General features: G+C 33.9%; 3 protein-coding genes, 2 long non-coding RNA genes and 1 pseudogene across 5 annotated transcripts; 1 reads left to right on the forward strand and 5 right to left on the reverse strand.

The window, feature by feature from the left end:
• Window positions 1-4,269: 4,269 nt before the first annotated feature.
• Window positions 4,270-10,047, reverse strand: LOC145635084 (calmodulin-binding receptor kinase CaMRLK-like). The gene is made up of 2 exons (XM_081686376.1): window positions 8,503-10,047; window positions 4,270-5,400 (listed from the first exon to the last, which is right to left on the reverse strand). The coding sequence occupies exons 1-2, from the start codon at window positions 9,971-9,973 to the stop codon at window positions 4,775-4,777; spliced, it is 2,097 nt and encodes a 698-aa protein (XP_081542502.1). The 5' UTR covers window positions 9,974-10,047; the 3' UTR covers window positions 4,270-4,774.
• Window positions 10,048-21,180: 11,133 nt separating this feature from the next.
• Window positions 21,181-23,453, reverse strand: LOC145635085 (uncharacterized). The gene is made up of 2 exons (XR_014113777.1): window positions 22,183-23,453; window positions 21,181-21,450 (listed from the first exon to the last, which is right to left on the reverse strand). It is a non-coding gene; the product is annotated as an uncharacterized LOC145635085 (long non-coding RNA).
• Window positions 23,454-32,889: 9,436 nt separating this feature from the next.
• Window positions 32,890-33,663, forward strand: LOC145635086 (uncharacterized). The gene is made up of 3 exons (XR_014113778.1): window positions 32,890-32,940; window positions 33,352-33,405; window positions 33,485-33,663. It is a non-coding gene; the product is annotated as an uncharacterized LOC145635086 (long non-coding RNA).
• Window positions 33,664-39,655: 5,992 nt separating this feature from the next.
• Window positions 39,656-43,105, reverse strand: LOC145635087 (protein FAR-RED IMPAIRED RESPONSE 1-like). Its single transcript, XM_081686377.1, has 4 exons — window positions 42,140-43,105; window positions 40,468-41,626; window positions 40,079-40,390; window positions 39,656-39,985 (listed from the first exon to the last, which is right to left on the reverse strand). Exons 1-4 carry the CDS (start codon window positions 42,286-42,288, stop codon window positions 39,950-39,952), a joined length of 1,656 nt encoding a protein of 551 aa, XP_081542503.1. The 5' UTR covers window positions 42,289-43,105; the 3' UTR covers window positions 39,656-39,949.
• Window positions 43,106-44,624: 1,519 nt separating this feature from the next.
• LOC145636017 (CBL-interacting serine/threonine-protein kinase 20-like) lies at window positions 44,625-46,067 on the reverse strand. Its single transcript, XM_081687456.1, has one exon. It carries the CDS (start codon window positions 46,053-46,055, stop codon window positions 44,625-44,627), a length of 1,431 nt encoding a protein of 476 aa, XP_081543582.1. The 5' UTR covers window positions 46,056-46,067.
• A 5,786-nt stretch (window positions 46,068-51,853) lies between these two features.
• LOC145635088 (protein DOG1-like 4 pseudogene) lies at window positions 51,854-52,769 on the reverse strand (annotated as a pseudogene).
• Window positions 52,770-72,089: the final 19,320 nt, after the last annotated feature.

Consider the following 72,089-nt stretch of genomic DNA (forward strand, 5'->3'; position numbering starts at 1 on the left):
AGAGAACCGCATCTCATAGCATCAAACTCATAGCAAAGACCCATAGAAGCGAGGAAAACTAAAATTAAACCAAAAAAGCCATTAAATAAGCAAGAAACCAACCAACAGTCACCAGCCTCCGATTACCGCCTTTACCGTGAAGGTCAAATTGGACTAACATCAACGACGGCAAGACAACCAAGAGACAAACCCGAAATGGTGACATAAACAGAAAATGGGCGGAGGAATTTAAAGGAACGAGAATAAAGCCCAACGCAAGAAAACGAACAAACCCTATCTCTAACTTTACCTTTACCAACTCGATCTTTTCGATCACACGAAGTCGGCGGCGTTAGAGCTAACCTACTCTAACTTTACCTTTACCAACTCGATCTTTTCGATCACACGTAGTCGGCGGTGTTAGAGCTAGCCTTCGAATATTGTTTCGTCAAACGAAACTTTAAACCCAATTGAAAACGACCTTCTTACCCTCGAGTACCCAAATCACAAAGCTACTAGAACTTTAAAACTGAAAACTGAGAAAACCACCTTGAGAATTTCCGGCGAGAAGAGGTTAAACACTAAGCGGAGTTTGAAGCCCGCTGGGAGCCTGGTTCCACTTCACCTTCAACGCTGGAACACGAGCAAAGAAAAGCTTAAAACATAAAAGAGGAACCCGCCGGAGAATCGGCCGCGGTGCCGGAACTCCGATGAGTTCTAAGTTTCAGGAGGGTTTTCTTTTAGAGGAGAGAGAACAGAGTAATTGAGTTTTTTTGCAAAGTCTATTTTGATGGCATTTAAAACATTGGGGATAAGGAAAGGGTAAGGAAATACTCGCTCCTAAAGTTTTTATAGTAAGGGATTCATCCTAAGATATAAAAAATCTCAAAACTAGACTAAAGGCCAGTTCTCTTCAGCTTAATTTCATTTAAGTTCATCTAAGTTCCAATCAGTTTAGTTTAGTTCTATTCAGTTCCTAATTTCCTTTTCTCATAAACAATTCAGTTTAGTTCAGCTCCAATTAGTTCAGTTCAGTTCAAAACTAGACTAAAGGCCAGTTCTCTTCAACTTAATTTCAATTTAGTTCAGTTCATTTTAGTTTAGTTTAGTTAGGTTCAGTTTCTAATTTCCTTTTTTTTATAAACAATTCAGTTCAGTAATCAGAATAGACCCTAAATACTAAGTGACATGGAATATCAATCGTAGTTAAAATTAATTTTGTCAACTTTTTATGATATACATGAATTACAAGTATTCATAAAAAAAATTTGAAAAAAGTGAATATTATAATATAATATAATATGAATGGTTGTCGGTTAATTAAATTGTTTATCTGATTTAGGGTTTAAGGTTGAGCTATATTTGAATAAGCCCAGTGAAATTTATCTTGGCTTGGCTTGGCTCAGCTCATTATCATCTTAGTCATTGTCAAGGTATTTGGAGCTCTCTATGCCAACAACTCCACCATTGTCCACCCGTTCTTTGGCAACTACTACAAGGTCTACAACATTCAAGGCTTCAAGCTCCCTTTAGGATGGAGTTGTTCCGAGGCAACCAAGTGTTAAAGGCTAATTTTTAGTTGAGAGTATTTTAATTCAAGAGATGTGATAACTTCTTTTTTCCCTATAACTTTCTTTGACTTTTAATTGTAACATTGAACTTTCATGCTTGGCAATGCACATTTTATGTCATTATAGTACTTGATAATGTGAAATAAAAAAATTAGAAGACAATCATTTATATTACTTTCAAAGGTGGTAAAATAAAAAAATTCCAATGTTATATACACCCCTTTGACCTATTTTTCACCAAGCGCTTGAATAGGAGTATAAATACAAGTTTATCTGTCAGATAAACGAATTTTTGTTAATCTGGTGGCATTTCTGTAAATATATTGAAAAAACATGGTTATTCATTCAGTACTTTTGGTGAGTTGTCTAATTACGGTTTGCAACTTGCTTTTACTATTTGGTAAGAAAATTACACATGTACCCTTCAACTAGTACATAAAAAGATGCATGTACCCCTCCACTGATACTTAAAAAGATATATAATTACCCCCTCAGATAAACTAGTTACAGCTCCTTGAATAGACACGAGCAAATAAGACAATTATTTTTAATCTAAACAAAAATATAGTGGAATAGAAGATAGTGATCTAATTCTTTCCTATCATCATTTCTATAGTAATTAAGAAGATGAATTGAAAGCAAAGGGAGTACCAATTAATTAGAGTTGTGATATTTTAGCAAACGAGTAGTTTTAAGAGGTAGCCCCATTAATATCCTAGATAAACATTAATCTCCTAGATAAACTTTGGTATGACTGCAGCAATTTTGGAGATAACGGTAGCAGAAACCGTTATTTGTATGGATTTTACAAATATACCCTCATTTTACGAATAACCTTAGGTGTGTCTTGCACCCGGATGTATAAAAAAATTCCATGGGCATTGAGGCATGCAAAGAAATGGATTATATGAAGTGTGATGCATACATCTTAACTACCTAACCCTTGTATCAACCTAATTAAATAATGCCCTACCGCATGAAGCAGTCTACTTATCTAGTATATATCAATTGAACAATGACGCAAACCACAATTGGATATTATTGATTTATTTTTAGAAATAATCTATTCTTTAAGGTGTTAAATATAATCTTTAATAAATCATTAATTATATTGAATGAATAGGGTGCAAAATTATCAGAAATCCATGAGACAAATAGCATACCAACAAGGCTATTAGTTAGATTTTGAATCAGCAAATTCTAAAACCTAATGCTTACCAAAAGCTTAGAGCCAATACAACAATTCAAGTTGGCCTACCTCATCTAAAATTGGCATCATAATCTTGGAAAGAAACCATAAAGTAAAAATCCAAACGGTCCCAATTCCCTAACAACAATATATATATATATATATATATATATATATATATATATATATATATATATATAACCCTAACAACAATATTCTCTTCGAAGTTCAGTTAAAAACTGAAATAATAGACAGGAGATCTGAAGTGGTCTTCTTTTGAACATAAGGAAGACTAAAGTTTTAACAATTCCATTTAAAGAAAAAGAAAAAGAATTTGAAAAAAATGAAAAGAAATTCCATATTATTTTGATAAGATGGTTCATTTAGTTGTCACTCCATAATTTTTACTATTGATATAATCCTTTGGGTGTTTTATGATTTCTTTTTTACTTTTTTCTTTTTCTTTTTGATTTCATGCTTTCTTGTTTAGGGTAAACTTTAACTCTTTAAACATATTCACCTTTTCAAATTTCTCTAATTTTGTCTCTCAATATTTAGGTATATTAACCTTGTCATCAATAGTGGTGGAAATAACTATGTAAGGGTATGTTCTCATACGTTGAAATTCAGTTCAGTTCAATTCAACTCCTAATTTCCTTCTCTTATAAAATATTCAGTTCAGTTCAGTTCAGCCAAGTTCAGTCAATGAGAACATGCCCTAAATATGGCTTTTTTTTTTTAATTATAAACTTATTGTTTATTTGCCTAAATTATGATTTGTTGATGGACTTGCTTATGAGATTTGAATTAATTAATATAAAGTTCTCATACGTAGTACATTATGTAAAATACATCCTTCGTATATAGTTCTTATTCATAGTATATTATACTATGTATAATATTGTATTGTATAGATCCAACGCATCTAGGGTGGGAGTTGCTCTACCATAGTCATAGTAGATTCCATTGATCCACCCCTACTAAAATACGGAGTACTAAAACATTGGAGATTTTGTTATAAAGTTTGAGCTTTTAATTTTGAAATGTAATTGTTATAAAAAGTAAGGGTTTGTTCTGATTTACTGAATTGAGCTAAACTGAATAATTAATGAGAGAAGGAAATTAACAATTGAACTAAACTAAACTGAAATTAAGCTGAAGAGAACAGGTGCAAACTACGAGTACTTGACCTACTTAATTAAACTTATACTCCAATCCTTTTTTTTATTTTTTATTTTTATTTTACGACATTGTAAAATTTAATAAGTATTATGAATGATTATTACACACAATCGCTTTTAAGAGATAATTATTTAGACCCAAAAGCTGGAAAAAAATCCAACTTTTTACTTATTAAATTTCATAATTATGATATTAAAAACTGCAAGTGTCCTATCACTTCCAATCATTCAAGAATGTAACTTTTTTTATTCATAATTGAAATTTCTTAAAGGTGATTCTACGAATAAATCAAGCCCAAAGAAACAAAAGGAAACTGAGAAAGACAAAAAGCCAATAAAGACGCTAATTTTAAAATGGCACAAAATGAGAAAAAGGAATTAATCATTGAAAATTCTTTTACTCATACAAACTTCAAAAAGACAAACAATTAGTGGGATTCCTTCCTTATCTTACCTTGCTCCCACTCTTTTTTGTCCACATTTTTTTTTTACTAATTTTTTCATTCTCCTCGATTTGTTCTATACATACAATTAATTGATTAATTAATCAATATAAAATAATAAAAACCCATAATTAAGCAAAATTGGAGGATACAATATTAATATAACAATGTCCTAAAACTTGGATTATGAAATTACGGTAATGCGCGCCACACGGGTGTTGGAGCGCGTGCAAAAGTCACCTGAAGAATAATCGCCTTGTTTTAAGAAAGATGATGTGGGGGCAAAACAGTAATTCTCTTTTGGGACCGTAAGCAAAAGAGTAAAATTACTAATTTTGGTCCCCTCAATTTCTATGTACTCTCACGCGCTTTTGCATTATGTGTATCTCAAACGACGCGAATAGAGCAAAGCTAACGTGGTTGTATATCCTTTAGTAAACCCACAACTTGTTGCATTGTAGGCCGTTTACTAGTGTTCTCTGCCGTGCACAAGTACCCTACTCGTAGGCACTCAACTGCTCCCTTGGCCGAGTCATTGTCTAGTCTGAGTCTTGGGTCTAAGAGTCTGGATCCATTGCCATCCCTAACTGCTCTTCTCACTTTATTTACAGCCTCTAAATCAATTGTTTGACCAGTCATTAACTCGATCACAATTAGTCCAAACCCATACACATCATCCTCGGCGGACCCAGCATTTTCTATTCGATGCATGCTAAAGTCCGCAACACGAGGCTCTAGGTCATCAGTGAGGAGGATATTCGAGGGCACGAGGTGGCCGTGGACCACGGGTTTAGACTGTGCATGGTGAAGGTAGGCAAGGCCACGAGCCACCCCAAGCGCGATTCTATGGCGCATTAGCCAATTTATTTTCTCCGGTGACGCAGTGTTAATATCCGGCGTGGCTTCGGGGTCATTTTGGAGCTCCCACGTGTCAGTACTCCAATCATCGACATTAGGCATACCAGGTGGGAGCTCATGTAGCCAAGAATGCAAGTCACCATTAGACATATACTCATACAATACTAGCTTCTCCTTCCCTGGCAAAATTATTATTAAAATATGAGAAAAGATAGAAAAAATTACAGCATTAATGAAGTAACAATTATTAGTTGATAAAACAAGAAAAAATTGCATTGATGAGAGCTGACAATTATGGGATGGAAAAGGAACAATGAATTCAAGACCGTCGTAGTGTTGGTACTATAGGGTAGGAAAAAAATTTAATGTAATGTCTTCAAGTTCACTCAACTAACATATACAAGGCCATTTTCAAATTTAAATTCACTGCCTCCCCAACCATCTTAGATTCTTCATTACCAGTGTCATTTAAGGCTACAAGCTCGCTCATAGATCTTTACAACATTTTTAGTACAGTACTCCCTTCGTTTTTAAATAAACTTTACGTCCGTCACACTGTGATTGTCATACCCTCTTTAGCTAATAGTACCAAAAAAATTACAAATAGTTTATTGCATATGATAATACATGACAGAATAAATTAACAAGATTTTACATGATATTATTGTATGTTTTTCTTACATTTTATTAAGGACCAAGATAATAAACTTCTTCAAGTAAACTTTATTTAAAGTAGTTGATAGAACACCTCATTGAACCGCTAAAGATTCTATGTCGTAGTTTTAACTATCTAAAGAATAAAAAAGTCTTTGTCACTAGACTTACTGTGAACAAACAATAATCTATATTGCTTAACAAATTAAAGATCTTATTGACTCATTATACAAGTGAAAATGACTTGTATCAACCAAATTATTTTAAGGTGACGAAGAGACGTATTTTAATGTTATAACTATAACCACATTCTTATACAAAAACAAAACTGTCACTATATTGCTACACTTGAAATATATATACTCTTTCTATCCGTAATTAGACATCAATGTTGACACTTGAAAAATACTAATGTGATTAATGTTTAATGTAGCAACTAAACCTAAATGAGATTAGTATCTAAAGACATCAACAAAAAATAATCTTGATATTACACGACCCCTCCTTAGCGATTTTGCTTCAAGGGGTGCCGCGAAGTCTGGTTAGAATTTAGGATCAATCGGAACATTTATTTATGAAAATATAAGTTTTTTTTTTTAGGATGTCCATCCGATTCACTGGAGCTTAGCTCCGATTACATTCGGATTTGAGCCGGGTAGCACACCTCGCTTATGGTGGGTGAGTCTCCCAACAAGAGTTTTTGTATACGGAGACTCGAACCCGAGCCCTCCCTGAAGCAACATCAAGTTGTTTACGTACCACTTGAGCCAACTTTTGTTGGTATGAAAATATAAGTCATTAAACATGTTCTTTGAGGACTTCTTTCAATTTTATCAATGGCAATTGACAAGAGAAATTGAATTGGTCATTTTTTATTCACAAGATTAAATAAATACCTTAACATTTTTTTTGGTAATGAAGGAAAGAGATAAAGGGAAAAAGGAAAAAGATTGATGACCAAAAGACATTTAGTCATCACCAAGACCCTATCTAAATTATTCTTCATTCCTCTCCCTCCACTAATTTCTAAAAGAAACTTTGCTTTTTAAATTTATGAATAAAGAATGACTAATTGCCTTAATTAGTGATGATAATGAGAATAAACTCAACACACACACCTTTGACATACCCTAGGTATATATATAAATAAATAAAAATACCAAAAGTTAAAGATCTTGCTATCAAATGCTAAAGTTCCTAGACAAGCTAAGATATGTAATTTAAAGGAGAAATTGCATGTAAAAAGCTCATGAATTATATATATTTCTAATAAACCTATGTAAAGTATACTTGTATATATTATATCTCCAATACAAAGTACTTGTGTAAGCAACTAAGCATAAAACAAACTAAACACTGATACATTACCAAAACCTTATTACTTCCTCTGTTCTTTTAATATTGCAATAATGGACTTTTTGCACTATTCATCACTCTTGTTTGACCATATTATATGATTTATACGTTAAGCAAAATATAGTCAAGTGGGATCTTGTTGGATTTGTCTCATAAAATACTTTCACAATAGCATATAAAATGTGTTTTGGGATGCGTAATTTCGTCCTTGTTGCAATATTAACAGAACGGAGGAAGTATATTGTAACACCCCGTCATGATCTTATAATAAGTTATTCCAAGTCTGCCTTACTATAAACACGTAAGGTTTTTCTTAAGACATACGGAGTTTACTTATCTAATTTCCCTACACATATACAACTCCGTCTTGTAATCTAGTGCACAATTGCACATCGTAGTCACAAGCTAAGGTTTTGCCTAAGGTATACGTATGTAGTATGATCACAATCAATTTCCAAATAAACTTATTACTCAACATTGTAATTTAGCGTGCATCACTTTGTTATCACATGTACAAAGAAGTTAGGGAAGGAGGTATGCCCAAAAACAAAAAATAAAACGAAATTCAACTAATACGACACATATTTCGAAGTGTAATGATGGCACTGCATGTATTTACTATCCTTACGTAACGTGATTTATGCAACCATGCAATAAATCAATATAGTAAGACAATTTTCAGAGGTAGTACAAGTGTACAACACAGTATTTCTCCGTGAGCTCATTTAATGTATGCTACGTAGGTCCAAATTTTGAAAGTTCATAAACAACACTAGAAATAACACAACAATGCAAATCTCAATCAATTAAATGTTTTGTGGCAGGGTATAATTTAGATTGTGAACTATCATTAGAATGCAATTATGCATAGTTGTTAGATCTTAAGAGGTACATAGGTAGTAGACTAGTAGGGACTTGTACAGTTGTACGTTCGTTATAACTAATACTCTGTAAGCATAAGAAAAATAAAACTTGTATGTGCAACACTTAAATAGTTGACACATAACTTTGTCACGTATTTACACATAATTTTCATTCACATACTTTTCATTTTACTGTATAATAGTTGACACGTTTTAATTTTCATCAATAGCCATAGCAGATCATTAAAAGTCAATCTTATGACTAAATACTTAATCGCCCCCAAATATCGTAAAAGCCACCTACGTAATCATCACTACACATGTTGCACATAAGTTTTCACTAATTTGACTTCATCAAAGACATGTATAAACATAGAAAGAGGTTAAAAGAAGAAACAACAAACTAACCTGCAATGCAGTAACCACAAATAGGCAACAAGTTAGGATGCTTAAGCTTTGACAAATCTTCAAACATAGCAATAGCTTCATCACAGTCAACTCCTCTAGCATTTTCCAACACCTTAATTGCCACGTGTAGCTCGCCTGGCAAAACAGCCCTATAAAGGGGCCCACACCTTCCTTCTGCCAGCTGTGACTCCCTCCCAAAATGACACGTGGCAGCAATCAAATCCTTGAAACTCAAACTCATCAAAGGCTTCTCAAACATCACAACAGGAGCAGATGAAGCCTCTTTAATCTCAACCATCCATTGTGATCCTGATTCTGTCTCGAAATTGAACGGCCCTGATTTATCCATTTTAAATGGAGTTTGAATTGGCTTTGAAATTACCCACTTTTTTTTACTCTTCCCCACCATTCTTCTCCTGTGGATGAGATACAGACAAGCAGATATCAAAACGACAATTGCTCCTGAACCAAACGACACTCCTATGATCAACTTTAACCCCATTTTTCTTGATTTTTTTGCTCTGTTTTTCCCCTGTTTTATTTTCATGGGTTTCTCTCTTTTCGCCATTTTATGACGTGGGGTTTTCGAATTTGTTACCAAATTGTTGGAAAAATTGAAATTCCCAGCTCTTAAAAATGCAGATTTACCAAATTTATGGTAATATTTACTCTCCTTTGAGAAATTCCCACTGAAATTGTTAACCGAAATGTTGAGATACTCGAGCTTCTCCAATGGCGGAAAATCTAAAGGAAATTTACCCTTTAAATTGTTGTTTGAAACATCGAGATATTTCAAATTTCTCAAATTTTTGATAATGGGTGCTAATTTTCCAGAAAAATTACAGTGAGAAATATCCAAAGTTTCCAACTTTGTCGAATTTATCAAAAACCCAGATTCCAAAACCCTTAAATCATTGTGAGAAACATCAAGAGAAGTCAAATTGAAAAACCCAGAAAAATTAGCCAACTTAGTAAACCTATTATGAGAAAGATTAACAGCTTGAAGCTCTGAAAATGGCGAATGTGGGATGACAATACTACCCCCGAACTGGTTGGAAGAGAGGTTGACTTTTCGAAGAGAAGAGTGGGACCAAACCCAATTAGGAACAGACCCTTTAAGGTAATTATGAGAGAGATCTAGGGTTTGTAAATTGGAAAGGTTTTTAAGGAATTTCCAAGAAATGGCGCCACTTAAATTGTGAAATGAGAGGTTAAGTTGAGTTATTATAATTGGTGGTATTGAACATTTATTATTAGTTCTAGTGGTTGTATTTTTGGTGAATGTGTAGTTGTATTGGTGGCGAAAGAGGGTGGAGTTGAACCCTGAGACGGAACTGAAGGCTTTAAGGACGAGTTCGACGTCGGCGGGAGAAGTGGAGGTGGTGTTTGTGGTGCAAGTGGAGTTAACGGCGTTGATGATTGAGACAAGAATGAGGAGGAGGAGGGTAAGGAGGTGATGACATTCCTCCATTAGTGGTTTTTTGGGGTAAGTGAGGAGAAGAGAAGAGATGAGATGATAGGGAATGTATGTGTGTTAAATGGAATAGTCTGTTTTGGAGTGAGTAAAAGCTAGGTAGTGTGTTAGGTTTGATTTTTTTAATTTTTTTGTGTTTTTCAAGTGTTGAAACTTGAAAGTGGTTTTGTTCAATTTTCTTTTGTTGTTTTGGTGGGAGGGAAGTGGGAACAAGGTGATTCCTTTAATATACTTCATTTTATACGGAGTTAAAAAAGCTAGTGTTTTATGCTAATGAAAACACAAAAATGATTTCTTTTGTTAAAGAAATATATAGAAATCAGAGGATTAAGAACATGTTCACTTCTGTTTAATTTCAATTCAGTTCAATGCAGTTTTAATCAATTCAGTTCACCTCCTAATTTTCTTTTCCCATAAAATACTAATTTCAGCTCAGTTCGGTTAAGCTCCAATCAGTTCAGTTCAGTTCAGCTCAACTCAGATCATTTCAGTAAATGTAAACAGGCCCTAAGAGAATAAGGTTAGAGATGTAGAATAGTAGAATTGCAACTTGTGTATATTACTCTAACGTAATATTTGTGTGCATCATATAAGTAAATTTACATGGCTATTTATAGTACGTAGTGCAAATTACTACTCCCACCGTTTTTTTAAATGCATCACTTGAGAATTTGCACTATTCATACGTTACGTACATTTGACTTAATTTTTTCACTACTACATAATTTATAAACATGGTCATGTAATATATTGTTGGGTTTGGTACAATGTCTACTATCATAATATAATTTTGTTATAATTTTTACTAATATTTGATTAAAGATATTAATGGTCAAAGTTGTGTCCCGACAACTGTGAAAACTCAAATGATGCATTTAAAAAAAAAAAAAAAAAAAAAAAAAAAAATAAAATGAGTATTGCAGGACTATAACATTAGGGGGTGGCAATAAGGTTAATTGCAATGAAAAACTAAAGTATGGACATTCATATGCACTATATTGAACATATTAACTCTTAACATCATTAAATATTTATGCATCTATTAGTTAATTTTACATAAGAAATTTCTTTCTATAGAAAATGACAATATTGCAGCTTTTTATGTTAAGGATGAAATAATTTGTATTTTTACAAATTTGTACAAGTAAAAGGTACATCTTTTGTTTTTTTTTTGCTTGACTAGTTTCTTTTATCACGCTTGCCAATGCAAAACTTCAACGGTCAATAACTTTAATTCCCTATAAGTAAAAATCATAAAAGTTATATATTATGATAGTGCTTATTCAGAAGAATTCAAAAAGATCCAACATAAATATATTTTTCCTTGCATATTATTCACAAAAGACGGTCAAGGGAGTCGTGGTGAATAGTGTAAAAGTCAAAGCGGGTCAAGTAATAAAGAACGGAATAAGTATATAAATATACTAAAGTAGATTTTAGGAAAATTTGACATTTGCTACCAAAGAAAGCAACTTGCTGCTAGGGATGACAATGGATCTGGACCCGACCCGGATCCGTGGATCCAGATCCGTTTTTCATGGATCTGGGTCTTCAAATTTTGGACACGACGGATTCGGGTCGGATCCGGGTCCAGCTGACAAAAACGGATTTGGATCCGGGTCTGGGCCCTAGACCCGGATCCAGATCCGTGGACCCCTTTTTTTTCTATTAAAAAAAACTAAAATTGTTTGTTTCTTTATTAAAAATGTTGACAATGTTAGTAATGATAAAGATTAACCCTTTCAAGAGATGAATTTTGGACGCTCATATTATATACATCATCGTTGTTTTTTCACTAGCTCATATGTAACATCGTATTTTTTTTGTTGTTTATAATTTTAATTCAAAATATGAGTGTATAAGTTGGTTAATTTGGGGTTGAACTTAATAACCAACAACGTAAGTTTGAAATAAATTTTTTGAATATTACATTTATTGCAAAAAATTAGGCAAAATATATTGGACCCGAATCCGGATTCGTCGGACCCGACGGATCCGGATCCGGGTCTTTATTTTCTAGACCCGACGGATCCGGGTCGGATCTGGATCCTATATATAAAAACGAATCTGGATCCGGGTCCATCCGGACCCGGTCCAAATCCGACCCGTTGCCATCCCTACTTGCTTCACATTTACTGAAATGAGCTGAACTAAACTGATTGGAGATGAACTGAATTGAATTGAACTGAACTGATTGGAGCTGAACTGAACTGAACTAAAATTAAGTAAATGTGAACATGCCCTTACTATATGTTAATTTTTTTTTAAAAAAAAAAAATTTACTAGCACCAAAATCCCAAAATTTTAGATATCGCTACCTTTTTCCTTATGTTGTTACTATTTTCGTTAATGGAGCTCAACCACCGTCCAACCACCTCACTGCCACCTTCCAGCCACCGCTCCATCTTGGACCACCCTCATTGCCACCATCCAACCTCCATTTCCCTATCAACGTCGGCGCCTAAACGACCCTTCGGCGCCGACGACCCCACCCCTCCCTTTCCCTCATCAACAGCGACAAAACAATAGCAACAGCAGTAAATGTAGTCCGGCTGCCAACCGCGAACTCCACCAGCAGCCCACGGCAGCCGCGAACTCCACTAGCAGCCAACCTCCTTCACAAACGCCACCAACACCTCCTCACCTTCACACAACCACCAACAGCGCACCCATCCTTTCACCACCAAGGCTGCGAACAGCTGCAATAAACTCGCCACCAATTCCTCCCCCACCAATACCCTAACCTGAATCGAAAACGACCCTTTTCCTTTTTTTCCCCCAACTGAAAATGACCTATTTCCTCTTCTCCCAACCTGAATCAACCCCTCCTCCCCTTCTCCCACCGAAAAACCGCCACCAATACCATAAACATCCCCAAAAACCACCCGAAAACGGGTTTTAGGGTTTCGTTTCACTAGTTTAGGGTGGTTTCGGGCAGCTTGGAGTTTGGGAAATGGTGGAGGTAAGGTTCACTGGCGTCGGGGGAGCGTTTGGGCATTGGAATGGACGACAAAAGCCGACACAAGGAGGGGGGATGGTGGCTCACAAGGAGGGGGAGGTGACTGTGATTTTTTTTTAAAAAAAAAAATTCTTTTTCTTGTTTTTTTAAAAAAATAAATTTAAGGAAAATTTGCTAGAAATAATATCACCTTTCATCGGTCTTCCTAAAATGAAACGACCTTTGCATTATTTTAAAATAGAACGACCTTTGACACACATTTGCCAAAAATGAAACCTGACCTGTTAGTAACAAGTTTAATAGGATACTCGTGACACGTGTCACAATATCATTGGTTAATTTTTTTAACATTTTTTTTGAACAACAATTTTTAGTTTTTTATAAAACCTTTAAAAAAAAAAAAAAAAAAAAAAAAAAAAAAAAACTGTTTTAGAAAACGAAAAAGGAAATCCCCTCACCCTTGCCGGTAGCAACCCCACCACCACCGGTCGGCGCCTAAAACCCCTCCCCCGTGTAAGCGAAACCACTTTGCCTCTTCGCCGACCGTTTCAACCCCTTCAAAATGGGCTGGTGATGTTCAAACCGCGTTGGAGGCTCGTCGTAAATTTGTTTTCCTTGATGGAACAATTACCACACCTTCCTCTCCGTGCACTCAGACAGATTGGAACACAATTCACGCTATGTTAAGACCACTTTGTCGAAATACAAGTATGCGAAACGCTTGTGGGACACTCTTAAGATGCGGTTCGCTACTGTTAATGGCCCTAGAATTCAGCAATTGAAATCTTCAATTGCGAAATGTGAGCAATCAAAAACAGTGGCTTCTTACTTTGGTAAACGTACTGCCTTGTGGGAAGAATTGAATAATCATGAACCTCTTATAACCTATTCTTGTTGTGCGACGTGTACTGCTGGCTCAGAACATGAAAAGCGTCGTGAAAATACTCGTCTTCATCAATTCTTAATGGGACTGTACACCGATTATTATGCTCAGACCCGCACTAACATCCTATCCCAAGATCCTCTGCCTACTCTTGACCGTGCGTATCTTCTAGTAGCCCAGGATGAACGTGTGAGGGTTGCTAAACAAACTCCCGCCGAACAGCTACCAGAGGCAGTGGGTTTCGCTCTTCGCACCAGTGCAGGGAAGGGGAAGCAGGGTAATTCGACAGGTTATGAGGATAAGTCCAGTATGCTCTGTACTTATTGCAAAAAGACAGGACACTTGATTTCAGGCTGTTTCGAATTAAAAGGCTTTCCCGAGTGGTGGCTAAATTCGTCTAAGCGCGGTAAAGTAGGGCAGCAAGGCACTAAAGGTCGGGGTCCAGCCCGGGCAAACGCTACCACTGCCGTATCTTCTGCTAACACCAACAACGTGGACCCACCAGTAGGTTCAACTTCTGCTTTTACCGCAAAACAATGGAAAGCCATTGCAGGTTTCATTGGTAATACTAAAATTCCAGACGATCGCTTGACCGGTGAGTTTGGCAATTCAATGTGGATTGTTGATGCAGGTGCCTCTAGACATGTCACATGTGATGATAGATGGATGTTTGATACTCGTATAATCCCTCATTGCCCAGTGGGCCTTCCAAATGGAAAAACAGTTGTAGCCACAAAGGAAGGCTCGGTTCGATTGTCCTAAAAAATCACTCTTAATCATGTGCTTTATGTTCCTGATCTCCGTTGCAATTTAATTTCAGTATATCAATTAATTGACGATACAAATTATACTGTCCAATTTAAATCTCATATGTGTGCTATACAGGACCAGTCGAGGGAGCTGATTGGAACGAGTGTTAGGCGAGGTGAACTGTTCTACTTCGAAGGGAAGGCATCGGTGCAACATGTGGTAGTGTCGGAATCTTCTTCTCTGTTAGAGTTATGGCACAAGCGAATGGGTCATCCTTCAGAAAGAGTAGTAAAACTTCTCCCTCCTGTTCATCTTTGTAAGGGTAGTTTAAATAAAGCATGTGAAGTCTGTTTTCGTGCTAAACACCCTAGAGATAGTTTTTCTTTAAGTGAGCATAAGGCCTCTAGAATTTTTGAGAAAATACACTGTGATTTATGGGGATCATACAGACATGCTTCGTCTTGTGGTGCTCGTTATTTTTTAACTATAGTGGATGATTTTTCTCGTGCTGTTTGGATTTATTTGCTTATTGATAAAACTGAGGTCTTTCGTATGTTTATGTCTTTTGTGGCAATGGTGGATAGATAATTTTCTCAAACAATTAAAATAGTTCAAAGTGATAATGGCACCGAATTTAATTGTTTGAGAGACTATTTCAATGCAACTGGAATATTATTTCAAACCTCTTGTGTAGGAACACCACAGCAAAATGGTAGAGTTGAGCGAAAACACAAACACATCCTAAATGTAGGGAGAGCATTGAGATTTCAGGCTAATTTGCCTATATATTTTTAGGGGGAGAGTGTTCTTGCTGCTGCTCATCTAATAAATCGAACTCCTTCTCCTTTGTTAAATAATAAAACCCCCTACGAAATGTTGTTTGATACTACTCCCTCTTATACTACCATTCGTACTTTTGGGTGTCTTTGTTTCGCTCACAATCAGAAAACAATGGGGGATAAATTTGCTAGTCGCAGTCGCAAATGTGTTTTTGTTGGATATCCTTTTGGGAAGAAAGGTTGGAATTTGTTTGATCTCAAGACAAAAGAATTTTTTGTGTCTCGTGATGTGAAATTTTTTGAGGATATTTTTCCTTTTCTTGATCCAACAACATCAAACATTATTCCGGAGAATATTGTGCCAATGCATACAAGTGTGGACTATGATTTTGATGAAGTTCAGGTTGATACTCATCGGGTTAAACATGTTCCGACCAATGCTAGCACTCCATCAGTCGAGGCAGCCCTCGACAATGCAGCGAGTCCCCAGCCAGCCTTTCCAGCGCTAGATGGCTGCTCGCTGGCCCAGGGCACACACGCCACTGCCCAGCCCGCTGGTAATCTAGCGTCTATTGGTCGGGGAGTGGCTGTGGACAGTGGCACAACAACATCGGCAGGGGCAGCAAGTCAGCCCTCCACCCCTGCCCATGCCAGTGATACTCCGCAGCTCTCTCTTGATACTCCTACCACACGCAATCAGCACGAAACAACAGCAACTGAAACAAAAATGGGACGGGGTATGCGTGAGAAATTTCCAAGTGTTCTACTCCGAGATTTTGTGACACATACGGTCCTTGCTAACAGTCCATCTTCTCCATCTCCTAACACCCCGTCTCCAAAGCATCCCTCAGGTACTCCTTACCCTATAGCACATTATGTTAATTGTGACACTTTTTCTCCACATTACCGAAATTTTATTGCAGCTATTACTTCTGGCAAAGAGCCAAGGTCTTTTAAGGAGGCCATGAAAGATGCAGGTTGGAGACGGTCAATGCAAAATGAAATTCAGGCTCTAGAAAAAAATGGAACATGGACAATGGAGGAGCTTCCCTCTGGCAAACGAGCTCTCGAAAGTCAATGGGTATACAAAATCAAATACAATTCTGATGGAAGCATCGAACGACTAAAATCCAGATTAGTCATCTTTGGAAATCATCAAAAAGAGGGTATTGACTACTTCGAAACTTTTGCGCCTGTGGCTAAAATGGTCACTGTTCGAGCATTTCTTGCCATTGCAGCTTCTAAGAATTGGGAGCTACATCAGATGGACGTCCACAATGCTTTTCTCCATGGTGATCTAGGTGAGGAAGTCTATATGAAACTTCCCCCGGGTTTCCAATCATCTCATCCGAATAAGCTATGTCGCCTTCGGAAATCCTTGTATGGCCTAAAACAGGCACCTCGATGTTGGTTTGCCATTCAAAGTATATCTTAGTGACTGTTTTCATATGAAAGATCTTGGTACTCTGAAATATTTTTTGGGCATTGAGGTTGCCCGCAGTTCTTCAGGTTTGTTCTTGTGTCAGAGAAAATACACTCTCGACATTATTTCAGAGACAGGATTGTTAGGGTCCAAACCCGCCGATTTTCCTATGGTACAAAATCACAAGCTTGGTCTAGCAAGTGGTCCCGTACTTTCTGATCCTGAATCTTATCGCAGACTTGTCGGCAGGTTGATTTATCTTGCAATCACTAGACCGGATTTGGCCTATTCAATCCATATATTATCTCAGTTCATGCAGGAACCAAGAAAAGAACACTAGGAAGCAGCTCTGCGAGTTTTTCGATATCTGAAAGGCACTCCAGGTCAAGGTATTTTGTTACGATCTGACAGTGAACTCACTCTGCAGGGTTGGTGTAATTCAGACTGGGATGCATGTCCCTTAACACGCAGATCTTTGACAGGATGGTTGGTTTTTCTAGGCTGCTCGTCTATTTCATGGAAGACCAAAAAGCAACCAACTGTTGCTACAAGTTCGTCAGATGTAGAGTATCGCTCCATGTATGCCATCACTTGTGAATTAAAGTGGTTGAAGGGTCTTCTTTCGAGCTTAGGTGTACATCATCCCAAAGCTATTAAATTGTTCTGTGATAGGCAGTCTGCTTTACACATTGCGAAGAACCCGGTGTTTCACGAACGAACAAAGCATATTGAAGTTGACTGTCCCTTTGTTCGGGATGCTATCACCGATGGTCTCATTGTTCCCTCCTATGTTCCTACTCATGTCCAATTGGCCGATATCTTCACCAAAGCATTGGGCAAATCGCAATTTGAATATCTCCTTCCCAAGTTGGGCGTCTTTAGTCCACCCGCTCCAACTTGAGGGGGGTGTTAGGAAAGATTAGGAGAATATCTTTTATATTTATCATATATTATAGTTTCCTTATTTATAGGCTTGATTGAGTCAAGATAATAGGTAGAATATCTTGTGATATTATCTTAGGAAACTATGTACTCTATTTATATGTTTTTGAGATCAATGAGAAAGGTTAAGCTTTGATCCCTAAATCTGACATGCAATTTTGGTGCGGTTTTGACGGTGGAGTTGATTTGGTGGCCGAAATTTGTGTGACATCGAGAGAGGGTCGGATTGTTGTTTTTAATCTGCAGGGATAAGAGAGAAGGTGGGTGATTGGCGAGCAAAAGCGACAGTTTGGTGGTTGGGCGTGAGGTGAATTGCTGCGCGGTGATTGTGGTGGTTTCGGTGTTGGAGATGCGGAGTGGATGAGGAATGAAGCTCTGGTGTTATTGTGGCTGTATATGCGGTGGTTGGGTTTGGGGAAGGTGGTTCAGAGGAGGGGTCGGGTAGGTGCTTTGGCCGCCGACGGGGGTTAGCTGGTGGTGATGGGGTTGCTGCCAGCAAGGGGGGAGTTTTTTTTTTTTTTTTTTTTAAATTTCAGTTTTTTTTTAGTTATAAGTTTTTATTAAGTTTTTTTTTTATTTTTTTTTTTTTAAATTTAAGTTATGTTTTTTTAGTATTAGTAACGAAAAATGTTAAATTTAAAAATATATATATATTTTAACCAATCACACATGTGACACGTGTCAAGTGTAACCTGTAAAACAGGTTACAATTCTTTTGTTCAATCTTTGGTAGATGTGTATCAAAGATCGTTTTATTTTGAAATAATGCAAAAGTCGTTTTATTCTTAGAAAACCGCTGAAAGGTCGTGTTATTCTTGGAAAATTTAATCATTATTTAATGAATAATGGGTCCCACTTAATGGAATCCTAACGGATTCCGTTAAGTGATAGCAATATCTATAACTTTGGGATTTGAGTGGTAGTAAGATAAAATAAAACATTAAAGCGGTATTAAATGTGAAGCAATGAAAGGTACTTTTGCAGGTAGCAAATGTCAAATTTTCCCAGTTTTTATATACTTCCTCCGTTTTTTTTATTATTGCACTATAGGGGTTGGGTGAAAATATTTTGGTAGTGGAAAAAAGTAAGAGAGAGAAAGGTAAAAATACAAAATTGTCCATGTGACATATTGATAAACTAAAAAGTAAGTGTGAAAAAGTAAGGGTATGTTGGGTATTTGTAGTGTGAACACAAATAATTTTTTTCCTAAAAAGGAAATGGTGCAATATTTGTGAAACTTCCTAAAAAGGCAAGTGGTGCAATAATAAAAGAACGGAGAAAGTATGTAGTATTAAAGATTTTCTCAAGGTTAAGCGAGCTTTGATTGAGTTATGCTCGATCGTGAACAAGCTTATAGATGAACTTTAAACGACTAGTTCATGTTCATTATTGAGTCAAACACGATGTTCAAGCTTAATTTATTTATTTGACAAGTTTAAGATCATTGTTCAAGCTTGTTTGTTACTTATGAAACAAGTTTTGATAGAGCTTGTTCGTGAATAGTTTGAGAACATATATATAAACTCATATACACTTTTAATGCAAGATATAATCATGTGTCAATTAATTAATCTTATTAAAGATTAATTATACACCCTCCTGTCCTATTATTTAATGCACATTTATCAAATTTTATGAATTTCAATGTAAATGAAGAAAGTATAACAAGCATGTGTGAAGTAGATCGAGATTTGAGAATAATTATATAGAGATATTTTTTTTTCTTTTTAATGTGACAATATTGAAAAACCATGTGTGAAGTATACGTGGGCACCAATTTTAAAGAGTATTTTACTACTCTGTATGTTAGAGCATCTCCAATGGCAAGTTAGAGCATCTCCAATGGTTCAATTATGAGGACTTGCTTGCAATTTAATTAAAGTTCCTAGCTACATGCTTATCATTGGAGAACAAAAAATTGAGCAACATGCAAGCAACTGAGGTTAGTTATGTATGAGTAAATGCATAACGAGGGGCATGGGGGTCATTTCACGTAAATGCATTTCTGAATTTAGAGTAGTACCACTGGGTGATCAATTGTATCACTAGATGATTAAATGGTATCATTGAATATTTCAGTGGTACTATTTATGTATGTAGTGGTATTATATATTCTTTCAGTGGTACTCACTACGTGTAGAAATAGTATCACTACGATAAAAATAGTATCGCTACATAGTCAATGGTACTATATAAGCTTTCAACGGTACATTTAAAAAATGGCCCCACTTACCCATCTCTCTCCTCCTTTCTCTCACCCCCATGTGCTTTTTAATATTTTAGTATTTGTTATGCATTTGCAAATACATAACTAACCTCCCTCACTACTTCCTCAACCAAGCTACATGCTTGATTGAAAAAGAGACAAATAATCTCCACTCATATTGTAACATGTGTATAATTATCTAGTATTTTTTATTATTTATTTTATTGTTTTTTTTTTTTTTTTTTTTTGCAAACTACAATATGTTGTGGCTTACCATTGGAACAATTTATTGCTTAAAAAGTGTTGTAGCTTAGAAATTGATGTGGAAAAGCAAGCTACAAAGCATTGTAGCTTGCCATTGGAGATGCTCTTACAATGCTTTGTAGCTTGCTTTTCCACATCAATTTCTAAGCTACAACACTTTTTAAGCAACAAGTTGTTCCAATGGTAAGCCACAACATATTGTAGTTTGCAAAAAATTAAATTTTAAAAAATAATAGATAATTATACACATGTTACAATATGAGTGGAGATTATTTGTCTCTTTTTCAATCAAGGTTGGGCTACAGTTGCTTGTATGTTGCTCAATTTTTTGTTCTCTAATGGTAAGCATGTAACTAGGAACTTTATTTAAATTGCAAGCAATTCCTTATAATTGAACCATTGGAGATGCTATTATAAGGTATAAACACTACTACGAAAAAGGCCTTAGAGAACTGTTATAATAGGCTTTATAGATTGCCTTAGGGGCGTTCTTCTGCTAAGCGATGTATAAAGTATAGAGAACGGGTTGTGTAGGCGTTTTATATAATAACAAATAGAGAACGGTTGTTAGTCACAACCGTTCTCTTTTCCCTTCTTAAATTCATACACTAAGGAAGGAATAAAGAACGGTTTAGGGCACTTAACCGTTCTATACTACATTACAATAAAGAACGGTTAAGTTAGATAACAGTTCTCTAATGTTTTTTTTTTCTTAAAAAAAAAATCCGGCCATATGTATTTAATTGTTCGAATTATCCTTTTACGTATTTATACTGTATTATTCGTGTATTTTAATAATCTGAATTATTTTTGTATTTCATTTTAGATCTGTATTTGTTTTATATCTTGTAAATTTATATATCCTATTAGAAAATCTTCACATTTCCTATGTAAAATAAATCCATGATCATGTACGTGCAATATAAATTTCTGTATAATAAAATTAACAAAAATATTTCCAGATACGACAAAAGCCATCAAAATATACTTCATATATATAATTTAAAACATCCAATGCAACCACAATTAAATTGAATCATTCATCAAAATTTGTTCTAAACAAACAAATACGTGAGTTAAATATCAAAAACCTTTCTAGTTAATGTTGATTTAAAAAAAAAAAAAAATTAATGCCCCAAAATATACAATTCACATAAATCATCGTCGTCTTCATTTGGTTGATGGTATCCGGTAACATATGAAATCCACCTTTCCCTAAGCTCGTCAATCATTTGTTGAGAATATGTATGGGGAACTTGCTTAAAATACTACAAAACAATGTAAAATACATACATATTAGTTAATAATATACAATAAATTCATCTAATTAAATATAAATAGCATGGTCTTGAGAATAGCAGCAGTCTTCAGTTTACTGGCAACAATGTCAAAATATAATCAAGTATAAAACATACCTTACCTACTGCAGTAGTGAAATTGACAAGGAGGACAGAAAATCGGTCATTGGAAATTGTAAGGGGTTTACAAAAATATGAACATAAGTCAATATTCCAGACAACTCAAAACTTCATTCACATTCATTTGGTAATAAACTTTACAACATAAGAGATATTTCACACTCTCCTAGGAGAAGAAATCTTACACGAACTCTGAGAGCACAATGGAAAATCCCATAGCAGATAATGTCTATCAACATGAATGAAAGCCAAGAGCCCTGCCTACTTCTCAATGCCTCATATTGCATACTTTGACAATACATCAAGTCTTTTTATGTTGCTTTAAGCTTACACTTGCTTTTATCAAGGGAATAGAACATTAATTATGTCAAAACAACTCATTGAACTATTCATGGATTTGCCTCTCCATTATCAAGGGAAAGGCTACGTATATCAAATCCTTCTACCTTGCCCTCCATAAAAGCCTAATTAGAGGTGTTAAGATACTATTGGTGGTGCTGCATTCATAACTATACTTATTGCACGGGCATGCAAATCAACATAAGAAGGTGAAATGTGGCAAGATGATAATGAAGTTCAAACCTGAACCCACGGCTCCAAATTTTGAAGATAAACTTCAGCACCATCCGTTAATGAATCAAAAGCAATTTTTTCAACCTACATCAATATTAATACCAATAAATACTATCAATAACCAAAAAATGAAACAAAAATTAACAAAAGTGAGGAAATGCTGACACGCTCAAGTTGTAATCTGCTGGTATGCTCCGGGAACTTCCTTCGACCAATGTACATATCTTTGGAAAATTAGGAATCACACCAGCATTCCAAAAAGACTCCGAGAACAAATGGTTGACCATATCCGGATGATCTAAAATTTTATTGAGTCTATACATTTTCGACATGAGACCCTCCCCAACCTCAGTGAGTTGTACGACATATTGTATATTCAAACCCTTTGTAGACCCTCCTACATTTTGAGCAGTCTGAGACTGACCCTCCGGTCCCTTACTTGTAGACACCCATTTGTGTCTCCCCAAAACCAAACCCAGTGATGAGTACTTTTCACGTCGAATCGTAATCAAATGAAGTGAAAGTGTGGAAAGTTTAGTGTTGTGGATAGTTTTAATTTCTTTTCTCTTCTCTCTGTTTTTGAAAACCTATTTTAAGAAAACAGTCAATCCAGTTTGGTTGGTCCATGATATGGGTCCAATGGCAGTGTAGTTGGATAGGGCTTGAAAAGAGCTTTCCAACGATATATTATAAGCCCAATTCCGATGAATATTGAGGAAGTTATGGCCAAATTACTGAACTCGGCCCGGTTTGAGCCTTATATGCGGCCCAATGATCTAGAGGAGGGCCTAATATAGATTTATCACTCCTAATGCAATTAGGAATGATTTTAGTCTTCTAGATTCTTCTAGAAGGTTCTTTTCATTCTTAATTCAATTAGCATTGATAAATTGACTGTTGTTGACTTTTTAGAGTTTTAATCAGAATAAAAGAATGTTTTTGAGGAAAATACGATTTTATCCTCCTGTACGGAAATTTCTATCTGATTTTAAGAAAACGCGTCAATAATTAAGTTAGCGCCAAACGCCAGCATTAGCGCCTGACGCTAAGCTTGGCGCCTGGCGCTAATGTCAGCGTCTGGCGCTAACCTGGTTTTACGCGACAGAACTCTGTTTTGATTTTTTATCTTTTTGGCTGATTTTCTCAATAAATAGTCTTCTAAAAACCCCGTTTTCATTCACCAACTCTCATCAAGAATTTCTTAATTCTCTCTCCCTCTTTTCTAAGCCTAGCCTTTTACAAACACAATTCCTCATACATTAGCACTAGACACACCTAGCCAAGTTCGAAGTTGCCTTCGCCCTAGACGTGAAAGGTTTTAATTTCTGAGGGTTTGGTCCCAAATCTCTCTTTCAATTATTTAACTTAATTGTTTTGTTTATTATTTTTCCTTGAGTTTATTATTTTTCCTTGAAGTTACTAATGTGTGTATTTTGTTATTAGAAAGAGGTACGAGGCATCCAAGTAAGTACTTTAATGGTTTAATTGATATTATGATATAGAAATCATGCTTAGATTGTTATTTTGATTCCTAGTATCATGTTAAGATGTATTCCTTAATTTGATGTTTAGGGTGACAACAATAAATTCCTAGTATCATGTCTAGGGTAACTTTAATATTAAGTATGATTAAAAGTATGATGTCTTTTATGTTCTTCCTAATATTTATGATCGTTAGTATCATGTTAGGGCTAAATATATGATTTTTTATGCTTAGTGACATGCTAGGGTTTGTTATTAATCTTGTTAGTATCATGCCTAGGATCTTGCTATTATTATGCTTTAACATGAATATTATGATTATTTTTATAATTGTTATTATAATTGTTATTATTATGTTGCTTGATATATTTATTGTTATTGCTTGATCACACCTTTTATGTATGTTTAAAGGGAATTGGTACTTGTAATCACGCTTAATAAGATAATTAATAATCTTATTTAGGGTTAATATGATTATAATTCAAGTGATCACCAATAATAGATTTATTTGTGCATTAATATTCAACCAACATAGATTGAACAGGTTTAGGGTTAATCCTATTGATTGCATGTTAGTCAGAAAGCGCACAATAATACTTTCAGAATAAAGTATAGGCCTATTATTAGGCCAGGTTCAATCTCTTTTAGGTTGGATTTGTACTTTCATTCCCGAACCCTATTTGGTTCAAGACCTTATGGAGTTGACAATCTCTTGGATCGTTAAAGGGTGTAACCTTCACCTGGTGAACGGTTTACAAGTTCCTAAAAAAACTTGTTGGCGACTCTTTTGCTCTATCTTCTTTCCCTTTGGACGTCACCGTAATTTAATGTATGATCACAGTGGGGTTCAAGCAAGGGATAATGCTTGAAATATTCCCTACAATACTCTTAAAGCTCCTCAATGCTGGAGAAGCCACTACAACAAATTCAAGAATTATTATTGTTACAATATGAGTAGCAAATTCAAGCACAATATGTTCGAAATGTGATAACACTGATACCAGAAATATAACATATCCCGAAATTAACGGATCAAACGCAATGCTCCATAATTTTCACTATCGCAATGCATGAAATCATGAATCAAACACTGAGAAGCAATTCGAGGCAAGTTCACAATTTCAAAATTTACACAAATGAGTTCAATTTCAGAAAAATTAAAGCAAAATCCAGCAAAAATAAAGTATTTTCGCAAATAATTGAACCACAAAACCTCAGATTACAGCAACAGTTTCATTAAAAATATACAAAACTACTGTATAGTTTGAATGAATTCAGCATTACTAGCAAGGAATTTCAAAATTGATTCATCATCCAAATTAGCTGAAATTAGCAACAAAAAAAACAACGAAAAATAGAATTGAAATTACTAGGAATGGTTAAATTACATACATTTGACAATGTTGTTGTGAGAAATTCGATGGTAGAATAGCTGGGAAGATGATGAACATCGAAAAGCAAGTGCGAAGTTCGTTGAATTAGTTGAGTAAGCTTCAAGATTTTGATTAGGGTTCTAAATTGAACTTAAGTAAGATTAATTTGGCTAAAATAATTTTGATTACAATTGAAATTAGAGTAAATTTGACAAAATTAAGGGTAATTTGATTGAACTTACTGCAATAATTCGGCATTTATCCCTAAAACTAGAACTGTGAATTTTTTTTCAATAACCTAAAATTCGAATTGCAAATTACTTTAATAGATGAAAACTACGAATTCACTCCTATTTCCTTCGTAATTTGAATGATGCATACAATTAGATTGACAATTTTCAGAATCCAAATACTCTTTGAGAAGAAAAATTCGAACCAAAAAAAAAACCAATCAAGCCTACCTCAATTTACTGGTGCGGTGCTGCAGATGTGGAGCGGCGGTGGAGCGGCACTGTAAGCGGCTGATGAAGGTTTTGATATGGAGGTTTAATGGAGGTTTCAACTTTTTTTTTTTTTTTTTTTTTTTTCGCTGATGAACGAGTCGAGAAAGAGGTTTCACGTATTTTTTGATTTAGTATTCTAGTGAAAGTGAAAGAGAAGCACGCTTCACTTTTCCCATTTAGCCGCCTTAGATAATTTGGGTAAATTATTACTCCGTATGTATACAATTTCATCCTAATTTTAAAAAAAAAATTAATACAATATAAAACGGTTGTCAAGATGACCGTTCTATATCATCTATAATAAATAATTATTACATTTAATTATTTGAGTAAAATAGAGAACGGTTAACTATCCTAACCGTTCCATATGTATTAACATACAAAACGTCTCTTATATAAAGACGATCTATATTCTTCCGGAGAACGCCTACCTTTGATAACCGTTCTATATTTTGCGACTCTAATCTAGTTTTTGGTGTAGTGAAAGTGGAACTGTGGAAGTATGTAGGTAATTAATAACAGGACGGAGTAATAATCTATATATTTAACTAAAGTAATGACAGCTAACATCATCACTATAAAAGTGTCAACTTCTCATAAAAAAAATCCCTCCAAACCTTTTGGTAACACCAACTTTTTTGGAGATAAATAAAGATTTGGAATTAGTAGATTAATTGCATATTTTCTAAAATATTTAGTTTTGTTTCATTAGTTTGATAAAATCTTTATTTAACGACACTAACTTACACTAAAAAGATAATTGTTCCTTACTTTTTTGTACTAAACACGTACGTGCCCCTTTTAAGGGATCCCTTACTCCAGTCAAGCATATCGTTAATTGGGGTTTACTAGGGTCGATCAAGGATCTCCTTTATCCGGTTCTATGAAAATAAGAAGGTTTAACCCTAAGGTAAGAAACGATCGAGTATTGACCTACCTTAAACCTGATAAACACCGTCTTTCTCTCTGAACAATTAAAGGATATTGCTCTCCTAGAGAGTGTTTAAACCAATGTTAAAGAGCTGTCACATATCAGAATACTCGATACTTTTAAACAACAGATATTTCCTCGAACAATTCAAAGGCATTGATTTGTTTAAGATCTTATCATTCGAATTAATTCCAACTCTCTGCCATACTGCTAGCCCTTATTCTTTTTTATCTTTAGACTCCCAAGAATAAGGGACTCTTTTTTTTAGTTCAAATTGGTTCATATGACAACTTCTAAATGTAGATAATTGGATCATTCAATCGATGTCTTATTTCACACCCTCCATTACTTTTAACATATATATATAACATTCTTTCATAAAAAGAACAAGAAACGAATCCGTTAAAAGAGTCGTAAATGGTTTTGGTAACAAGTATTTTTTTAAAAACAATAGACTAATTACACAGTTTTTCCATGGATTCAAAATAAATTAAAAATTAGTGGTTAGACTATTTCATTTTTCTAGAAACTTTTATCTCCTCCTACTCTATACATTAATAGTATTGTACATACTATTGTATGTTTTTGGGGTTTCCATTCATTATTAGTTCTTCAAAAAAAAAAAAAAAATTAAAAATGAAAGATAAACCAGTAAATTAATTCTAGCATCTTAGAAATAAGGATTAAATTTTATTTAAATTACGAATTATATTGTATAATACATGATTATCATATTACGTATTTAACATTAAAACGTTTCTTATAGCTCAATTTATCTAATGAGTAGGCACACAATTAATTATGTTTATCTTTAATACATATTACAATCAAATGAGGAAAAAAAATGTTTTATTCGTCCATCGCACTGATAATAAACTAGTATAATAATACTATCGTATCATTAACTATTAAATATTAACTATATTAACTAAAAGGTACACCAGCAATGACACATGTCATCTTCTGGTGTGTCCTTAGTATTTTATTAAAAAATTAATTTAATGGAAAATTTATTTAAAGAAATATTTGTAAAATTTAATTACTATGTAAATAGCAATGATACTTACCTTATATATATATATATATATATATATATATATATATATATATATATATATATATATATATATATATATATATATATATATATATATACTTACCTTATATATATATATAAATAGCAATGATACTTACCTTATATATATATATATATATATTTTGTGACATTCAATTAACTAATATGGAAAATATAATATTTGTATAATATTATTAAAATATACAATCTTCTACTATAAGTTTATGTGTGCAAAATATATATTTGCTTCAAGGATACAATTAAGGCCCCGTTCTTTAGAGCTGCTTTGCTCTGCTGAAATCTGCTTTGCTCTGCTCTGCTCTGCTGAAATCTGCTCTGCTCTGCTCTGCTCTGCTCTGCTCTGCTCTACTTAAAATTAATACTTAATATTAAATTATTATAATAATAATTAATATTTAATAATAATAAATAATTAATAATTAATATTTAATATTTAATAATAATAATAATAAATATTTTATAATAATAATAATAACAATAAATAAATAATATTTAATAATAATAAATAATTAATATTTAATTATAATAATACTTAATACTTAATAATAATAATAACAATAATTAATTATTGATATTTAATAAAAAAATAAAAAAATTAATAAATAATTATTAATATTTAATAATAATAATAATAATAAATTATTAATAATTATTAATAAAAATAATAATAATAATAATAACAATAATAATTAATATTTAATAATAATAATAGTAATAATAATAGTAATTATACTAACAGTAATAATAATATTTGTAACTAATAATATTAATTATAATAACAATAATTGATTTTTATAATAGCAATTAATATTAAGATAATGACTAATATTTAAAGATAATACTAATTATTAATTTTTAATAATAATAATTAAATAATATTTAATAATAATTATAATTAATATAATAATAATTAATATTTAACTTTAAAAATTTAATGATTATAATAATAATGCGATAATATTATTAGTAGTAGTAGTAGTAGTAGTAGTAATAATAATAATAATAATAATAATAATAATAATAATAATAATAATAATAATAATAATAATAATAATAATAATAATAATAATAATAATTAATATTTAATAATAATAATAATAATAATAATAATAATAATAATAATAATAATAATAGTAATAATAATAATAGTAGTAGTAGTAGTAGTAGTAATAATAATAATAATAATAATAATAATAATAATAATAATAATAATAATAATAATAATAATAATAATAATAATAATAATAATAATAATAAAAAAATAATAATAATAATAATAATAATAAAATCTGCTCTGCTCTGCTCGGCTCGGCTGAAATCTGCTCTGCTCTGCTCTGCTTTGCTTTGCTCTGCTGAAATCTGCTCTGCTCTGCCCAGAAGCTCAAAAGAACAGGGCCTTAGATTGACAAAATCTAATGAATAAAACAAGATACTACAATATAAAAGTATGATTATTGATAAGTATATAGATATAAATTTTTTCGTCAAACTCACATCTCTCCCTTTTTTTATATCAGTGCGTCTTGTGTGCGGCTAGCTACACCATGTGGCTACTTATAAAAAAACGAAGTAACCCCTATAACACTGACCCAGTAACCCCTGTAATACTGATCACGTAACCCCCAAGTAACCCATATAACACTAATGAAGTAACCCCAGTAAAATTGAACGAGTAACCCCTATAACACTAATGAAGTAAACCCTCATAATGGATGGCCGCACTCTGTGGCCAGCCACATATAAGACTTTGTGTTTTTATATTCTTCTTTCTATGGTTTTTTAGGATTTTTTTTTATTCCTATAATAAATTTTAATCTTTATTGTAAATTTTCTTTTGTTAATGATAATTTAGATAATTTATACTCCCTCCTTTTCATAATGTTAGTCTCATATACTATTTTGGGCGTTTCAAAAAGATGTACCCATATTGAATATATTTCATTTATAACTTGATTGTTTTAGAATTAATTGATTTTGGATTGATGACATAACTTTAAATAAGGAAATTTTTACCTTAAATTATGCAATTATGACTTGTGATTTCCTAATAAAAAATCAAAAAAGTTAAATAAGGTAAACTAATTATGAATTATGTTGTACTTTAATGTTAGATTCCAAATATATTTGTTTTCTTATTTTATGTAATTGATTCCATATGGGATTAACATTATGAAACGGAGGGAGTATATTATATTCTATCAATTAAATATAATATTATTCGATAATAAGTAATACGAAGTAATAATAACCGTGCATAACACGGGTCTTAAACTAGTTTTAGTAATATTTCTTAGTGGGAATCTGAGCTAGTAATAATAAGAAGAGAAAGTGTATACTGTATGTTGGGCTTATTGCTATTGATGGTTTTGGGTATGAAAGATTTATGCTTAGTATATTGGGCTTTTTTAGCCAGATGTATCAAGGTTCTAGAGCAAATATCATGTGCGTGTTACGATTTATTTTTCTTTTCTTTTTGGTGCATATGAATATATTCACATTCATTTTATTATTTGCAATTTTAGAGTATTATTTATGAGATATAAAATATTCAAAGTTGTAAATAATCTAAACAGAAGTAGTATATTAGACTGAGTTATCTTTAAGATTAGCTTAAGTCCCGTGCGACACACGAATTTTACAAAATTTTATACTCTCTCTGTTCGAAGACAATTAACAAGCTTTACCATTTTTTTTTTTAATTCAACTTTGACCATATTATTTTGCTATTATATAAAATAAAATGTTAATAAGTAAGTTGTTGCTGGATATATTTTAAGTATATTATTGGAATATCAAGTTTTTATTAAATTATGATTTTATATAAGAGCAATAAAAGATGATCAAAGTTGATAAAAAAAGTCAAGAGTCTCAATTATTCAGGGACGGAAGGAATAGTGAATAGCAACCTCTTAGTTAGTTTTGCAAACTTGCATACAATGAAAACAAAACCTACTTTTGTTTCATATCATGTGCAAAATATGAATTTGCACGGATTCTATTACAAAATTTGTTTGAAAGTGTTGAATGAAGAGAAAAATTAATTTGAGTTAGAAAGAAAATATTGCCCTTGTTTTAAGTAAAATTTGAGAAAAATTACATAATGTGTAACACTTGTTAGTAAATGTTGCCCCCCATTCGGTTGGATATTGTGAGCTTAATTTATATGGCACTACTACTCAGTTGGAGTTGTGCTTAGGGATTTTTTTTTTATGACACTGCTACACATATTTTTAGTCAGACAACGAGATAACTTGGCATTTTGGATTATTTTGACATACACGATGCTAATGAAGCAAATTTGATTTATTTATTTAGGATAAAAAAAGTTATTGTTTTAATTTCAATAAGTAATAACAAAATATTCTTAAACAAAAAAAAAAAAAAAAAAGTAATAACAAAATATATCTTGTAAAAAAAAATAATAACAAAATATATCTTGTAAAAAAAAAGTAATAACAAAATATATCAAATCAAATAATAATTGATTTAATACTTTTACAAGAATGAAAATTCCAAATAAACAATCGTCTTTTAAAAAAAAAAATCAATCGTCTTTGATTTAAAAAAAAAAATATATATATATAAAAATGAGAATGCCAATAGTCTGTTTAAAAATGTGTTAGGTTTCTAGCTTATTCAAGCAGTGATCAATCTTTTCTAAAAAAAAATGTGTTTGGTTCCTAAAAAATACCTAAGTAGTAATATGAAATCTTTAATTTGCTATCAATATTATTTTATTCTTTGAAAATAATATCATAGGAATTAGACAATTTTCATGGTTTTATCGACAGAGGTTACTCGTTACATCATGGGTTACTTAATCAGTCATCAGGAATTACTTGGTCGATTAAGGGTATCTGGTTAGGATTCGGGTAGTTATTCGTGTGTTAACTAGCCACACGGTATGCTTAGTCACACACAAAAGTTTATGTCTCCAAATTTATACATATCATGCATCTTTTTTAAAGTAGTAAGTTGAATATTTTAATTTTTTGTTTCAAATATTACATCAACAAATATATTTTGATACCAAATTACTGTATATTTCAATTTTTACATATGATATGATTGATGTGTAATTTTAGCTTACTTTATTACTAAAAAAAAAATTATTATTAGCTTATTTTATCATAATTTATTTAAATTAACTTCGTTTTGTATTTAAACATAATTTGTATATCAATTAAAAAAAAAAACATAATTTGTATATATTGTGTTAACCAAACTATTATGAGAATAATATGAATGTGTCAATTTACTAACATGTCTAATAATTTCCATTCCTCTGTAATTTGGCTTCACAAATGAACCGATGTTAGCTATATAAGCAACAAAATTAGCAACAAAATAACACAAGTGGAAAATTTATGTGCACTTAAAGATATTTTACAGCCATAACATTGTTTTTAGTTTATTTTGAGGAATTCTCTGTTTCTCCTCGTGAGGAACAGATTTCGTATCTCACGAGGGTAATATGGTAAAATCGTGAGTATGAGTGGTTTTATTAAATGTGACGTGTTTTCCTGAAAACGTCCAGCTGTACAAGCATTGTATATGTAAGATTGACGGAGTTAACTAGGGAGTTAACTTTCTTTTGGGGTAATTCCAAAAGTTACCAAGGTAAAGGTAAACTGAAGGTGGAAGAAGGCATCTTGGTTTCATTTTGGAAGAGGAGCAGCTGCGAGAGAAATTCTCCAGATCAGGGTGGAAGATCTGAATCGATTGTTACGGTAATTTTTGTTTGTTCATTGCTAATTTAGAATTTGTATCGGGTTGAAATGTATTCGGGTGTGGTTTTATTTGAATTTGTTATTTGTTATTGGTAAATTGAATTTCAATAGGAGAAACAGGCCAGAGGGGTGTAGTATAGTTCCCTGTAGTATATTTCCCTTAATTGAAATGTTGAATAGTGGGTTTTTTTCCGAACTAGGTTAAAAGTTTGTTATTGATTTTGTTGAAATCTGGATTCAATGAGTTGTGGAGTGGGTATGAGCGGTTTAGGTTAAGTTCGAATTTTTTGTTCGACTATGAGTAGTTGATCAATTGATTCCTTCGCAATGTATAGGATTGTGTAATGTCTGAAGGAAATTGCAAGCGCAGGCGTAGTTGTTCTGTTCCAGAGAAATTGGAATGAATTATGTTTTGGTAGCTCATACATTAACAAAGAGTTGTTGAGTAACGTAGGTTAAATAACTTGTTGGTGGTGGGCTTCTTGTAGGTCGGTGAGGAGGAGGATGCACAAGTGAATCTGAATAAGGTAATGGATCCTCGTTAAATTGTAGCTGGTTTATGTTTGGGCTCTAAGTGTAATTAATTCATTGGTTGCAGGAAATATTCAAAGGGAGGGATTAAACTATTAATTTGCATCTTGGCATATTTAAGGTTAGATTGTTTGTTATTGATCATACCTTTGGTTATGTTTATGCAGTGTTTTGAAAGTATTAACTGGGTTAAAGTTATGCTGTTTATTTGGTTGTTGTTCTTTGAAAGTATTCGTTATTCTAAATCAATGTGGATGTTTCCTTTTTATTTTTTGGTACCCTTATGTTAAATGTCTGGTTTGTGACTTGTATATCATAGGGAGTAATAGGTATTCTGCTCTTTTAGTAGTAATTATAGTTCTGTTTGTGTTGTATGTATAAGATGATAGTTTATCCTATGGTGGAGCTGTGAAATGTAGGTCACAAGTTATGGTGGAACTCTCCAAAGGTAGCTTGAGGGTAAGTTTTGCTAGTATTTGTATTGGGTTTGATAAAAGTTAATTGAGGTGCTGTTTTGTGGTTTGTTGGATAGGGGACTTGCTATTCTTGTAATGTGGCAGCCTCGAACATGAGTTGTCGGGTTGAGGTAATGTTTGTATTTTAAGCATAAGACACTTAGATTTTTGTTTAATGCTCAAACATTGATTTTTTTTTTGGATGTACAGTTGCCGTCAACAGTTCTGGTCAGGCTCAAGTATAGGCAAAGGAGGGGCCATACAACTTAATAGATGGAATAATATACGAAGAATTAATATTAGTATTAATAAAAGTGTATTGTTTGCTGTATTAATGAAATTGTCTTTGTCTTAGTAAATCCATAAATAAAACCAAACATTGTCTAATATATATGAGTTGTTATTATGGACATTCTAATGGGTTGGCCATATCAAATTGGCGTGGGCCTATTCATTTTGGACTGTCATAGACGTTTAACCCATACATATTCTTGAAATTTTGGTAGCCATTGTTATGCTACATGCATAAACATTAACCCATTAACCCATATTCACAAAACACGGTCAGACTTATTATATACATAACAACAGTGTTACAACACAGAAATTGCAATATAAATTGCAAACCCATAAGACAATACACACAGAATTTGCAATATAAATTGCAAACCAAAGCAATTCAGTCAGAATGATGAAAATGGGGTTATGAGTCTCAACGACTTGGTGAAAGTGGCTGATAAATGAAAGCCGTGTGATCCTAGGACATTCCACAGCACCAAAGCAGCTCCAACATCGATATTCTTCTTGTGTATCTCTAATTCGGGCCGTAGTGTAATTCCTTGGTATCGGCTCGTTGGCTCATCTTCAATGAACTGATCCTGGATGATGGTAAAGTTAATGTTGGACATGGGTGCCTGCACCTGCAATGCACATTTTGTTAAATATCAAGCCCACTCCAATGTTTTGGTCAACAAATGAGTCTATTTCACGAGCTTAAAAACTGTGATTATTCCATTTTGCCCATGATTTGTTGTATTTTCGCAAAAGTATCAGCTCAACATAACTAAAATTGGAAAACATACACTATTGGGCAAAAATATGAATTCAGTCTGCCATATATTTTTAGACTAAACTATCCTTTTAAAAACTTAATTGTGACACTAAAAAGGGTAATTCTGAGTAAACATGGTAACGATATTTAAACAGCACGAGATATTACAATATAATTTATGGTAGAAAGTAATTATACAGAAGGAGAAGAATAAACCTGAATATATGCTTTAATTGTCGAATAAATTAAGATAGATTATTAGAATAATCATCAATTTCTTCTATTTGAGTAGACTACACTTGTGCATTAGACTTTGTCATGGTCACCTCATATAAACTCCAGTAACTGGGTTACCAGCCTCATCAAGAACTGAAGTATGATTTTTGACACCACCTGAAGGAACCATATGGAGCATATACAGAGCACTAACAGGAGGAGTGAACTAGAGAAATCCGTAGACTGCGGGTGTATGTCGCATTTAATTGCTTGTCTAAAATTCTAATTAAATTCATAAAGGAAACGTCAAATTTGGTCACCAAAAAATTATCGAATAATTAGGGTTTATTTTCATAAATCGAATTAATTGTTAAAGAACAGAGATAAAACGAGAAAAATTACTTGTTTAATGACATAGTAGTCAGCGATCGCTGAAAGAGTCGGGTTTTCGATCAAGACAAAGAGGTTGTTGAAGCTTGGCCTGTGTCAAAATGGTAGCTTTCAGCTTGAATATGCCAGTGTTAATGGTGACGGTCGCTGCGACAGTCAGGGGCGCATTGGCCGTTCACCGACGCCTTCCACATCAACAGAAAGAGGGTGTTGAAAAATTCAGAAAGAGAGGAGAGATGGCTGAAAGGGTTACTACTTAATAGAGATTAGAGAGTTGACAATATAGAGGGAAAGACATGGGCGGGAAGTTTGTGAAATGAAAATGAAGATTTCAAATTTTGGTAAAATTTTTATGTGACTTTAGCGGCGGGAAGGTTGTGAAATGAAATGAAAATGAAGATTTCAAATTTTGGTAACAAAACTAGTTTGGATAGTTAAAAATCTATTAGTGTCGGAATAATACTAATACCATGATGTTATTAGTATCAGATAAAAAATAATTTAGGGGTTGTTAAACGTCGCTCCCCTTTTACTAGGCATCGCTCGCATTTTTTTTGGATTTTCCATTTTTACCCTTATCAAATAAATACTCACGACTCACTCCACGACACTCACAACTCTCATACTATCTATCTAAAAAAAATTAAGTAAAATCAGGGAAAAAAAATCCGCAACATTAATCACATTCAATTAGATATGTGTGAATGAATTTGACTATCATATTACTCAATTGATTCAATTAGCTATGTGTGAATAAATTCGTCTTTCATCTCATTCAATTGATTCAATTAGCTATGTGTGAACGAATTTGACTTACATCTCATTCAATTGATTCAATTAGCTATGTGTGAATGAATTCGACTTTCATCTATTTCTATTGATTTAATTATCTATGTGAATAAATTCGTCTTTCATCTCATTCAATTGATTCAATTAGCTATGTGTGAATGAATTTGACTTTCATCTCATTCAATTGATTCAGTTAGCTATGTGTGAATGAATTCGACTTTCATCTATTTCTATTGATTTAATTATCTATGTGTGAATGAATTTGACTTTTGTGTATTACAATTGATTCAATTAGCTATGTGTGAATGAATTTGACTTTCATATATTTCAATTGATTCAATTAGCTCTTTGTGAATGAGTTTGACTTTCATCTATTTTAATTGATTCAATTAGCTATATGTGAATGAAATTGATTTTCATCTATTTCAATTGATTAAATTACCTATATGTGAATGAATTTGATTTTCATCTATTTCAATTGATTAAATTACCTATGTGTGAATGAATTTGACTTTCATCTTACTCAATCGATTCAATTATCATCTCATTCAATTAATTCAATTAGCTATGTGTGAGTGAATTTGACTTTCATCTTACTCAATCGATTCAATTAGTTATGTGTGAATGAATTTGACTTTCATCTCATTCAATTGATTCAATTAGCTATGTGTGAATGAATTTAACTTTCATTTATTTCAATCGATTCAATTAGCTATGTGTGAATGAATTCGACTTTCATCTCATTCAATTAATTCAATTAGCTATATATGTGTGAATGAATTTGACTTTCATCTTACTCAACCGATTCAATTAGCTATGTGTGAATGAATTTGACTTTCATCTCATTCAAATGATTCCATTAGCTATGTATGAATTAATTTGACTTTCATCTATTTCAATTGATTCAATCAATTTTTTGTAAATGAATTTGACTTTCATCTATTTCAATTGATTCAATTAGCTATGTGTGAATGAATTTGACTTTCACCTCATTCAATTGATTCAATTAGCTATATATGTGTGAATGAATTTGACTTTCATCTTACTCAATCGATTCAATTAGCTATGTGAATGCATTCGACTTTCATCTCATTCAATTGATTCAATTAGCTCTTTGTGAATGAATTTGACTTTTGCCTATTTCAATTGATTCAATTACCTATGCGTGAAAGAATTTGACTTTCATCTATTTCAATTGATTGAATTAGCTCTTTGTGAATGAATTTGACTTTCATCTATTTCAATTGATTCAATTACCTATGTGTGAATGAATTTTACTTTCATCTATTTCAAATTATTCGATTACCTATTTGTGAATGAATTTGACTTTCATCTATTTCAATTGATTCAATCACCTATGTTTTAGTATATTTCACTTTCATCTTATTAAAATGATTCGATTGGCTTTGTTGAATGCATTTGACTATTATATGAACTAATTGGATTTGTTGAATGCTTTTAACTTTCACATGATTTAATAAAAATGCATTTGACTTTCATATGATCCATTTGGCTTTGTTGAATGCATTTGACTTTCACATGATTTAATTACACTTATTGTTGATATGATTTGATCTAATTCAAACATCGGACTACCATACGATCTGATAAGCTTTATTAAAACCATTTGATTCAATTAGCATTGTTTCATGCTTCATGCATTCAACTTTCATTTGATTTAATTACTTAGTTTTCTTTGAATGATCGAATTTAACTTCCGTTTGGTTTCAATAACAATGCGAAACTGGTCCCACATAATATGGTTTATATAACCCAACTAATCTAAATTATATAATTCATTTTAATTATTGTTATATGTTTATTAAATCTTTTTGTAAATGTGACATAGGTAGTTTTGCAAATTACAAAGGTTCCTTATCAAAATCAATGCAAAAACTGACGTTTGTTCCTTTTATGATAATGAAAAGTTTGATTATGAAAATTACGTTTTGAAATCTAAATTTGAGTGTTGCTTTGGTTTTAAGACTATAACCAATTTTCTTTTCTTACTTTTCTTAATAATTCATTTAGTAATATGATTTCATTAAGAGGGAAAAATCTCGCCCAAATACCCATTATTGTTACGGGTCAACTCAATTGTACCATCAAGTACGATTATTGTCGTTCAATACACATCACTACCACTTCCAACCTTATAAACCAAATTTTTTACATTTTATACCAACAAACGATTTTTATCAAGATTCATTTCATACCAAAAAAATTGTTATGGAGACTATAATTGAATTTTCCATTATTGTTGGTTTACTTTGTTATGTTGCTGGTATTTCATAAAAGATTGACAAAATAATACTAGACTTCACAATTTCCGAGGCATTGTACTACAAAAGTGGGTGAAAATGTGACATTGTACTACAAAAGTGGATGACAAAAGGCAAGGCAAAACTTTCTTATTTCTTTCTTTTGGGGTCTCGTGACTTTTTTATTTTTACAATTTCATTTTCCTTTTCTTTTTTACATCTTTTTTTTTATAAATTAAAAATTATAAAAATGCTTGTATAAGGGCTTGAACCTAAGATTTTTAATCCAAACTCAATGCATTACCACTATGACAAAACTAATTTATTGATATTTATTGCATTAAAATTGTATTTAACTTATAACTTTACACATTTACTAAAATAAAAAAAAATAAAAATTTGGGAGGGCCGGTGCCACTCAGGCCCCTACATAGATCCCAATGCTACTAGAGACATTATTTTATCTAATTGCTAGATGCTAAGAAGCTCACATTCCTTATTGAAGTCTTAGAAGATACAATCTCATTAAATGAGTCAGGGAAAAAGATAAAAAAAAAGGAGGGACTAGTAGGCTACTAAACAGCTATATGCATGCAGCTACATATTTGCAAACCACAAAGTTTAGCTTATAATGTTAAAATGTGGGTGTAGATCCATAATTTGGGGGATTTTGTGATATTTCATATTTGGACTATCTGAAATGAGTCACATTCACCATGTACCATGAGGACTACTCAAAATCATTTATAAGTTTATAACCAATGGTTATTACCCAAACGAAGTTGCACACAAATAGCTATTACGTACAGTGAAAAGATTTTTGGAGAATTCCCATATTTGTGCAAGTTGACTTGGTCCAAATGTTCTCGAGGAGGAGTATATCAATTTCTAAATTTAAATACGTAGTACTTAACTACTACGTATTATAATCATTGTTGAAAATATTTATATAATTATTATGATAAAAATGTGGAACGACTATTTTTAACATTTTATTGTATTTATTTTATTAATTAGAGTACAAATGTGATAAATGTAACCCAATTTTAATAAATATTATTTGATATTTAAGAGTTTGAGTTTATTGTATTTATTTTATTATGATAAAAAGTTGGAGCGACTATTTTTAAGTGCTTAAATAAAATTAATATTGGTTTAACATTAAATCGTTAGAGGATGAGGATGTAAAAAAGCACTTCTGGATGGCTCACGAGCTTAATGGTTTGGATATACCATGCCAAATAGGAAGGTTAACGAGAAAGTGTAGTTACCCCTTTAGTACTTATTTTGGGTTCTCAATATGCACAGTCCAAAAACAAATGTGCTTCTAGTAAACAAGCTTAACTATCAGTCATCTATGCACATAAAAAAGGGAGCATCAACTTACAAATTTTGAACGTGCTTATTAAAAAAAAAACAAAGCCTTAGAAAGTTAGAAGTCTTCCAACTTTGACCCATGACTTCAATAATAAAAAGCACAAGACTTTATCAAATACAAGACAGATATTTTGCAAGCTAGTTCGCTTTTAACCTCAAAAGTTATCATCACCCTCACCAATCAAATATAAAAGTCTTTGCTAAGTTCCAAATAAATCTCAGTATTAAACATTAATTGCAAAGAGAAACCATATTTTATGGAATTAAACAAAGAAAATCCCTCACACATTAACACCACCAAAAAAAAATATGGAATTGGATCAATACAGAAATTTGACATGACAAGCAAACTTACAAATATGATCAGATAAACTCCTAGAAATTATACAAATTCTACTATCAAGTGCTCAAACCATAACTGAATAAGAGTTCAAAAGTCCATAAGAGTTTCAAAAGTCAATAAGAGTTCAAAAGTCAATAACAGTTCAACAGTTCAAAAGTCAATAACAGTTCAAAAGTACATAAGTCCATAAGTTGTTCATAGCAATTTGGGTCAAACAACAGCGTTTTGGACCTAAGCCTTCTTCGTAGTTAATCTTCCAGCTCATCCAAACGTTTCCGCTTAACCTAAGTTTTTTTTTTCCACATAATTAGTATAGCTCACGTGACATAAAATTAATGTAACTGCAATCATAAATCAATCATAAAAAGGTAACCTACCAGTGGCTTCCCCTTAATTGCATTCGCGTTATCCGTAGCAACTGCATTGGGCTTTTCCTGAGCTGAAGTGCGCTTCCCTCTTTTCCGAGCTGATGTGCTCTTACCAGCAGGTGCAGTGCCAGTAGTACCTGCATTTTTTTTTACTGCACTGGCCTTTCCCATACCCTTCCCCTTTCCCTTGCTTGCCTTTCCAACAGCATAACCTTTTCTACCTTTTACCGTAACCAATGGTGCATCTAAATCAAAATCTGAATCAATATCATCTATTTCATCTACAACATCAACATTGACAGTAGCATTCTGATCAGCACCCTGATGCACAGGTATAAGGGCATGAGTAGTTGTAGTTTATGTTTAAAAGGTGTAGGATGGTAACAAAAGTAACTAACCTGACGCTTCTGATTTTTAGCCTTCTTGTACCCAGTTTCAGCCAATGATTTGTGCCTTGTACCCTTTGGCCTTCCCCGACGCTTTTTCTTAATAAGAGGGTCTTTGATAATAGGATCCATTGCAGTTGGGCATATTTCTGTAGGCTCTGACATAGGGTTCCGGACTGATGAGGTCGTTTGGTTATCACAGGTTAGTGAGAGTGAACTAAGCACAGGTTTATCTTCTTCACGCTTCTTGTCCCTACACTTATTCACAGCTATTTGGAGTTTTGATAGTGCCTCAATCACCATTTGAACGGTTTGATCGTTTACCATACAAGCAGTTTCGCATAACGGCTCAAATTTTCCCATCATCTTGTCAAACCTCTTGACGTGCTCCGTGTCTCCGGGATCATGGTATGCCACCTTCACCCTAGTATGCTTCCGGGGTATGTCCTTCCTCCATCGGGATACTATGTACTTATCAGGGAGAACCTCCACCAAGTTCTCATCAAGAACCCTAATGGTGTGTTTGCAAAGAATGCCGTGTGTTTCAAACTTTCTACAATCACATTGAACCTCTTTTGTCAATGGAAAATACAACACTTTGTAGATTCTTCGGCGATCTGTAATAACCTCCTCACTTGCCCCTGGAGGTACAATCCAAACACGATCCACCAGCAAATATTGTGTAAGGTTTTCAGACAAAACCCTCTCCTCTCGAACACTGCAGTACATCATCCTTGAACACTCTGTTTGAATTTCTTGAAACTTGTTGTCGGTGTATATCTTTTGGAAAATTTTTTCAACTTTGAACCCACTAACTAACCTCCTCAAGTACTTCGAGCAACGGTCATCTGCACTGATCTCATCTTTAACACGTTTGTCCAACGCCATGGTATACTGTCTAGGGAACTCATGTAGTTTGGTTTTCCGGTTAACGAATCCATCAAAAAACCGATTGATGCTCTCTACCCTTTGCGTGGTCTTCATACCAGCCCAAAAATACTCCTTCATGTACGCAGGCACCCACATGTGACTCTCCTTGTGAAGGCTTTCAAGCCATTCATTACCCTCCAAATTATACTCAGATATAAGTGCTGCCCATCTCTCGTGGAACTCTTCAGGGGTAAAACTTTCATAAACAACCTCTTTCAGAGGGTTGAGGAATTCTTCGTAACTAGACACAAAATTCAGAACACAAAATTCAGACAACACAAATTCAACATAAGGGGTGTTATTATCTAATAAAAGACAAGACAAAATCAACCTGACTATAACAGACAACCAATTACCCAATTTAAAGAACAAAATGGCAGCAACACAGTCCCCTATCAACCAATTTAACGTACAAAATGGCAGCCACACATTGACCAATCAACCAATTCAAAGAGCTTAAATGGCACCCACACAGTCACCAATCAACAAATTATAAGTTCCGTTAAAAGGTAATCAACCAATAGGGAATAATAGGAAAAAATTAATTTTTACCAGGGATGGCATAAACTGTTAAAAGGCATCACATCATGGGGGTGCAACATAGATCATGGGGAGGATCAAAGGGAGAAGGAACACATATTGGGAACAAGAACAAAATTGAAGCAATATCAGACTAAACCTGACAGACAACGGACAACCAATTCGTAGAACAAAACGGCAACTACACAGTGAAAGAGGGTTCGGAAACACTAACCGTGCACACTTGCCAAGTTTATCAGGAATCTTGCTCATTATATGCCATATGCACCAGCGATGAATGGTGTCTGGCATGACTTCAGCTAGGGGCTTCCGCATGGCTGCCGCTTGGTCGGTCAAAATGGCATTCGGAGCTCGGTTGTTCATGCATGCTAGCCACTGTCGAAATATCCATGAAAATGTGTCACAATCTTCATGTGATACAAGAGCACACCCCAACAACAATGATTAGCCATGGTGGTTCACACCAACAAAGTTAGCAAATGGAAGCTCGTATTGATTGGTTAGATAGGTAGCGTCAAAACAAACCACCTCACCAAAGTCCTCATACGCTACCCTACTCCTTGCGTCCACCCACAACACGTCTTTAAGTCTCCCATCTTCATCCAAGCGTTGGGCATGGAAGAAGTTTTGGTTGCCGGTTTGCATTTTTTCAAAATACTCCATCATTGCAACCGCGTCACCGCCGACCATCTTCAATCGCTTAGCCTTATACACCTCATGTTGTAAATCTTTTACTGTGAACGGCATGTTGCCACCTTTTCGCTCGGTCGCCATACACCCATGAATTTGAGATATCGGTACACCTTGTTCATAGTAATCCATCAATTTCTTTTTCACTTTCGAGGTAATGTGCTTTACACGGTACTCCTTCACAAGCTTTGCTTGTGATGGATCTACCAAGTGATTATGCTCCAAATGCACCCTCTTTAACACCCATCCATCCTTAGTTACTCTAGCATAAATCCGGGCCTCACATTCACACTTTTTGGAAGTCCTCTTTGCCCTACTTAACTCATCCTCACATACAATTCCTTCAACTAATCCACCAGAACCACCAACCCCCATTGCTTTTGCCCTTTTCTTCGCTTCCCTCCTAGCCCGCATGTCGGGTTTTCCCCAGCACTCACACTTCCATGTGGTTGCTATTCTTTCAGTCTTGTCCAAAGAATTTACAGCCTGAACCCTTGTCACTCCAAACCCGACCTGCTCAGCATACTCCTTATAGTAGGCTTCCACTTCTTGCCAAGATCGAAATACCATCCCAACCTTAGGCTCCTCAACAGCCACTACAGTCATTTGGTTGTTACCAACAACCGTGTGTGTCGTGTGAACTGTTTTCATGGGGATAAATACATCACATGGCCACTGACGTCAGTGTTAACACACACATCATCTTCGAACTCTATTTCTTTTATGCCATCCCCATCCTCCACATCGACACTACTCCTAAACTTAACTCCGCTGCCCTGATCAACAACAACAACATCCTCACTTCTCCTTAGCAATTCTATTTCCATGTCCTCTAAAAAATCAGTCATTACACCCTGTTTCCACCAAACCATTTTTCAGAAACAACACTTGAACAGAATATTCATCACATAATTCACCACATTTGACAAGCAGTGTCACAATAACACAACCAACTAAGATTAGTCTAAAAAATAAATCAACCCATTATTAAAAAAAAAAAACCCAATTTACACAAATTATTAAAGAACCAATAGTCCATATATACTCCACCAACACTAATATTAAGCAAAACAGCAACAACAAATTGACTTAACATAATCCTCCTCAGTTGAATCCATAAACAGAATTAGCAAAATCAACAACAAATAATTAACATAATCACCTATCCTTAGCACAAACCACAATTGAGTAAATTGAATCCACAAAATAGTTGGAATTTGTAAGACAGAAAAATTTGTATTAACTCCCGAAAAAACGCCCAATTAAGGTAACCCTAGAAAATTGAAAAAACGACGGAAATTACACAAATTGACAAAACCACTAACCTCTCCATCCATTGACAGAGGGAGGATGATAAGCTTTTATTCGCAGCAGAGTCAAGCACAATTCGCAGAACTGGAATCGCCTAGCACAAGCAGAGCTGGAATCTCGCCATTGACAGAGGGAGGATAAGCTTTTATTTTTAATTCTTCTTTTTTGTTTAGACGAGGTGAAGAAAGCTACTAGGATAATATTGCATAACTTGTTAATATTTACTGGATAAAAAAAAAAAAAAACAAATATTTACTGCGTGGTCCCAATTTCAAACGTTACAATACATTAACGACATCCCTCATACTGAGCAACATTGGCCATATCAGCATACCCCACAAATGCCTACTCAGCAGCTCAGAAATGAACAAGGTTGAAAATATTTACAACACTGCCACTAGAGATACAAAACTCGTATCTCACGAGGAGTAACTGGGGGCTCCTCGTTTATTTTGTGTATGTACACAATTACACATTGTGGGCTTAGCTTCTAGTAATGAGGTATTTTCTTTTTCTTACATATACAAAAACCATTCAATTCAACCATCATAAACTGTGGAAGAAATCAAAGAAACATGTAAGAGACTTAAACAACTTATCAAAAGCTTCAAAATTGATTCAATCAGCTGCCAAGAATCCGAGTTTAGCCGTGTATGGGAAAGACTTCAATGTCGAAATTAAAGCCTCACAAAACTCCCTTAAACAGCTTGTTCTGGCTGCTGTTGCACTTGTTGCTGAGCAATGTATGGTGGTGCATTGCCTTCTTGCCAACCCCAAACTATATCCCTTAAAGCAGGCCTTAAATCGCGGTCACAAAAATCGTTGTACTCGATTGTGTCACCACTTGTTTTCTTGATCTCTAGTACATGTAACATTGGTGCTACCTCAAATATCTCAGCATCAATTTTAAGTAGCCCTTTTCTCCCTTCTTTGTTGCTCTCCAAATGCATTATTCCATCCTTCTTGTGGATCTTAAACTTTTTATTTACATGAGCAAGTTGTTCGAATATTGAGACTATCATAGAGGGGGGCTTGGAGGTAGTGAATCGAGCCTCGGGTTGGTGCTTGTTTTGGTCCTTCTTGAAAAGGCCGGATAGATCAAAACCCGGTGAAAGGGAGATAATGTCAAAAGCATTTAAACATGTAGGCTTCATAGGACTTACATTTTCGGTATCTTCTACATTTTCATCTTCTTTCTTAGGAGAATTGCTTGTACTAGTGCTTCCAAAATCAATGCTATTAAAAACATTGCTAACATCCTTAGGAGTTATAGGAGAAACTTCTAGTTCATTAGGTCCATTAACATGTTTGAACCCTTTTAAAAACCAAGAATTCTCCATCAACTTGGAAACCGTTATCCTCGTGCAAGGATCCGGGTCAAGTATCTTGGATAGGAGTTTCCGGGCCTCGGATGGGAACCAATTTGGGAACCTATAGTCCCCTCTACTAACCTTCCGGTATAAGTCCATAATATTTGTTTCATGGAATGGTAAAAACCCGGCTAGTAAAACATATAACACGACCCCACATGACCATATATCGGCCTTAGCCCCATCATACCCTTGCTTATTGATCACCTCTGGCGCAACATAGGCTGGAGTACCACACGTGGTGTGTAGTAGCCCATCTTGCCTCCTTGACTCTAACAACGCACTTAACCCAAAATCAGATATCTTGAGATTACCATTCTCATCTAAAAGAAGATTTTCAGGCTTCAAATCGCGGTGGTACACCCCACGACTATGACAAAAATCAATAGCACTAACAAGTTGTTGGAAGTAATTCCTAGCCTGATCTTCCTGTAATCTTCCTTTCGAAACCATGTTAAAAAGCTCACCACCCTTGACATATTCCATAGCAAAATAGATTTTAGTTTTGCTTGCCATAACTTCATAGAGTTGCACAATATTAGGGTGTTGAACGAGCCTCATTACCGAAATCTCTCGTTTGATTTGGTTGATCATTCCAACCCTTGAGACTTTTTCTTTGTCCACAATTTTTATGGCTACGCTTTGGCCCGAGATAATGTGCCTAGCATAGTAAACTTTCGCGAAATTCCCTTGCCCTAGCAACCGCCCTAACTCGTATTTATTGAACACAATTGTTCCTTTCTTCTCCATTTCTTTCATAGGATGTTATGATCAAACACCTTAAGATTTTTTTTCTTTTTTATTTTTATTTTTTTTTGGTAGGGTGTGATTGTCAAAGGGAGTTATTATGATTGTTGGACGTAGTTTGGAAATCGAATTCATCCATTTTGTTCATGATTGTAGGAGAAGAGAGAAAGAGAACGCGATAAGCTAAGAAGGCAAGGGAAGGGCAATGAAGAAAGGAAATTCAATCAAATTTTGCCCTACAAGAGAGAAAGAGTTGTAACTTGTGTTTGTTTATCACAAAAAAGATTTCTAAATTAGTGGATGGTAAAACCCGCGGATTATAGTCAAAATAAGACCGTTCTTTTTGTGTATTATTACTTGGATAATACTCTATTTATGGTAGTAATTTGTGGCTATTAATTAGGATGTTTTAATTGGAATATTATATTGATTGCTTTGGAATTGTTATCTTTTTTCTTAAAAACTTTTGATAAGAAATGTGATGCTAGTTCAATTTATTTATCTATTTTATTTTATTTGAGGGGAATTTATTTTTTTATTTGATCAAATTATACTAGTTCAATTCTTTGGTTACTCTCCAATTTTTATTTATTGATTTATTTTATTTACCTTTAGTATTTACCCTCCAAGAATTTTGGGGAATATTCTGCTAAAGTTTTGTAGAAAATGCAAACTTTGAATAAAAAACGCTAAAATCCTATTATAACTTATGGTTTGGTCTTATTGAATGTTGATTTAGTGGACAAATCGTCTAATCTAAGGAAGAATTGATCGAGATCGTGCTTCGTGCATAATGGTTAACATGATTCTAGATAAATAATGTTTTGTGATGTTGCATTAAAATTAACGATCGAAATTATATACTTGAAAACTCATTTATCTTATATGAAGAATTACAATGTGTAGATTGTGTACTACATCAGAATTTCAAAAATGCTAGCTCAAGAATTAAGAAAAAAAAAGTTTATGCAATTGTGGGTGGTGTTATAAAAAGGAGTGAGAATGTAAAAAAATGCAAAGACAGATAACTTTAAATTGGTAATGACTTTAATTGTATTTTAATGTGTAATTTATAATAAATACATACATGCTATAAAGGCTAATATGATTAATTTAATACATTATCAGTGTTTTTTAGGGTTAACTTTTAAGATAAGCAAATGGTATATAAGGGTAACTGTAATAACTTTTAGGGTAACATAACCCTGTAACCTTAATGAAACACCGCCTTAGTCAAGAATTTGTGAAAAAAATGATGTGTGGGCTATAGGTTTACTAAAAAAGTATCAACTTATGCTTTGCACGGGATACATTATATGCAAAAGAAAACTATCTAAAATGAAATGTTGATGGTTATTGGTATCCCTTGAAAAAAATACAAAAAAATAAAATTTAAAAATAGTGGGATGGGTCGGGTAATTATTAGTGTTATATATATATATATATATATATATATATATATATATATATATATATATATAAAATAGGGGGAGGCTCTCGTGAGAATTTTCTTATGTGAGAACACTTTTTGTGTTCAAAATTTTTACTCGTATGTTCTAAACTTTTTGCAGGTGTTCTAAATTATATCAGATGTTCTAAATTAGTACTCACATGTTCTAAACCATAAATTAGTTAAGTTAGATGTTATAAATTTTGAATGACTTATTCCGAAATTTTAACTTATATGTTCTAAATTTTAAAACGTGTGTGCGTGTGTTCTAAGATTTTTAGTTATATGTTCTAAATTCGAAAGCATATGTTCCAATTTTTACTCGCATGTTCTATATTTTTACATATATGTTCAATATTTTTACTCCCATTTTCTATATTTTATACCAAGTGTTCTAAATTTTTTATTCACACGTTCTAAATTTTAATCATATGTTCAAAATTTCATAAAACAAATTTTTAAAATTTTTACTCACATGTTCTAATTCTTGAAACAGATGTTCTAAATTATTGCTCAAACACATGTTCAAAATTATTAGTCATATGTTCTAAATTTAAATTTGAGTCGCATGTTCTAAATTTTTACTCGTATGCTCTAAATTTTTACTCACGTGTTCTAAATTATAGATTAGTTCTCATATAAGTATGAATTCTCACATATGAACCTATTCTATATATAATTTTGATCAATAGAATTTGAGGATTGTGAACTTGGGAGATTGCGGTTAAGTGACTCTGCAATTATATAAAAGAAGTACACTTACAAAAATAGGAGATAAAATTAAAGTTATTTAAAAAATTATGAATTAACTACTTAATAGCAGCATATTTGTAATAGAAATCACATTTAAAATTAAAATTTAGATTGATAAGTTGTAGTGCATTATTAGTTATGTGCTTATAAGTGATAGAACATGATATTTTTGTCGGTCATATTTCAACTATAAGTCTACAAGGCCATGAGAATTTTGTAGGCTGACTTCTATTATATATAAGCCATATAAGTCTATAAGGTCATGTTTGGTACGTACATGACATTGTTACGTTTTTAAAACCTTGTCTATATAAGATTGCTTGGTAGCTGTTAGGAAAGATATGACAATATCTCTATAATATATTATTTGTGATGCAAGATATATTTTCTAGCTTATCTGATCTTAGGAAAAGATAATTAGTTTCCTAGTATGATTATATTTGCTAAATCTCTTCCTTGTGGCTCAAGGAGAGTAATTGTATAAATATTTGTGATCTTGGAATAATATGATCAAGTGATTGAGTTTCAATCTTAACATGGTATCGGAGCCACTAATTCTCACATAATTTTTTTTTTAACAACCACCGTACAGCATGGCCGGCGATGACAGCCCACCGCCACTGCCACCACCTAAAATTGAGCCTAACTCCCCCTATTACCTAGGACCCCAAGATCTAGCGTAACTTGTAGTTACTTTGTTACTTTAGCATGTAAAACACGAATAAAGACATAAGTATTAGATTTGTCAATGATGCAAATTATAGCAACTTTAATATAAGTACAAAAATATCATAGGGTTAAAATTTCTCAATCAACTAATTTAATCGGTTCTATATTTGAAATTAGTGGATTTTAACTCAATTAACTCATTAAAAGTACTCTTTTACCAAACAACCAAAATAGTTGTTTTGTATAGTTAAACTATCTAATTCGGTCAAATAAGTTTATTTTTTTTTATCGAAACTCTCTTTATCTAATTTAACAAGGTCGTCTTTTGTTTCATTTTAGTTGTTACGTTTTTGTAACAATGTTTGCCAATACATGATTTTAAAATCAATTGTTTTAATTATTATTAAGAAACTGTTACTACTCAATTTTCTTGCTCCCTCATCTCATAGTCCTCACATACACCTAATTTGTTTATATACATGAAATATACGGGCAATATATGTGCAATATATATATAGATACATTCAATTTATCAAATAGAAACTCTATACAAAAAAAGTTTATATTTCAAAAATAAAATTGTAAAAAATCTTACAAGATACATGACTAATTTATGTTTCTAGGTATAAAGCACAAATTAAATAAATTTTCAAAAATTATTGATTGTTCAAATTAAAAATGTTTAGACTAATTTAATATAAAAGAAATATATTACCTCCGTTTTTTATTATATGTACGTACTACGTAACAAAAGAATATTTAATTTGTCTCACAAATAGTACCCTTGTGCAGATATAATATAAAACCTTCTTAGGTTGTACTGTCCGATAATTAAAGCGGTCTGTTTTTTATGAGTAAATCCTAACCGTTTGAAGGGCATGCAACATGATATTTATTCTTGCCAGCCACATCTTAGTTGGCAAATCACATAATTTACTGATAAATGGTTACAAGTAACCTGACTTTAGTGGGTTTCATACTTCATCACTTGCAACTTGTGAGATAGAAACTTTCTTGGTAAGACCACATATAAAAAAAATTATTTTCCTCTTTAATAAATTTGTTTGTTTTATACTTTGTGCAATTTACTTACTCTACATGCATTCTCTGACTATTTCTGATGATTACCAATTAAGAATAATTTATCATGTGAAAAGTTATTATAAGATTAGATTAGTGTACAATATAATGTCCTTTTAAAATTTTTAAATAAGGCAAAAATATCACCTCAAATGAAAAACAATAAAATCACACATGTAAACATCCACTTCTATGTGTACCAAAGTGCATATAAAAATATGTCTATAACTATCTCCTCCCTATATACATAAACATTAAATTAATAATTAAAATCTAGACAAATAAATTATTATATATATTTTTTTTAAAAAATTGTAATAAGGGAGAGGTGATTTTATTAAATAAATATGGATTATTCGACACATACAATCAAGAAATTATTAATTTATAAAATAAAAGAGATACATTATTCTATTGTTGGGATGCTAGATTATAACAAAAAATCATAGTCAATTTGGGTCTTGTTAAATTTATCTAGACAACTATATATTTTAAATACAAAATCTTAAAAAACTCAATTCACATTAATTTGTTTTAGACCACTAATATGTGGGATATTATGGTCATTTTATTAATAAAAAAATTTAATATGTTAAAAGAAAGGTTAATATGTTAAAATAAAATTCATTATTATTATCATCGTAAAGGTCATAAAGGATTTTTTTTTTATAAAAGTTTTAATATACTTCTCGTCAATATATAATAAACGTTGCTATATTAAATTTAGGGTCATTGTGTTCAATGTAACGTCTGACACTCTGACATGTATGTAATTCAGGTTCACAATAATATATATTTAAGGTCACACATGCAAGTTTTAATAAAGGTTATTGTGTTAAAATTAGGGTTACTATGCTCAACATAACGACAATTGCATGCATATGAACATCAAGTTCACAACAATATATATTATTGTAAACTAGGTTTTTTACACATGCAAATCTTTTCCATTTTTAAAATATTAACTTTTGATAATAATCATTCTAATCACACAACTAAAAATATCAATTGTCATGTTTTTAGGAGAGTGGTGTAGATGAGAGTAATTCTTCGTACGTATGTAGTAGTTAGCAAGAGTATACACACTTGGCAAATTTAAGAACCTTTTTCATAGTTCTCACTTTTCATGCATGAAACAAATTAACTTTCTCATGCATGAAATAGTAGAGTGTAGAGATATAAAATAAACAAGGGCCTAAGTGGTTTCGACTATAGTATATTACAGAGTATTTGGTATAATACATAAAGTGTTTTGATTATTGTTTTTTGTACCATTCATGTCTTTAAGAATGTTTAAACAAAAATAATCACATTCATGTCTTTAACAATGTTTAAACAAAAATAATCAATATTAAGATACACCAAGACTAATCCATTTTTTAAGCAATATTATTTGTCTTTATAATTAGATAAAAAAAATGATAAAACCCTTGTTTAAAGTAAGCGTATATATGTAGTTAAACCAAAAGGCTAAATAAATATGGACTTGAAATAAAGAGATAGTAAAAGTAATACAAATTCAAACTAGATACTTATATAACACTAATTTTATTTAGAGTTTATTCCAACACTAATACCACAAGGACCGGAAATAGCATTACATTCAACGAGAAACTTAGCTTCTAGCTGTTTTTGCTTATTATGATCCAAATTTAAGGACCAATACTTAACTAGATGAAAATTAGTACTAGCTAGAACATTAAAACTAGATTAACCTGATTCTTAATTAATTAGTTCAACTTAAAAATTCTTATACACGCCCAAGTACAAAAGCACGCTCAAGGTTATTTTTTTTGCTCATTTGATGATTTAATGGAGCGATAATCATCAAACTGATCAAAAAAATATCATTAATGAATGCACCTTGCACCAGGGTGTATATAAGAACTCCTTGGTTAAACGAGAGCAATGAGGTTAACATTTGCAATATTATCAATAGTACTAGTAGTATCACCATTATTATTAGCAGTAGTAGGAGTAGCAGTAGGAGTATCATTACTAGTAGTATCATTAGTAGTTTTATTATTAGCAGTATCATTAGCAGCCATTTGTTTGCCCCATTTCCTAATTTGAATTTGAAGCATAGCAAAAACAGCCAAAAAATCAACCCTTTGCCTTGGAGTAAGAACATCCAAAATCCCCTTCAAAGTCTTAAGCCTAACATAATCAGCCATCTTCAGAACCTTCTCCATCCCATCCATTAACCCTTTCATAGCCACACTCACCATATCCTCAACTCGGCTCGACTCGTTAACATCCTTCCGGCTCGACATCTTCGCCAACCCCACCATCTTCAAATCACAAATAGCCATCTGCAGCCTCTCCAAATCCATCTCCACCTTCTGCTCCTCACGCTTAATCCTCGTCCCGAGCGCCGCAACACTGCTAGCCTGCTCATCAGTGAGCAGGCTGAGGCTAGTGAGCGGTGCCCGGGTCTTACGGAGTGACTCGACAAGGCGAAACGCAGTCGAGGGTTTCCACCCGGTAACCCAGGTGAAAGCCGCCTCGAGTGGGCTAGCCCACTGAGGCGAAAAGAAAGACAACACATCATCCCTAGCTGCGGCCCACTTGGCCGCATAGAACTCTTTGTGGTGAGTTATCAAGGTCGCCACCACGACGTCGTAATTCGGGTGGCGGCCTAAAACAAGCTGTTGAAGATGAATTTCGAGTTGCTTGAGCCAACTCTCATAGTAAGCACAGAATTTCTCTTCTACTATAGAAGTAGTAGAAATAGCAGCAGGATATTTCAATGGCAAAATTAAATTAGTATTCATTATAAATATAATATGTGATATTTTTATTTGATGTTGATTTTGTGGGTAATTTGGAGAGAGAAAAAAAGAGAAGGGGTATAAATAGGAGGTGGGAGGTGAGAGTACTGTAGTGCATGGCTTACGCGCAGCATGCTATGAGCCGTCTAGTTTTAAAGGGTGACAGGTGGCTTCTTCTGTGTCGTAATTTGCACCAATTATAAAAATACTTGTTAAGGTTTTTACCTTAAGTCTTAGAGATTTGTGGTTTGAATTCTATTCGGTGTTGATATTTGGGGTAGAGATTCTCTTAACCCCCACTCTAATTTTAAGTGTCTGACCTACAAATATCAAATAAAAAAAAATCGTGATAATTGTGGTCTAATTAGAATCCTACTTAGCTTAATACCAATTTAAATAAAAAAAAAATTCAAAACTCGTTTTTTTCTACTTTTGTATTAGGACATTTAGGAGTTGTAACATAAAAACTCATGTTTGGTTCCACACTCAACCACCCAAATTCCAATTATGTAATTCATTCCATTCTTTCTTAATCACAACCTTTTTCTAATTACTCCCGCCGTCACAAAATAACTGACACATTGTACATTTTTTCACTAGCTATTTAAATACTCCCTCCGTTTTTAATTATTTGCTTCATTCTCCATGCGCGGAATTTTAGGATAAATTGGAGAAAGTAATAAAATATGGAGGTAGTGGGTAGTTGAGAAAATAAAAAATTGTAAAAAGCAAGAGTAGTGAAAGAATAGGAGGAGAGGGAGTATTATGTTGGATCCACTAAGTGTGAGAAATGAATTAAATATTGTAAAAGGTTTCCAAAAAAGGAAATGCAGCAAGTATTTAAAAACGGTCGAAAAAGGAAAGTGGAGCAAGTATTTAAAAACGAAGGGAGTATTAAGATTGACTATAGTTATGTACTTCCTTTGTTAAATATCAATTGCAACAAAGAGATATTATTTGTGAGACAAAAAAATTCCTTTGTTGCAATCAATATTTTACGGAGGAAGTATTAACATAATTACAACCTATTTTATCATTAAACATGTAAAAATAAAGTTTCACAACATAATTTTCTTTTTAATTTTCAACATTAATTACTTGTGTAAATTAAGGTCAAAATAGTGCATCATCTATCATATGTGCGAAGTTTGACTGTGTCAGTTATTATATCAAGGAGTATATATGCTCTTTTTTCATTCTTTCTTATAACAAATTATTGCAATGTTTGGCATTTTACACTATTTAATTTTTTTTTTTTTTGTGATTTTTTACATTTAAAAAAAATCACATAACGAATCTTGTTATTAAATTCATTATAATATATACTTGTACTAAAAGATGTATTAATGATATGAAGTATTAAAAACCACAAAGTAATGGGTGAATCAATTTCATAATAAGTCTACCTACCCAATTAATTAATATAAATAAAAAAAAGGTATGTTTAAAAACTTGTATTAAATGACTAATATTAACTTCATTTCACCTTATTCATATCAAATAATAATCGGTAAAAAATAATTTCATTTGTAAAAAATAAGTTAAGAGAAAATACAAGTTTAATTTAGTAAAAATAAGTTTTAATCAACGTAGCAAAAATCAGTAACATTAAACTATAGAATAGATATTATACAGAGCCTGTAAAAATAAGTTTTATTTTAAAATTATTTCAGTTTAGTAAATTAATATACGTTCAGCAAAAAGATAATTTAATCCCAATAAATATAATTTCAGTTTTAAAATAATTTTAATTTTGCAAAATAAGGTGAAAAGAATATGACCAAAATAGTAGATGAATTTATTAACACTCCTTCGGTGTTAAAGTTATTATATTCATTTTTTTATTTAAACTTTTTTTCTTATATACAATTGAATATTAACTTATTACAATTCGTTTATCGATTTATTTAAAAATTATTTATTAAATTAAACTTGCACTGATAAATGATAACATCATATGAAACATACATACTAGTTAATTCGTAAAAATTAATTTCAATCATTAACATTAAATTTTAAATAGTGAAAAATAGTTATAACCAATAAAACCTAATTTAAATTCAATAAAGAATTATCAGGTGAAATGATTACGCTTAATTTCGTAAATGAAGTATGGAAAAATAGTCTTTTAATTTGTTTCCAAAAAAATAAAATATGAAAATACAACCGTACAATAACAGAAAAACCTAAATTTTTATTGATATTTGACATATTTAATGGTTACCGGCAGTTGAAAATAAACTGACACACCTTTCTAGCCCTCTCTATGAAACCGTTCCCATAAGGTAGGGGATCAAAATTAGGAGAAGATGCATTAAGTTACGTTGGATTTTGGTGGTTTATAACAAATCGACAACATTCTTACGTAATTCACGTAACAATATTATTCATACATAATTCTGTTATCGGTAGTTAAAATTAAACTGACACACCATCCAAACCCTCCTTGAAACTATTCCCATAGGTGGAGGATTGAGATTGTGAGAATATTATTGATGCATTAAATTGAACTTTGGTGATTTACCACAACCCGACAATATTCTTATGTAATTCTATTAGATAAAATCTTAATGACTCTTCTATCTTCCCGAACAGTTCCTGTAAGGTAGGGATCGGATAATAATGTAGTGATATTAATTACAATTTAAATTTCTACTCCCTCCATTTATTGTTATTTGTCATGTTTGAAATATGTTTGTAGCCTATTATTGTAAAAATTATATTATAAAACAATAAATCTATATTAGGTAATAATCTATAAAAACAAATTAGCATTTTGGCTCATTTGATACACGTGTTGTTACTTTGATTATTATTATACGTAGGTATGCTTTTCAATAATGGCTTAGATGCACTGAGCACTCTGAACTTTTCGTAGTAGCCTGACAGGGTAAAGTCGTATCCCCTAATCAAAAGTAAATACCTAAGTCCTCTAACTAAAGTAGATAGGGAAGTAGGGTCGAACTCCACAAGGAAACAAGTCTTTTTACTCATAATTAATTATTATAATCTAAATTATCTAAGTAACCAATATTTTTGGGAATAAATTCTATACTACGAAGAATAAGTTTAGGGAGAAAACAATATATAAAAGGATCTAGGGCATAGGTTCACCAATAAATAATATTCCTGGGTAAAACATAGTAATCAATCATTGACATTGCATAAATAACATGATTAACAGGCTCTCGCAATTTACTAATCAACATAGATCTAACAGGCTCTCACAATTTACTAGATCTAAGTTCCTATTGAAAATAGCCTTTAATATCAAATTAACATCTGCTCGATTCATCAATTCAATATTGCTATACTTTTACAAGCCGTAATTGTAAAGCGTTAAAACAATTCAATAAAAAATTATCATGCAATATCAAGAACCAATAATAGTCAATCATCAATGCATCAATTAACCAGATTGTAAAGGGCTTTCGCTACGTATTACAATCACAGAATTAATCTACCGGTATTAAATCTCATCTCTCGAATCTTGAGTTAACCATTTATAAATTAATCTTCCTATTGAAACTAGACCTAAACATCAATTTTCATCTCTCGAATCTTGAACCAATGTTGTCAAACTCATGCATAAAAGATAGGCCTAATCTAGTCACAGAGCATTAAATCAATCAATAGGAAATTAATCTAGCATTGATAATTAACAACAATATATTACCCCTTCATATTATTTATGGATCCCCATAAACCCTAGAAATAGAACTACTCACACATATTAAAAACTGAACTAATCAAAGCAATAAAACAAGTCATGATGGAAGGAGTAAAGTAAATAACTAAGATTAAGAGAAGAGAAATCGTTACCAAACTAATCTGTATTAATGGAAATAATCAAGAACAAGAGTTGAGAGAAGAGTTAAGAGAGAGAAAATATTCTAAGTAGAGAGAGAAAGTCTAAGAAAGAAGGTAATCTAAAATTCCGTACAAAATCGTACTTAAATGTTTTCTAAAACAAAAATTAAAACTAAACTAATCAGGTCCTATAAAAGATGTACTCGATCGCTCTCCAACCAACCCTTTTAATGTGAACAATGCCCTCCCAACTCACACTCTCGTGTGTATAAAAACAATGAACGCTCATCCTACTAGTCGACTCGAAATATGCCAAGTCATAACTTGCATTGATAAACAACACTTTCACATTTACATAACTTCTATGCACAAGGTCGGAAGGTCTTTAAAGCTTGTAATGTAAGGCTAGGGTAAAGGTAGGATAAATTTGGGATTATGTGAGAGAAAAGCTATGCATTAAGGGAGCCAAATCCTAATAAACCCATGATCAAAATAAATGATGATCATACATCTCCATCAACATAACTAACTCCAACAAAAACCACCAAATACAACTTTAATCATCATAAACAATCCCAACTCTTACAATAATCACTCATAAAAAATATGATAATGTAGAACTTTGAGTGAAAAACAAACTTTGAACTCATTCTTTTTTTTTTTCTACTTGAATTTCTTCTTCTTTTTTTTTTTCTTTGAACAACCTTCAAATAGAACATTTGAGCATTAATAAATTTTTTCTTTTGCTCTTATTTTTTCTTTTTAACTCATATTGGAAATTTCAACTTTGAAACACAATATCAATATTTTCCAATCAAAAATCAAAGAACAATAACTCTTCTTTTATTCCCACATTGTGCAAATAATGTGCACACCACAACTCCCTCACCTCACCAACTAATATCTCCCCCAAGCCAAGCTTGGGACTAGTAACCAATGGGGCTCATATAAGCTTGTAATGTGGCTAAATAAACAATAAAAGGGCACAAGCAACAACATGGGTAACAAGAAGGGAATTGAACAAATGTATCTAATACTCTGAAGGCTACCTAAAAGAATGAACGCCTTCGTCCTCCTCATGTGCATAATAATAAGTCATGAAACACTACTCATAGTTGCAAATCAATACTCAAATTCATTGACATACCAGGAATTATGGAACTATCACACATTTCCTAACCAAATCAACTAGTCAAGCACTATATTCACAAACAGTTGGCAAACTTGACTCATGTTTAGGGATCCAAGCAATTTAAACTTCAAATCATGATCAACTAATCCACAATGCTTATCATCATATACCAAGAATCAAAACAATTTTCTCAAGTAAGGGGCACAGGGAAGCATGATTCATAATTCATTGGAACGTATTTTTGAATTTTTTTATTTTTCAATTTTTCTGTATTTTTCATATATAAGAAAGCAATAAAAACTACACTAGGAAAGCAATAAAAACTATACTAGAAAGCAATAAAAACTATACTAGAAAGCAAATAAAAAGAGAAAAGGAAGAGAATTACCAAGCGAAAGAACACCCCCCCAAGCCAAATCAAGCAATGCCCTCATTGACTTGGGAGTGGAGCCTACTCCTCATCCTCATCCATCCTCGAATAGCCCCCTCCGTGGCTAGAACCGGCTCCTCCATGGCTAGAGCCACCACCTCCATAACCCGAACCACCTGCAAAGTAGTTAGGGTCCACATTCCCCCCAAGCCCACCAAAAGGTACATCGGTCCCATAACCATGGGCCGATGAGTAGTCGACGTAGGTACCAAAGGCACTTGGGTTTGTATATCCACCTTGCGGATATTCACTAGTAGAAAAAAGGCATTAGGCAGCGGTTCAAACCCGGTCTAAGGCACCGGTTTGAACCGCTGCCTATTTGAGGGGTGCCAAAAACCTGCTATTTGGCACCGGTTCAAAACCGGTGCCATAGGGTTTAATAGGCACCGGTTAACCGGTGCCATAGGGTGAAATAGGCACCGGTTAACCAGTGCCTAAAACTGCTCTCCCGCCATTTTTTTTGGGTGGTGGATAGTTTAGGCACCGGTTCCTGCCTAACCGGTGCCTTTTGTATAATTTTTTTTTTTTCGTTTTTTTTTTTCAATCGTGCAATAATATTTTAAAAAAAAACCTGCAATAATAATAACCTGTAATTCCAGCAATTATATTAAATATAATAATTAATAATTTTATTATTATAATAACTAATAATAATATTATTAATTATTATATACAAAAATAATATTAGATACAAGAATTCAATTATATATATAGATATAAATATTCCCAAACGCAATACAAAAAAAAAAAAAAACAGTTGCTTACATACACAAATAATAGTAAGTACACATATATAATGAATAATAAGTTATATATAGTTCAAAAGTTAACATAAATAATTTACAATTACAATGCATGCCATTTACATGTTGAAGGTGATGAAAGACGCCAACATGTCACGAACTTCATTAAGCTCCTTGATTGTCAACGGACCATCCTTTTGGACCTTGCAAAACTTGAAATACAAAAACATTATTTTAAAAATAATTAATTAGGCAAAAAATATGTATTTTTATCAAATATTACCTATACGACTTCTATATAGCCCATTTACTACATTACTTATCAAATGAACTATTTCTTTCTCATAACATGTCAATATTGGATAGTTGTATGTGTGTAAGCCCTAAAATTGTATAGGAGAGCATTTTGTTAAGGTTTATGACGGTTTTTACCCAAAATGGCCCGAATATGGCCTATATGACCTTACTTTGCCCATTTCCTACATTTCTTATTAAATGAACTTTATTTATCTCATAACATGTCAATATTATCTAGTTATAGGTGTATAAGGAAAGAAATCACATCAAAAGAGCATATTAACACAAAATGGCTCTAATATGGCCCGTATGACTTCTATTCAGCCCATTTTCTACCTTTCTTGTGAAATAGCCTTTTTGTTTCTCATAACATGTCATTGTTGGATAATATTAGGTGTCTAAGGCTAGAAATCACATCAATATAGCATTTCAAGAAGTTTAACAACGCATTTTACTCAACATGGCCCAAATAGGGCTTATATGACTTCTATGTAGCCCATTTTCTACATTACTTATCAAATGAACTATTTATTTCTCATAACATGTCAATATTGGGTAGTTGTATGTGTGTAAGCCCTAAAATTGTATAGGAGAGCATTTTATTAAGGTTTACGACGCTTTTTACTCAAAATGGCCCGAATACGGCCTATATGACCTTACTTTGCCCATTTCCTACATTTCTTATTAAATGAACTTTATTTATCTCATAACATGTCAATATTATCTAGTTATATGTGTATAAGGAAAGAAATCACATCAAAAGAGCATATTAACACAAAATGGCCCTAACATGGCCCATATGACTTCTATTCAGCCCATTTTCTACCTTTCTTGTGAAATAGCTTTTTTGTTTCTCATAACATGTCATTGTTGGGTAATATTAAGTGTCTAAGGCGTGAAATCACATCAATATAGCATTTCAAGAAGTTTTAGGACTTACCTCATCAAGCTGTTGAGTGTCCGTACAATGAGTCACAATGTCAAGCATGAATCTCATCACATACAAAGCACAATCAAGTCCATTCTCTTGTTGTGCGCACTAGCATATGACAAACAAATCACATCAGTGAAACATGCAAAGGAAATGAGCAAATATTTACTACCATAGATTTTCAAGATAATCACAATAATATCATGTAAATTACCAACGGTGTCTTCCATGTTGGACCCTTTGGAGCACGACAATGTAGCTTCTTCATAACACTGTAGTATAAAAAAATACAATCAAATTTGATTAGTCGTATGATTACTAAATTAGTTATTATTAGCAATAATCATCACTATAGGTTGCTATGTATATTTACTTTTGCAATATAGACTTCACGAGCCACTTCTCCGATGATCGAGCTGAATCAAGGTGATAAATTGTGTTAGTGGAATTACAAATCACCATGAGGCTCCAATGCTCCCTACATGTAATGAGGCCAAATCGATATTTAGGAGTCAACATATAATGAGGCCAAATCGATTGAATTTGACATGGTTAGACTTACTCTCTATAACATGGTGCGAATATGAACTTGTCTCCCGCACGCGCTGATTCCCTTATACTCTGTTCAACATAGTACAACACGTCATGGGGGTTGCCTATGATTTTAGTAGTGGATAACTGCTCGGGGCATAACCACCCAACTTTACAAGGAGAATCAGTGTCAGTTAAGTGCTCCTGTAGTGCTCTGCGTGCATGAACATTGATTAATTTATCAGATGTAGGATAATCACCATCAATTTGAATAACTTGAAAAAAGTATAGATTATGTGGGCATTGAAGTACCTCATGAATGTTTGAATTAGGAAAATGTTAAGTTTTGCACCACGTAGAAATTCCTTCACATCTTCTTTGCTGATCCATGCAATTGCATCCTCATCATAGTGGAACATTGCCTTAGGAAGTGCAACTTCCATGGGATCGACCAAATGACAAGCACGGTTGTGAAGAAAGGTCATGTCAGTAGAGAGCGATTGAAGAACAATGTCTTCAACAAGTGGAGTAGGTGGCATGGGTGAACCTTTCGAAGAGTGCAACTTCGACGCTTGTTCACTCTTGGACTGTTGTTCACTTAGCTTCTTCTTATGTTGATCAATTCTTTTAGGCTTCTCCACCCTCTTTCTCTTTGAAGTTTTGCTTCCATTGGAAATCTGAAATAGTTTGAGAAATAATAAGTTTCAACTCACAATCACTTACAATAGCCAAGTGAGTAGCCATTTCGGCTCAAAATGGCTTTTTTTGATGAATTGGACCCAAAAACTTAGAACTTGGCGATTTTTATGTAATTTCAAATGACAAACACTTATAAATATGTGATTATGAGTTGTTTTAAGATGCAAGGAGTTTATAAGTTCGTTGAGAAATGAAGAAAATAGCCAAGTGAGTAGCCATTTTGGGTCAAAATGGCTTTTTTTGATGAATTGGACCCAAAAACTTAGAACTTGGCAATTTTTATGTAATTTCAAATGACAAACACTTATAAATATGTGATTATGAGTTGTTTTGAGATGCAAGGAGTTTATAAGTTGAGAAATGAAGAAATAACTCAAGTGAGTAGCCATTTCGGGTCAAAATGGCTTTTTTTGATGAATTGGACCCAAAAACTTAGAACTTGGCGATTTTTATGTAATTTCAAATGACAAACACTTATAAATATGTGATTATGAGTTGTTTTGAGATGAAAGGAGTTTATAAGTTGAGAAATGAAGAAAATAGGCAAGTAAGTAGCCATTTCGGCTCGAATTGGGTTTATTTTGATGAAATGCGCCAAAAACATTAGAAGTTTGCTTCTGTAATGCAATTTCATGTCACAATCACTTATACATATGTATTTATGATATGGTTTGAGAATGTATAAGTTTATTAGTTGAGAAATGAAGAAAATAGGCAAGTGAGTAGCCATTTCGGCTCAAATTGGCTTTAGTTTGATGAATTGGACCCAAAACCTTAGAACTTAGCGATTTTAATGTAATTTCAAATGACAAACACTTATAAATATGTGATTATGAGTTGTTTTGAGATGCAAGGAGTTTATAAGTTGAGAAATGAAGAAAATAGTCAAGTGAGTAGTTAATTTACCTCCTTATTAATCAACTTCACCCATGCACGTGGCCAATCAACGAAGCTACCTACAGCTTGCCAAAGCGCTGTTATCTCAACCTCCTCTATCGGTACGGGTAGTGGGATGTCTTCGAACCCCGCAACCACTGAATCGATCCCAACTGAGTAATGATGTGGCCCCGCCGTAGCACCCGTCGTCGGTTGGGCAATACCATACGCCACCAAACTCAACACGGTACTATTTGCATGCCCCGGGGCTAGAAGTGCACACCAGGTGTCTTCCTACACAAGTATATATATATAAAGAAGATAGTTAAATAGGACTTTTACAACAGCATAGATATAACAAAATTCATTAAGGTAGAGGGTTACAAATCACCTGTAACTTTGGAAATTCATGCAGTGTTGGATTTTCAAGCTCCCTCGAGTCCGCATGTGTAGGAGTAGAAACCTGCAACAGTACATCAATCATTGCACCTAAAATCTCAATTAACTCGGTATTTTAAAACTTTTAATAACCCAATTGATTTTACCTAAGGTGGCACATCTTCACCACGTATCTCATCTCCTCCATGTCTATCACCTTCTCCTTGTCCTTTTGGTTCAGAACATGAGTCGACCGGGGTACGAGTGAGGAACGGCAAAGTCGGTAAGTTCATCAGCTTCGCCCAAGCATTCAATTCACCAACTAACTCGTTGCGTACTTGTTCCTTAATTGATGCCACCTTGGCATCCAACTCCCCCGGTGAGTTAACACTGGAACGAGATCTACCCGATTTTGTGTATTCGGGACCCATCACCTTATTCCATCCAAGCAATGACCCTCCCGAACCTACTACTCGTCCTGGATGGTATGGCCTTCCCAAAGCCATGGTGAAAGGGTCATTCTCCACACTTGGTTCAAATTTGCCCTCCACCATCTCTTGAGTGTGCTCAAGCTATAGCATAAGGAAAAATGAGGTCAGTAAAACAGTTAATGGTTTGTACAGTGATTAGATGCAAAAGTGATGTAATTTCAACAATTCATAGGTAACTTACTAGCTTATCCGCCAGTTTTTTTGGCTTCCGGACCCTTGATGAACCATTTTCCGGTTTTCTTATCAAACGAATGGAGAGAACAAAAGAAATCACCGGCACGACTCACCAATGTAGTGATCGTGGAACTAGAGGGTTCCTTCAATGCCACTAGAAGCGCTTTAGGGTATAAACCCGAAGCGGCCCACTCAGGTCTCTTTTCAGCAAAAGTCTTAGGACCCATACGATGGGCGTATTCCTTCTTTTCTGCATTCGCTTGATTTTGCTCTCGAAGTTCCTACAAAACAAAAAATGTTAGTCTCATTAATACAAAAAGTGTCAAGCTATTATTCAATTGACATCAGATTTACACAAACGTACAATGGCTTTCTTTTGACTCTTCATTCTAACGAACTCTTCCCAATCATCTTTTGACACGGTCGGCCATATTTTCCACGGGAGACGGTTATCCTCTTTGGCATTCTTCTTCTTTGTTTGCACCTTCTTCTTCTTATGGATCCACCGATTAGTCAACTTGGTCTTAAAGCCTCTGAATCTTTCCCCTAATAAAGAGACAAACACCCTTTTCTTCTCGGGATCATTAGGAATAGAAAACTGCCTCTGCAAGCACAAATTAAAACCGATTATTAGTTTCTATTTAAAAACAATCATAAGTTAAGGTATCTTAAATTGTCTAAATGTGACAAAAACACACTTACCCTTGTATCATCCCAAAATGCTTGAATCAAACCCGGAGGTACTTGCCGCATTACAAGTGTAATGGGGATTTTCCGCGAACATAAGCCAACTTGATTAGCATATTGTCGACGCCATTTGGGCCCGAGTTGGCCTTTGTTGTCATACTCCAAGACCATGGGACCGTCCGGTTTCTTAAAGCTTCTCGTCGGACCCCTTGTTTTTCTTTCAGCCGGTGCCTTTTCCCCCCCTCCACCACCTGTGTTGTTTTCATCTTGTCCTTGGCCTTGACTTTCAGGAGTCGGGTTCTCACCAACAATCTCACGTGCTGTATTTACAATGGCCGGTGCACGTTCAGCTGACATTTCAAAATCGTCAAGCCTACGCTCGAACTCATCTTGAGCCTGATCCTCTGGCTCACCCAAGTCATCCTCCTTATTCACATCATAAGGAGCATCACTATCATCGGAGTCGTCATCCTCGTACTCGTCCTCATACTCATCATCGTCAATGTCCTCTACCAAACGAGGATCATGATCGTCCGCCATGAGATATAAGCACCTGTCAAAGCAATCATAAAACAATATTAGTGTATAGTAAAGTATATGCATGATAGTTATTATGGTTATGTAAAAGCTATTTTAGCCATTTTCACCTACTTATTATGGTCCTATAACCTTGTATATGCATGATAATGAGTACAAAATGCCAATTTCAATCTACATATGGAAAATAGGTTGTTAGAATGAATAAATGTTAGTTCATACACAAAACAAAGGAGTTGGGTTAAGTAGAAGCTATTTATGCCAGTTTCACCTACTTATGGTCCTATAACCTTGTATATGCATGATAATGAGTACACTTAGGCAATTTCAAACTACAAATATATCATTTTCGCCTACTTATGCTCCTATATACATGATAACTAAACTATATTTGAAATGAAACCATTACTAAATTTTAATCAAACTACCTCATTCTGAAATTCCTTCGTTGTGGTCTGATCGCATATAACCTGCTTCGTTGTCTATGTCATTTAGTACTCCAGGTCTAGGAACAGTGAAAGGTGCTGAATCATCAAACGCATCATATTCTTCCTCATCCTCAACATCTCCAATGCCTAGGATTCTTCTTTTGCCAACTAGCACTATAGACCATTTTGAATCCATTGGGTCAGTTACGTAGAACACTTGCTTAGCTTGAGATGCAAGGATAAATGGTTCCGCACTATCATTCAAGTGGCCAAGATCTACAAGAGTAAAGTCCTCATGTTTGACGTTACGCCTGATATTATCAACCCACTTACACTTGAAAAGAGCAACCGTGAAGTCACAATAATCAAGCTCCCATATTTCTTGAATTCGACCATAGTATGACAACTCTGCATTGATAGGTGATTTATCCTTAGAACTTGCAAACTCCCTTGACGATGCCACAAGAGTTACACCAGTGTTTTGGGTGGAGGAAGATTTCAAATCACGAGCCTCGGTCCAAAAAGTGTACCCATTGATGTCATATCCCTCAAATGAACGGACATCATCCCTAGGACCGTACGCAAGCCACCGTACTGTATCGGTCACATTAGTATCATTCAATCCACTTATTACTCGTTCACGAAACCAATCAACAAATTTCTTATTATGCAACCGCATAAGTGCCCTTTCACCTTTGGATGGAAATTCGGCACGCAAACAAGCCATGTGCTCGTCTAAATATGGGTGCACATCTGAAACATGGTGCAACACATAAAGGTGTGCTTGTAAGAACTGATCTCGGTCTGGTGACATTCGTTTCGACCCAATTGTGCCATGACCATCAAGTCTACCTTCATGTCGAGAAGTAGAAAGACCAATAGGTTGAGCAAGGGCTATGTAGTCCGCCACAAAGTTACCTATTTCCTCACCCACTGTCCCTTGCATTATACTTCCTTCAGGTTGAGCTCGGTTCCGTACTTTATCTTGTAATGTACCCATGTGTCTTTCAAAAGGGTAGCACCACCTCATGAACACTGGACCGCACAACTTAATCTCACGCACCAAATGAAGAACCAGATGAACCATTATGTCAAAAAATGAGGGTGGGAAATACATCTCAAATTTGCACAAAGTCACAACCACATCAGCTTGCAAAGCATCTAGTGTACAAGGATCAAGAACTTTGCTACAAATTGTATTGAAAAACAAACAAAGGCTTGTAATCGTTTCCCTCACGTGTTTCGGTAGAATACCACGAATTGCAATCGGTAGGAATACTTGCATCATAATGTGACAATCATGGGATTTCATACTTGTCAGCTTCAATTCTCCATTTAAGGTTACAAATCTTTTCATGTTAGATGAGTACTCTGATGGAACCTTAATGCCGTACAAACATGCACAAAACATACGCTTCTCTACCCTTGACAATGTATAGCAAGCCGGGGGTAAATAATTCTTTTCATCCTTCCCTTTACCCTTAACTTTCTTCTTTGACGCATCTTTGGCCTTTCCCTTTCCCTTGCTCTTCTCCTTCCCTTTTTTCGAAACACTTTCATCTTCTATTCTCGGCTCCTTTCCCTTTCTGACCTTTTCTTGAGGCCACAATTCTGGACGAATCCCCATCTCTTGCAAATCTAACCGTGCACCCTTTCCGTCCTTTGTTTTGCCTGGGATATTCATAAGCGTCCCCAAAAGAGCATCACACACATTCTTCTCTATATGCATCACATCAAGACAATGCCTAACGTCATGTTCTCTCCAGTACGGCAGCTTCCAAAAGATTGATTCTTTCTTAAACAGAGCAGCTGAGACCACAATTTTTTCTGATTTTCCAAACACCGTTTGTATCCCTTTCACCCGAGCACTAATCTCAGCACCAGTCAATGGTCTAGGCGCAATATCCTTTTCCACGGTTCCATCGAAAGCCTTTTTCTGCCTACGGTACGGGTGATCACGCCTAAGGAACCTTCGAGTCCGTAGGTACACATCTTTGTGATAATGAGTCAGGTATACGCTTGATGTGTCATCAATACATATGGGGCATGCTTTTTTCCCTTTGACCTTGTACCCACACAAGTTGCCATATGCAGGGAAGTCATTCATGGTCCACATAAGGGCTGCACGCAATGTGAACATCTCGTTCTGATGAGCATCGAAAACGGAAACCCCTTCGTCCCACATCTTTCTCAAGTCGTCAATAAGCGGCGCAAGGTAAACATCTATGTCGTTTCCAGGTTGCTTAGGACCAGTTATTAGCAATGAAAGCATTAAATACTTACGTTTCATGCACAGCCAAGGAGGCAAATTATAAATCACTAAAAGTACCGGCCATGTGCTGTGTTGGGTACTTAGAGTGCCAAATGGATTCATCCCGTCCGTGCACAACCCAAGCCTTAAATTTCTGACTTCATTACCAAATTCCTCAAACTTCAAATCAATGTTCTTCCACTGTGGAGAGTCAGCTGGATGCTTCAGCATTCTGTTTTTCTTTCTTCCCTCTGCATGCCACCTCAAGTTTTTAGCGTCTTTTGGTATTGAGAACAGACGCTTAAACCTTGGAATAATGGGAAGATACCACAACACCTTAGCAGGAGGTCCCTGCGTGCCAGGATTGCAACTCATGCGCTTGTACCGCGACCGCTTGCATCGTGGACACTCCTGCAGTTTTTCATACTCATTTCGATACAAAATACAGTCATTAGGACATGCATGTATCTTCTTATACTCCAAACCAAAGGGACACATGAGATTCTTTGCATAATAATAAGACTTAGGAATTTCATTCCCATCAGGCAACATATCACTTAATGCGGTCAACAAAGAAGTAAAACTGATGTCCGTCCACCCATGCTTCGACTTAATGTTGAAAAGTGTTAGCACGACCGATAGTTTGGAGTATTTTTTGCACCCGGGATACAAAGGCTTTTTGGAAGCCTCCGATAATAATTCAAACAATTCACCTTCAACACCTTGAAACATCTCATCCACTTGTTCATCCTCGACCTCATCCGCCTGATCTTCATCGGCTCCATCCTCACCATTATCAACAATATACTCATCATTCTCGTATTCCTCGTCCACATGAATCTCATTGCTTCTAACACGCACATCATTCCGATCAAGATCCCCACTGTACTCTCCACTTTCTCCGTGCCAAATCCACACATGGTAAAATTGCCTAAACCCACGACATAATACATGATCTCTAATGATTTCAACACTATCGACCACATTCACACAATTACAATCAACACAAGGACAATAAAGGCCTTTGCCTCCCAGTGTGCGTTGATAAGCTAAAGCCCTCTCGCAAAACTCTTGAACCCCATTCCAAAATTCCAATGTATCGTGTCTACCATACATCCAACCACGATCCTTCTCCATTTAGTAAATTGCCTCTAAACATATATATAGCACCATATAATTATAATGTGTAAGTGCTACATATTTTATGTAAATCAAATTCAAGTACAAAACGTGAATATACCATTCATATAGTGAAAAAATGCATGTTTCCAAAGGGTCCTTATCACTCCAACCTAACCCATCCTTGAATGTCTACTCTCACTAGTGAATGTATGTCAACTTTCCAATTTTAAGGAAAATCCGGCAGCATTTCCCCCTAGTTCTCCAAGTACACGATGTAGATAATTAATTACCCACATATGTACCCAGAGAACATAGTGAGGAAATGGTAAGCCGAGATGTTCCTTAAAATCGAAAAGAAAACATACATTCACCACCTAAGTGAGAGTACACATTCAAGAACAGTCCCAACCGGGGACTATTCAAGACTTTCTCCTAATGAGAAAGCCTTGAACGGGTATCTAGGCATATGATGATGCAATTCAAGTATTCTATATATTGTATTTATTTGCAATTAAACAATACACAAGTTGCAATTTCATGAATAAACTTTTATTAAATGGATGAATAGAAAGAAATATAGCTAAGTAAAGTTTAGTAGTCATACCAATATAGCAACTACCCACTTGAGCTCAATATGTAGTCCTCAAGCTAATTAAACTCTTGCTTCAATTCACAAATCTGTTAAAAAAAACACATCATTCATTGAACTAACAATTGCTAAACTAACATGTCAATTCACTAATTTATTTATAAGTTAAAACACATCATTCATTGAACTAACAATTGCTAAACTAACAAGGTTACTAATCTCTAATTTTTTCAAAATTACCCATCAAAACAACTTAAAAGTAACCATTCACCCATTCCAAAATTCATCTACTTTAGTAACAAGCAAGGTTACTAATCTCAAATTAATTCAAATATACCCATCAAAACAACTTAATATTAATAATTTAAACATTCCAAAATTCAACTTATTTAATAACAAAGTTAACTAATCTCTAACTTATTCAAAATAATCCATCAAAACAACTTCAAATTAACCATTAAAAGTAAAATACCAAATTTCACCTATTTAATTAAGTACCAAGGTTAATATATTTTCTATAATTATTTCAAAAGTATCCACCAAAACACATTAAATTAACCATTAAAACATAATAAAATCCAACTAATTGAGTAAACAAGGTTACTAATCTCTAATATTTTCACAATTTCCCAATTATATTCAAACCTAAAATTGAGAAAAATTATATTCAAACCTAAATTTTAATTTACTAACAATGGTTCAAAATGCAAAACAAATTAATATATATAATTATATAATTGGAAAATAATGTAAAAAAAAAAAATTAAAAATAAACCTTGAACAATTAAGGGCAGCAGCTAGGAGGAGACTCGGTGGTGACCCTCAGGCCGGTGGCGCGGCTCGGTGGTGGAGGAGCCTCAGGGGGGTGGTGGCGCAGCTAGGTGGTGGAGGAGAAAATTAGGGCAGCAGCTAAGTTCATAATGGAGGAGGCGCAGCAGCACTCACGGCAAATGGAGGAGGACACTCAGGCTGGTGGCGCGACTCGGTGGTGGAGGAGCCTCAGGGGGGTGGTGCGGCTAGGTGGTGGAGCAACCTCAGGGCGCGGCTAGGTAGTTTATTTTCGAAAGAGAAAGAAAGGGAAAACAGAGAAAGTTCAAATTGAACTAGGCCGGTTTTCGAAACCCCTGGTGGCCGCCGGTGAAGGTGACGACTGGTGGTGGAGGGAGAGAGAAGAAGAGGATTGAAGGATGTAATTTCGAAACCCAGCAATGAAACAGTAAGGACGGAATTGAAGAAGGAATGAAGGAGAAAGAGAAGAAAGAGAGGAAGGAGAAGAGGTAAAGCGAGTCCGCGGTTTTTTTTTTTTAAATGGGTCCGGTTCAATTGGCACCGGTTCAAACCGGTGCCATTTTAATTTTAGGCACCGGTTCAGGCCAAACCGGCGCCTTTTCTCTTCTTCTAAAATCCCGCCCATTTCTGGACCGGTTTTGGGCACCGGTTTAGCCTGAACCGGTGCCATATGGGGGGTGCCTAATGCTTTTTTTTCTACTAGTGATTGGAACCAATCGATGCCAACTCCCTTGAACAATTTTTCTACATGCTTATCAATTCCCAGTCTAATAAGGGTGGGGTGATGAATGAAACGAGTGGGAATTACCTGTCTTGTAGTGAGGTTGAGCATCCTTTGTTTTTGCTCTTGGGTGGTGATGACCTGTAACACCCCAATAATTCTCTCTTAAAACCTGTAAATACCCTGAAGAAAATCCAAGAGAATTACTGGCGTGCTACCGCCACGTGTTCAAACGTTAAGGCTTTATCAGAAAATAGCAGCGGAAAAACTAACTCAGTTATAAATAAGTTTCAAAACCAATAACCAAAACCAAATTAAATGATACAAGCTGGAACCATTAAGGTCCTTATTCAAAATCCAAACTAGAAGAAATAGTATAAAAATAAAACCGAGTTTAAATAAATTCAAACTTGCAAAAGAAAACAAACTGCGAACAATAACTAACTCTCCACTCAAAATCCCACAACTCTGATGCGAATGGTGCGTATGTAAGAACCTGTGGTTAATCTGCTCCCCAATATTACAAGTGTAAAAATTGGATCATCACAGGGTCATTGAAAGGCGAAGGCCATGACCAAAGAAAGACACACAAAGCACGCAATCAGCAAAGCTGAGTACATACAAGCTGCAAAATAAATTAAGAAATCCATAACATGCTACTAATAATCAATCATCATGCATCATTAAATTATAGACTCAACACACGACTCAACTATTTATATTACTAAGACTCCATTAATTAATAATAGGTAAATCATTATTTTTATTCATTGGATTACGCAATAGACAAGGTTGTCCAACCCATGCTCCATTTGGAACATCAATAAAAGAAAAACCCCATGCCTCCTTTCGGAAACATCAATAAACATCCAACGACCACGGGCGCGACTCCGTGACCGTAGTTAGTATGAGATCTCACCTAACTCCTAGTTTTGAAAAATATTTGAAATAAGAGACTCGTAGATCAGACGGCCTCGAGAAAAGTACACGACTAATACCCCATGTACCCTAACCCCTGATTGTCATTACTCCAGAAGTGCACCAATCCAGAGTTTTATTGCTCATCCATCTTGCACTTTACGTGATTTACAGGTTTAGACTTGGTGATGACTCATATACATAACAATACAAACATTCTAAACACATTTTAATCAAACAAGACAAGTTTCCAATTTCAATTCTTGATTTATTAGTGACAAACAACACTTATTATTTAATCCTTTACTACCTCGGTGTATAAAAACCTTGAGTGCATAAGGCACCCCAAAACCTTAACCTCGTCTTAAAGACTTAAATCCTTCCTTTACTCATCCTGTTTGCATAATCATGAATGAGTAATAAATTAATCTTTTTACCAATCACATACCTTTGCCTCTAAACGCACCTTGCATAATTAGAGCACAAATAATACTTGCATTATAAAATAGTGCACATCATTTGAAATTCACAATGTATAACCAAACAATTTAACCCAGTCAATCCTATACATGATACTAAGTTCTCGATCCGTCCTTAAACATGCACCTAAAAGAAAGGTTTTGTAACTCGTACGTACCTTGAATAAACGAATTGGTATGCCACTTTACTAACTAGAAATCACCTTCAATAAACTCCTCTCCTAAACCAAATAATAACATCTCAATCAATACCCAATCAATCAAATTTACAGCAATACTAACTTACTTTAAAACCTTCAAAATCCAAATC

Source organism: Chenopodium album, chromosome 6, assembly GCF_948465745.1.
Source record: "Chenopodium album chromosome 6, dcCheAlbu1.1, whole genome shotgun sequence".
NCBI classification, from domain to species: domain Eukaryota; kingdom Viridiplantae; phylum Streptophyta; class Magnoliopsida; order Caryophyllales; family Amaranthaceae; genus Chenopodium; species Chenopodium album.

What these genes read in the sequence shown, in the direction of transcription:
- LOC145635084 (XM_081686376.1), bottom strand. Translation starts at nt 9,973, where the DNA reads ATGGAGGAATGTCATCACCTCCTTACCCTCCTCCTCCTCATTCTTGTC. An exon ending in TTGTGGTTACTGCATTGCAG is followed by an intron (nt 5,401 to 8,502) that starts GTTAGTTTGTTG and finishes TAATTTTGCCAG; the next exon opens with GGAAGGAGAAGCTAGTATTG.
- LOC145635087 (XM_081686377.1), bottom strand. Translation starts at nt 42,288, where the DNA reads ATGAACAACCGAGCTCCGAATGCCATTTTGACCGACCAAGCGGCAGCC. An exon ending in CTAAAAATCAGAAGCGTCAG is followed by an intron (nt 40,391 to 40,467) that starts GTTAGTTACTTT and finishes CCTGTGCATCAG; the next exon opens with GGTGCTGATCAGAATGCTAC. An exon ending in CAATTAAGGGGAAGCCACTG is followed by an intron (nt 39,986 to 40,078) that starts GTAGGTTACCTT and finishes AAAAAAACTTAG; the next exon opens with GTTAAGCGGAAACGTTTGGA.
- LOC145636017 (XM_081687456.1), bottom strand. Translation starts at nt 46,055, where the DNA reads ATGAAAGAAATGGAGAAGAAAGGAACAATTGTGTTCAATAAATACGAG.